Genomic DNA, 60948 nt, shown 5'->3' on the forward strand with positions numbered 1-60948 from the left:
GTCTGACACAGTGGAGCAAATTAAGACAATACATTATTTTAGATTGAGTTTTCCAAGTTGAGTTAATCTCAATTTCAATAGGGCTATACTTGATCTAAAATTAGTGAAGAACTTGATATAGGGATTCACCTTGTAGGGCTATTGGATCCTAGAACACATAATGATATATCTAATGTTGGTGTAACAACTGGTCACTATTAGGTTGCATTTAAATATAAGATATTTAACAGGCGACAACTGAGGATGCATGTTCTGCCCAGTGCTGTAGTAAATACTGTAGCGACAGAATCTTAATTGGAAAAATAGTCAATATCATTAAGTGAGTTTAATCACTCAACTAGTCATTTTCTATTGAGTTTATCTTTGTGTTTGATTTGAGATTTTCCTATTTGCATTTTTTTTATTGCATTTTTTTAAATTTAGTTACTTCATTAGTTTCATTGATTATTTTATTTTAATTTGGTCTAAAATTACACTGTTAAAATTGTTGTAGCAAATCTTATAATATTAATCCATGTGGAGACAATCTGAATATTCATCAATATATTACTTATTGTGTACATTTGCACATTGACGCCTATAGCATTAAGCAAATCACCCAACAAGCATGGAGTATGAAGTATGAAAGTAAAATAATGAATTAAAGTGGAAGCATGGAGCATGGAGTATGGAGCATGGAGTATGGAGCATGAAAAGTAAAATAATGAATTAAAGTGGAAGCATGGAGCATGGAGCATGAAAAATAAAATAATTAATAAAAGATAAGCATGGAGCATGAAAAACAAAATAATTAATTAAAGAGCATGGAGCATGAAAAGTCAAATGATTAATTAAAAAAAGTAAATGCATACAAGATAAAGTGGCGGTAAAAAAAAAGGAAAAAAATCTAGATCAACTTTGCAAAGGAGATAAATGTAGACTCGAATCAAATTCTCATTAAGTGGTTGAAACATATCAGAATAAGAAAATATCAATAACTTAGAATACCAAAAAATTATATTATAAATAGAAAGCCCTTAATGCATGATCGGTAAGCAAAATTTAGAGGCAAATAGCTAAAAAAAATAAAAAAAGACTTCACTGTAATTATTATTGAATAGTGAAGTTTGATCTTTTGAATCCTATGGACGTAGGCCAAGCACTGAACCACATAAATTTTCTGTGTTTTGCTCTTTATATCGCCCCATTTATTCAATTTTCTAGTTGACCAAAAATAACCGCAACAAATGTAATGCATAAAAGACTATTGAGCTCACATTTTCTAATCATCCATAAATGTAGACAAACTAGCTTTACAAGATAAATTAAAAACAAAGATATCACCAAAACCAACGTCTTGAGCTTGAGTCTTTACTTGATGAACATATCTTCAAGCTTGATCTCACATAAATGGCTTTAGACTTTGAACAACTAATGAGATCCAAAAGTATTTTTCCCCAGATTGCCTTTATTACATTGTTTGTTATTATCAAAATCAAGGATTGTAAGACCCTTTAGGTCAACATGTACTTAATGGTGTATGGCTAAGCGCATGTCAAGTTATGAATGGAGGACCATGGGACAAGTAGCACAATAGTCCCAATCATAACTTACCATATATACATGTGCAATCGCGGGCTCTTGATCAATCTTATCTTAGTAAATTCCACAAATATATACGTAGGTTCTTATAACCACCCAAAAAGAAAACACTCATAACAGTAGAATTTACTGAATTTGGTTATAATATTGAATATATTCTCTTTTTTTTTTAAATACAGAAAATATTCTCTTATATTAATGGTATGTTTACTTGCTGAATTGAAGAATCAAAATTAAGAACAAGAATCATTGCTAGTATACTTCACAAAATAAGAGTAGGAATCAGAATTTGAATTGTGAGATCCACTCCAATTTGGGAATAAGGAATGAGAGATTGATTCTCAAAGGGTTAGGAATCAATCTCCATTCCTAAGAGTTCCAATTCTACTCCCATTAACATTTTAATGCTCCTAAAATGCTCTCCGTTTAAATGATAAATATAAATGTCAAAAAATTAAAAAAAAAATCCCTAGCTAAACTTCTAGCATCTACATTCAGCCAAACGCCATTGCAGCGAAACCTCAATCATTGCCAAAATCAACCTCTATCTTCATCATCATTGGACCGTCAGTTGTGGTGTAGCAGTTGATTGCCGGTTTCATTTCAGTTTGGGCTGTTTCGGTTTTGTTTTCATCTCAGTTTCGTCTCCAATGGCCGCAGTTCCGATATAGTGATGGTGATGATGCCGACAATGATGATTTGTTGTTGGTTTTGTTGTTGTTGTTGATGATGATTCTGATTTTGATTTTGATTTTTATTTTTTTGGAATGGATTATTATTGTTGTTGTTGTTGTTGTTGTTGTTTGTTGTTGATGTTATTGCTGCAATAGAAAGTTTTATAATTAATATATTAATGTTAATAATACAATTATTATCAACAAATAATCAATAATAATAATAATTTTTGAATAATGATCATCACAATAATTAAAATATAAAATAATAATTATGACAATAGTTAATTTCAGATTTTTTAGTAATTAAAAACAGTTTATCCCATTTTAATTCTGATTCCAAAACAAAATGAACATATAATGAGAATGAAGTTTATTTCAATTCTAAATTTTACAGCTCAAACAAATAACTTATTTTGATTCTCATTCCAGTCTATTTTGATTTCTAATCATTTCGATTCCAGTCAATTTTAATTTTCGTTTAATAAACACACTGTAAAAGCATAAAATACATTTTTTTCAAAAAAATTAAAAAATAATAATTATATAATCACAAGTAATTTTGCACAAATAAGTGTATACAATAGTATGAAAAGAGTTACAAATAATTTTATACAAATTAATATAGTATAAAAAAGTTAATTAAAAAATAATAATAAGACCGTGATAATTTTATATAATCAATCTCTTTATGCGAATTTATATATTCTTATTTGTATAAAATAGTTCGTGGCTCTTATCATTTCCATTTCAGAAAATATTGATGCCAATGAAATGGAATTTCCTGATCGGTTGACCGTTATAAATTGGAGCGAAAAAAATGCGGCACACGCAATTTTCACCTGACAATATTAGCCTTATCACCAACAAAAATCATAAACTCATCAGCTACCTGCCACTGAAATTCAATCCGCTTCAACTTCAAACCCAAAATCACATAAAAAAAAAAAAGGAAAAATCAAAATAGTCCCACAAGCTTCAAAAATTTCAATAAAGCCCAACGCTTGGCCGAGAATGAGAGTCGTTTTCGGCTCTTCCTCCTCCTCCTCGTCCGCCATTGTCGCCACCCAAACTCGCCTCTACAACCACCGCAATAAACCCAACAAACACCCAGTTACCAAGCTCTTTCCCTTGGCTTCGTCTTCATCTTTATCTTCAATCCCCACCGTTCATTCCTCCCAGACCGCTCTCCTCTCCACCGTCCGACGGGACCTCAGTTCCCGTAACGACTATTACGCCGACATGGCCTCAAAACTAGCCAAAGACGGAAGACTTGAGGAGTTTGCTATGATCGTTGAAAGCGTAGTTGTTTCTGAAGGGAATGTTTCGAAGTTTGCTTCAATGTTGAGTTTGGAGATGGTGGCAAGTGGGATTGTGAAGAGTATTGGCGAAGGGAGGATCGACTGTGTTGTTGGGGTTTTGAAGAAACTGAACGAGCTTGGGGTTGCTCCATTGGAGCTGTTTCATGGGTCTGGGTTTAAGTTGCTTAAAAATGAGTGTCAAAGGTTGCTTGATTCTGGGGAAGTGGAGATGTTTGTTGGTTTAATGGAAGTTCTTGAAGGTATTTTCTTATTTTGTGAACTTTGCTTGTACTGTTTTTAGCTTGAGCTCTATCTATATTTATTCAAGATTATTTCAAAACAAAACTGTACTTGTTGAATATTTACCTTTTGGCTCTGAATGACTGATGGGTTTATTTTCTTGGTTCAGAGTTTCGGCTCCCGGTTAAAGAACTCGATGAAGAATTTCGCATTGTACAGCTTTGTGTTAATAAACCTGATGTAAATTTGGCAATAAGGTATGATTTTATTGCTTTCTTGACTGCATAGTCCTTGCTGTGTGTTCTTGTAAGGATGTTAAATGTTTTTATTGTTGATGAGATAAATTTCTAGCCTGTAGCTCTGATAATTTTGGGGCACAATGGATCTCTGCTGTCGCATTTTTATGTTGGCTTCTATTTGATACTTTTAACTTTTATGTATTGCAGATATGCATGTATAGTTCCTCGTGCAGATATACTGTTCTGTAACTTTGTACGCGAATTTGGAAAGAAAAGGGACTTGGTGTCTGCTTTAAGAGCATATGAAGCATCCAAGAAACACTTGAGTAGTCCTAATATGTATATATGCCGCACAATAATTGATGTTTGTGGCCTCTGCGGTGACTACATGAAGTCTAGGGCCATTTATGAGGTATTCCCAATGCATAGTCTTTTTCTTTATTATATTGTGTTTGTGCAAGCAGCAGTACCTAGCCGCTCATGACTATGCATAACATTCTAGTTTCTTTTACTGCTATTAAGAAATATTTGATTTACTTTGCACATGAAACATTTTGCAGGATTTACGCAGTCAGAATGTTACTTTAAATATATATGTTTTCAACAGTCTTATGAATGTAAATGCCCATGATCTGAAGTTCACATTGGAAGTGTACAAAAATATGCAAGTAATGTACTCTCTCTCTCTCTCTCTCACACACACACACTCAATACTAGAATTTGGTTGAAAATTGGAATACTCAAAGTATCTCTCGTATGCTTTATCCAGAAACTTGGTGTCATGGCAGATATGGCATCTTATAATATACTTTTGAAGGCATGTTGTCTTGCTGGAAATACTGTTTTAGCCCAAGAAATTTATGGAGAAGTGAAGCATTTAGAGGCCAAAGGAGTGTTGAAGTTGGATGTCTTCACTTATAGCACTATAGTAAAGGTATATCTAATATATCATTGCAGTATGTGCGCATCAACAATAACACATCGATCTGCTCTAACCATTACTTTTTTTTTCACCTTTTTTGGGTCACTTTTTTCTTGTAGAAGTGACAATTCATCCAGTGAAGGCTCTTGCACCATATTTTGATCTCTTCATTGCCTTTGCATTAATTCCAGGTCTTTGCAGATGCAAAATGGTGGCAAATGGCACTAAAAGTTAAAGAAGACATGCTATCAGCTGGTGTTACCCCTAATACAATTACATGGTCGTCATTGATCAATGCCTGTGCCAATGCTGGACTTGTTGAGCAGGCAATGCATTTATTTGAAGAGATGCGTCAGGCTGGCTGTGAACCTAATTCACAGTGTTGTAACATCCTTTTACAAGCTTGTGTTGAAGCTTGCCAGTTTGACAGAGCCTTTCGACTTTTCCGGTCCTGGACACTAAGTAAAACTCAGGTGGCTTTAGGAGAAGATTACGATGGTAACACTGATCGGATTTCAAATATGGAGCATAAAGACAAACAATCTATCACTAATACACCAAATTTTGTGCCTAATTCACATTATTCAAGCTTTGACAAGAGGTTTTCCTTTAAACCAACAACTACAACATATAATATTTTGATGAAGGCCTGTTGTACTGATTACTATCGTGTAAAGGCTCTGATGGATGAGATGAGGACAGTAGGTCTTTCCCCTAACCATATAAGCTGGACAATTTTAATTGATGCATGTGGAGGATCAGGCAATGTAGAAGGTGCCTTACAGGTAAGATGTACTTTTGATCTGAATTTACTTTGTTTTTCTTTTTTTTAAGCATTATTTTTCAGTTGTGACGTAAAAATCCTCAAATTATGTTGCTGATTTAATTATGATATGGATGCCCCTTTTTAGTCAGATCCCATGATTAATGTCTTTTGATTATGTTGGTCATATGAGATTAAGAAACTTTGTCCGGGTAGCTTGATGCTCTCTTTGGGTTCTTTTGTTTCTAGTTTAGCAGTAACACGATCCTCATGAACATAATCCCATGATGACTTTGAACTCTCATTTGGTGAAATTCTAATGCCTAATTTTCACTCAAATTTCCAGCTGACAATGATATGATTTCATTTCCAGCTGACACCTTCAATTTGAAGGATTGGTTAGTTTGGATATAGTATATCTGATGGCCAGGTTTTCCTTCAGTGCAGATTTTGAAAATTATGCGTGAAGATGGTATGAGTCCTGATGTTGTTGCGTATACTACAGCTATCAAGGTCTGAAGTTTTCTTGTCAGAATAAGCTTGTTTGTTCTGTAATTTTTGCCCTCAAAATATGCTCATGATAAATATGTTTTTTCCATTTTCTCATATTGACTCTCCCTAGATGTTGATACATCTTGCTCTGTGCTTCACAGGTTTGTGTCAGAAGTAAAAGACTGAAGCTAGCCTTTTCATTGTTTGAAGAAATGAAACATTATCAAATACAGCCAAACTTGGTATGTGCACCAGAGATCTATTCTTCAATCCCCTTATCATTGTATTTATCTTAAGACTGTAAAGTCATAAAAGTTGGGTCTGGCTCCAGTTTTTCTGTAGCTAAAGTGATGCCGTGCTGATCTGTGAACACTTTAAAAGCGAGTGTATTGTTTCCAGATACAGTTCCTTATGATAAGAGCATAGTCAATGATAAGGGTTTAATAGTTAATTATAACGGTTTAGATAATGAAGATCAAACAGTTTACATTATGGGTAATGCTTGTGTGCAAAGGCATTATAAACCCATAAAAAATGAAAAGGATTCTTATCAACTCAGTGTGTAATTCTTCAGCTTGTATTTTCAGGTCACATATATTACTCTTTTAAGGGCTCGAAGCAGATATGGATCCTTGCATGAAGTGCAGCAATGTCTGGCTGTATATCAGGATATGTGGAAAGCAGGGTAGGCATGAGCTGTTAAATATGGATTCTTCTTGGACTGTCTTGCAGTTCATTTTCTTACTATTTTTCACAAATGTTGCTTGCTGTTCATGTCATCATGTGGTCGCTACTTTAAATATTATTTCTGTGCTTTTTATTGATTGTTGGCATGAATGTCACTCTAAAACAACTTATTCCTTTCACATACCTTTCACTGACAAGTGCAGGTGGCATGCAGCATGGAACTTTTTCTGCTTCATGATTGAGTGTACATTATGGCCATACATTTAAATTAGTGCTCGTCATTTCTTACTAATCAAGTAGTATAATTTTTTATGCAACAGTTTCCTTCGTGTCTAAAGACATACATAGTTTCACTGCTACTCCTTAATGGGGGTTAATAGATCCTTCATAAATCTTCTTTATTGTCCTATCAACGAGAAACCATATCCTCAACCAAATCTCTGGAAATCATAAAATAGATAGCGCATTTGCAGATATGTGCTATACATTGTCAACTTTTATGCTGAGAGAAATAGTAGACATTCTTCTTCCTTTTCATTAAGCATGAATTTTGCAGGTACAAAGCCAATGATACCTACCTGAAGGAAGTAATTGAGGAGTGGTGTGAAGGAGTAATACAGGACAAAAATCAAAACCAAGGAGAGGTCACGCTCTGCAGAAGAACCAACTCTCAAAGACCTCAGAGTCTATTGCTTGAAAAAGTTGCTGTACACTTGCAGAAGAGTGCTGCTGAAAACCTAGCAATTGACCTTCAGGGTCTGACAAAGGTATGGTAGATTTCATTCAGTAACGCATTGAAATTATGGGAACAGTTATTTGTTGATTGAACAGATCAAATATAATTTATGTTACATGGATGAGACCAATATGCTAGTCTTGAAACCAAAGCTGCTTTATAAATTGTTGCTTACTATTGTTATTCATCTGATTGTGCTTGCTTGGAATAACTCCATGCCTGCACTCATCTGTACTTTTGTAATATGTGATCACAGGTTGAGGCTCGTATTGTTGTTCTTGCTGTGCTACAAATGATGAAAGAGAACTATTCTTTAGGTACGGCTGAATTTCATATCATGCTTTAACTCTATTACCACCTTGGGTTCTGTATTAACATATCTCTCAGAGTTTTACCATTAGATTGTTGATGCTCTGTAATTTCGGTAAGACTAACTCTAGGATCCACATTATTTGGATTCAGTTATTGAAATGTGTCCAACTTTATATTTAGGTACATTTAAATGTTTCTGGTTGCAGGGGTACCAGTAAAGGATGACTTGATGATTGTCTTAGGACCTAATAAGGTCAATAAAATTCAAGCAAAACATGACTTGGAGGTCAAAGATGCAATAACTAAACTTTTGCAGGATGATTTGGGGCTCAAGGTTTTTCTGGATGGACCTTCAATACAGCATAAAAATGCACATATGCAGAAACTTCTTGATTCAGAATCTAATATGGCCAAAACATTACATATTGAATTGAAATCTTCAACTAGAAGACCTAAGATCCTACAGAGGTTAAAGGTGCCGAAGAAATCTTTGCACCATTGGTTGCAAAGAAGAGTGGGTTCCACAGGAAGGTAACCATGTGTGTACAAATACCAATTTTGAGTATATCTATGTTACCAATTTTGTATAATTTGTATTTGATTCTTATTGTCATTGCCTCAGAGCAGAATAAGTTATCTATCATCATGTATCTGATAACAGTCGACGTCCAATGATGATAGTAGTTTATTCTTGTTGTAATCGCTTCAGAGCAGGTTACCTGTCCTTGTGTATATGATAGCGGTTTGATCTGTTGATGTCAAATGTAACTAGCCTTGCAAAATGTTAACATAATGATACATATTCTTTCATTTGTTCTTTTTTGTTTCTTTAAATTAGTCTGTTCTTTCCCTCCTCCAACCATTTATCCATGTTTACCATTTTCAAGAGGTTATAATAACTGGGGTTTGAGGTGACCTAACAAGCAAAGCAATTGATAATAGAAACTGAAGGTTTAGTTCAGCATGACTGTTAAGTCAGCCACAACTGGCAAAACATAAGGACAGTGAAACTAAATCTTACATCAATAGAACAAACTGTTAAAAGGTAATCAATAGTCAAATTTCTGAGAATTTGCTGGTGATTTCATTTTCATATACACAACATTCCTGACTGTTGAAGCAAAGGTCCTTTGTAAGAACCATTAAAATACACTTTATCATAAAAATTTAATCCCAAACACAAAGGAAAAACAATAGTACTAAAATGCAAACATTAGCCCACAAGAATGAAGATTAAAACTCTTAACCACTAACCAATTTTTGCAGTCTGTCATACGTTTCCATAATTCTCACTTTACAGCCAATCTTTCTGCTGCAGCTTTAAAGGCAAATAAACCTCAGACAAATACTGGAACCCAAACGAGCTCAACGCCTGAATTTCAGCCTTCTGCTTGGTCTTCACCATCAGATTCAACTCCTCAACCCAACCCGGGTTTTTCTTCACAAAATCCTCCTCCAACAAATCCTTCCCCGTCTTAATATCTTGCTCTGTCATTGGCAACCTACACTGCTCCGGTATCTTATACTTATCCAAATCACTCGGCCTGATCCCCAACCACTTAATATCCGGTGTGGTCAAATTAGCACTGTCATAAGACATATTCTTCGACCCACATCCATACACTGACAAAATTTTCAATCCATAAGGATCACTATCAACTAAGGCCAAAACTGGTAACTTCAACTCCATCTTCATCTTCCTCAAAAACAACCTAGTAGCTACATCAGGCTGGCCTTTCGCCGTCACAATTATACAAGGAAATCGATTGTAAAATCTATCTTCAGCTAATCTAATGTAAGCGGCATCCTTTTCAACCAAAAGTATGAACATGGCATCGCTTTTCATGTCACCAACTCGATCAATATTTGGCGGAATCGCTTTCCCGCCCATACCCATTTTAGTGCAATCAATCATGTCGCCATTGTCGCTGAAAGTCAGTCTTCCGACGACGACACCCTTTTCGGCGGCGATCACGTTGAGGCTGGACCGCGTGCAGCCTAGAATGCAAGCGACGTCGTCCAAAACGGCGTCGGATTGGGTCTGGTCTTGGAAGAGTTTGACGTCAGTGTAGAACAGGTCTCGTTTGGTGACGTGGATGTTTCTCAAGCAGAGCTGGTGGATGAGCGAGAGGATTTTGACGGTGATGGTGGATTTGCGTACGGTCGACAGGCTCGCGAAAGGGCGGAGGGTAGTTTTGTCTTTTAGCACGATGCGGTCGAGTTCGGGGACGTAGAGTTGGTTGGAGGAGGCGCGTGAGGGGACTTGGAAACTGAAGCCGTTGCCGGCGAGTATGGAGCGGGCTATTTGGAGGATTAGGGTTTCGATGGTTGATTGGACGGCGGAGAGTGAAAGGTCGGTGACTTCGCGACACGTGGCAGAGAGACTGAGGTCTGATAGAGTTAGGGGTTTTGATGACGAGGAGGAAGTTGAAGCGCCGTTGGCTGCGGCGGTGGTTGTGGTGGTGGCGGCTAAGAAGAGTTGCTTAAGGGTTTCGAGAATTGCTTGGTCGGGTTTAAGGATATTCTTGAAGGGGAGTTCGGATTCGTCATCTGATGTCGGGTCGGGCCGCCGACGTTTTTGTTTCAGTTTCTTGTCGGCCATTGCGGGAAATGAATGTGCTAGCTACCGTTAGGGTTAATCTAGTGATCCTCAACCTTCAGCTGCAGCCCGTAAGTGGAAGTGAGGTGAATAAATCCAAAAACGGCAGCGTTTCATGTATTAGATGATTGTTTTGGCGGGAGGGATAAATTGAGACTGTACCCCTCAAGCTAATGGTTATTTACAAGCTACACATCAAAAGCTGCTTAAAAGTCCCAAGCATTTAAGGTAGTGTTTACTTTTTGGATTGAATTAGGAATTTTGGGGAGTGAAAATCCTAGGATTAGGAGTGTGGAGTGGGAGTGAGAGTAGGTTGTTTACTTACACTGGAATAGAAGCATGGAATGGAGATTAGAATCCAATTTATGTGTTTACTTTGTCTTGGATTGAGAGTAAATAGTTTTAAATTACAATTTTATCCTTATTTAAAGAATTATAATTTTTAATTACAAAACTAATAAAAAATATATTTAATGAATAATATTTATTTTATTATATTTTTAAATTTATTATAATTATTAATATTCTTAATTATGAACAATAAATTATTAATTGTAATTTTAATATAAAATGAAATGTTATTTTATTTTATTTAATATAATTATATTAAATTTATTATTATATAAAATAATAATATAATATTATTTAGTACAAAATTAATATTTTCTTAGAATAAAGTATTTATTATTATTAAATAAATATAGTACTATTATTTTTAAAATAAATATAATAATATTATATTTATTAATTCTCTATTAATATAATATTATTATTTTAAAATACTTTTAACTTAGAATCAATGTAAATTATTATTTAGTTAAATATAATATTATTATTTAAATAAATATAATATTATTTATTTTATTTTATTAATTATAAAACATAAAATAAAAAAAGGGTAGAAATAGGAGAGGTGGGAGTGAATTCCCACTCCCACCTCCCCCAATGGGAGTCCCACTCCCACTCCCCACTCCAAAAATGGGTGGGGCCCACGGAGTGGGACTCCCAATTCCTCCCCATTTTAAGTAAGTAAACGCTGGAGTGAGAGGAATCCACACTCCCACTCCAGCAAGTAAACACAACATAAAACACTTTGGAGGTAACTGCGGATAGGGATGGCTAATCTGAACTCAGATAGGCCTTGATATTTTGATATCTACATCTATTAAAAAATTTTCGGATTCGGATCCGACTAATATTTGCATGAATTGCTGGCAGATATCTCAAGTATCCAGATCCATATAAATTGAAATTTAACAATTTAAAATTTAATAATTTACCTAATAATATTAAATAGAATTCAATCATAATTCAACAATCAACAATTAAATACTTAAAAGAACATAAAACATCATAAATTCACAAATAAAAGTACCACAATATAAATCAAACATAAATCCAAGTCTAACACCACTACAAATCAACAAATAAATTATAAAAACAGCAAATCCACACAAAAAAAATGCGGATCCCGATTTTTTTTTAATTTAATTTAACTTATATTTTTTTTAGTTAATCCTATTATGTTTTTTCATTTAATTTTAATTTAAATAAAAAAATTAAAGCTGATCCAGATATCTGATTTTCTAGATATAAAGATTCAGATCCGCATGATCTAAGTTTTAGCATGCGGATCCATATTTTTTAAATGTGTGGACATGGGCTAAACCCATATTTTTTTATCATCCCTAATTATGACAGATATCTTATAACACTTTTAACCCTAAAAATAAAATTTCACAAAAATGTTTAAATACATTCTAAATAGTCCCATGAAGTTACTAGAATATCTTCAACTTAAAATGGATAATATGGATTACACGACTCCTGTACATGGCTAATTTGACTTTGGAGCTTGAAAAGAAGTTGAGAGTTGTCATTAACATTCAAAAGCCGGAATTGGAAGTGCCAATCATCGAAACACTTCTCTACTGCCGATCATTGGAACACTTCATTACTACCACATTTGACAATTTCTTAAGGTAAGTATTCAATTTTCCTTCTTGTAATAAGTTCATAGGGCTTTGATATTTTTTTTATTTTAAAAAAAGCAACGTTGAAGAAATAAATGAAATTGTTGTGGGTCTCTCATAACATAATAAAAAACACAAACTTGAAAACTATTTTTCTTCATGAGATGGGTTATGTAGATTACCAATTGATACATGACTTCATGTAACGCCCAACCCTTAGTTGTGTTATACATGATTTTCTATAATACACGACTACATGCGATACACAATCTCACAATCACATAACTTATGTCATCATTCTTAATTCATTAGAATAATTTATTTCTTTGAAAACTTAGTTTGTGCTAAGAATTATATTTGTTGCTATGCAGAAAATGTCAACGATAAATATTCCAAAATAAAAAAAGAAAGCAACAAGCTGAAAGTAAAAGTTACTAATTTGTCATCATTAATCTAATATGAATTAAAAAAAAAAGCAACTTAGTGATGAACAACTTGAAATTTTTCGCAAATCATGTTTTGGCACTTTTTATACTCAAAAGGAATTTCAGTTTTGTGCTCAACTATATGCACCATAGCAAAGTCTTTTAATTAAGCACTACTCACTAATTGATAATTGTACTAATTGGCCACCATATTCAAACCACACCTTATCTTTATCACATTCTTCATGCGCCACTTGCCTAAGTAGCACATTGCGCATGATCCAATCATTGAACATAAAATTATCCATATTTCGTGAAATGGTTGAATATGTCTTTCTGGAATAATTTTAATTGTCATTTCATCAACCTTCTTTTGATAGCTTGCATCACATTTATAAATTATGAAGCACTTTTGATACGGTAGCGGATATGTTTGGGATGCAGGTACGTTCATTGTACTTGATTCCATCCTCGGTCCGGAAGGATTATGTTTTCCCTGTGACTTCTTAGCCATTGTATATGAGCAAAATTCAAATTTTATTCGTTCATAATGTTCATTAAATTGAAACTAAAAATTAAAATGAAGGACTTAATTTATTAAATTTCCAAATTAGAAGCTATATTTACTACTTACATTTTAACTTTTACTCCTTCCTCCATTTTTTGTTAGATTAGATAATACATACTATCAATGTTTAATATTGAATGGAATATCTTAACTATATTTTTTGCTAGATCAATTAATACATACTACCCACCTTTGATATTGAATGGCAGATGTGAACTATGGGATAGGGTAAGACTTGATAATGATAAAGTGGGGGATGTAGAGGAAGAAAAGAAAAAAGTTAAAACTTAAACGGAAGTTAAGAGAAAGAAAAAGAGAGAGAAGGGAGAATGAAGAAATTAGTAAAATTCAGTTTAAGAACCCTTATATTATATGATTTGATCTTGGAAGTTATAAATCTGGTGATGTAAGTTAAAACATTACTTAAAAGTCGCAAGAAAAATACATATAAAAGAGAAATACAAATAGTTGTCTTTGACAATGATGAATTGGAATATCATATCGAAATAATTGAAATAAGTTAGATCTAAAAGAAGGAAGTACAAAATAAATGGAATTGAATGATGCTATGAACTTCGTAAAATTATTGGAATAAAAATACCACCCATGAAGGACAATTATTTCCCTTCATGGACGAGTATAAAACAACCTAGAAAGCTAAAGGCAAGCTAGAAGACAAGTTTCTGCCATTCGTCCCATGGCTCCACGGAAATATTTCAAAAAACCACTTAGAGTGGATATGACGTGGGGCTGTTTCAAGTATTGGAGAATACGTGAAAAATAATAATAATAATGTAGGTTCAAGGATGAAGAAAAGAGAACCACTTGGGCTAAACTCCCTCACAAATGTGAGGGAAGTGGTTCGAGCCTCCGCATATTCATTGCATGGGTTTAATTTAAATGTCTTTTCTTGGAGTCCCAGAGCTTGAGTGAAGGCAGTCTTTCTCCCAGGTTGGGAGTTTGACGTCCTTTAAATATTTGAGAGGGTTAAAAATATGAGCGGTGCCATATCAACATTAATGTCAACAGATCTCAGTATATATATATATAATTATACATATCAGTTATACTCTCATGTAATATGAGTTATAATTTGAGCAATAGTCTCATGTCATCCAAAAAAAAAAGGATAAAGAAAAGAGAAAGAAAAGGTAAGAAAGGCTTTGAAAAAATTTAAGTAAAAATAACCCTCCCATTGTCGGTTTCGATAATGGAAGCAAAAATATAAGTCGCGTAGTATAGTATTTGATGTAACCCAAAACTTAAAAGAGGTCAACATGTCACATGTTGTTAACATATGACAAAAGCGCTGATATGTGCATTTCTTTTATGTATTATCAATGTACGTATTTTTTTTAAGTGTATGAATTATTGGTATACATGCATTATGGATAAATATTTGTTTAATCTCTATATTTTAAAGAATGCTTCAAGATATTATTTTTATTAATATATTACTCATTTATACTTCTACCCTTACTTTTCATTTTTGCTCTTATAATAATATCCTTACAATAATATTTTTTAGAATATTAATGAAAAAATGTTAATTATCATATTAGCCTTAAAAATAAAATAAAAAATTAGTGAAATTTTTTTGTTATTATTTACATTTAGATTAATTTTGTAAATTAATTTATTCGTAAATAATTATTAATAAAATTATTGTAAGGACATTGCTTAAATGACAAATACCAATTCTTTTCGATCGATATTTATTGATTGAAATCAGGATGCCTGGTAAAGCATTGTGCTAAGTAATTGAGCTTTATCACTATGCACAGAAGCTGTTATGGTGTAAAAAAAAAGAAAAAATTCATTCCACAATTGCAAAACGAGTAGAAATAATTAGGGATAATAACAAATTATAATACTAACTATAGCTAAAAGTTATAAATTATTAACTGAATTAATATACTAACAAGTTGTACTAAATATTAAAAAGAGAAATTTACAACCGTCCACCTGTTTGTTTTATCTTTTTCAAAAATACACAAACACTTTTTTTTTTTCAGCGCGCCACCTGAAGTTTACTTTTTGTTGCATTCTTCCACTTCCGTCTAACTTACGTTAGCAAATTTAACGGAATGACCTTTTTACCCCTCAAAATTACAATTTAACCCAAAATAAATAGAAATTGGAGATAAATTGGATAGATTTAATTTTTTTCAAAGGTGGATGCTAGAAATTGGAGGAAAATAATGTTTGTTGCTTGCTAAATTTAGAAAATTTGTATTTATTTTTTTGGAGGAAAATAGTGTTTGTTACTTGCTAGATTTAGAAAATTTGTATTTATTTTTTTTCTTTCAAAAAAATAAATACAAATTTTCTAAATTTAGCAAGCAACAAACACTATTTTCCTCCAATTTCTAGCATCCACCTTTGAAAAAAATTAAATCCATCCAATTTATCTCCAATTTCCATTTATTTTGGGTTAAATTGTAATTTTGAGGGGTAAAAAGGTCATTTCGTTAACATTCCGTTAAATCCACTAACGGAAATTAGACGGAAGTGGAAGAATGCAACAAAAAACAAACTTCAGGTGGCGCGCTGAAAAAAAAAAAGTGTTTGTGTATTTTTGAAAAACGGCAAAACAAACAGGTAGACGAGTGTAAATTTCCCTATTAAAAATTACATTTTATAATCGAGGAAGGAAATTGAAAATTATGGAGTTCAAACAGCTCTCACTTCCACTAGACCAAAGCCTATTTGTTGATCATTCAACAGCTTAAAAGAACTTAAACCTTCTGATGAAGATCGGCGAGATAAGGTAACCTAAAAGATGTCAAAGCTAAACTGAAGATTTTACTTTAAATACTAACAAGAGCCACTTAACTTTTAAGGTCGCAAAGAGAGATTTAAAGAAATTAGCACCAAAACCCTAAATAGTTGATTGTGGGAACCATTTATTTGTGGATTTCAACATTATTCCTATGTTCTTTAGCTCAAAGAGTTTAATTAAAACCTTTCTTTTAGTTCTTTTCTACAGAAAGCACACACAACTCATAACTTCATAATGAAGAAGCAACATCTGGTGTATGAAATTATCACACTTCAAAAATGATTCACAAAAGTACGTAAGAAGCCTATATACATATATACATATGTGTGTGTGTATAAACCCATATCCAATGATGAATACATCCAAAGGAGGCAACAATTTCCACATGCCACTAGACATTGCTGAACAAATTAATTACTAGACGATAAGAAGAGATCAAAAGATGTCCCAACTTGAAGCTTATCTTTTCTAATAAACTCATTTGATTGCAAAGGCATTCTAATAAGATAGAAGTATCGTTAATCTCTTTGTATTTATGTTAGTTTAATGATGGATAAAGATTTGGTGCTCAGATAAGGTTGTGTTGAGCACCCATTCTTGGCATATTAATTATTAGTCTATATGTACTTATTTACTTTTATGTTGGTATATTACCAATATAATGAATTATTGCTGTACATGTACCAATTACATGTACACCAAAGTGGTGTGTGTGTATGTTTTTATTTTTAAAAGTACAATTATATTTTTTTTCCATAACTTTTCATTCTTGTCTAAGCAGTTATTTGTTTTTCATTGTATATCCACCAACATTCTGCCATCATTCCTATTATTTTAAAAAAAAATTTGGATATTTTAATTTAACAACACAATGAATTATTGGTGCATTTGTACTTTTTTAAAAAAATACATTCATATTTTTTTATAACTGTTTTTCCTTAAGCACTTATTTGTCTTTAATTGTACATCCACCAAAATACTACAATCATTCTTATTATTTTTAAAAATTTTATTGGATAATTTAGTTATCCAAAAGGACGTTGTTTAAGTAATTCAATATATTGGCCAATCTGAATGCTAGAAAAACTGCTTTCTATCAGGATATAAAAATAAACACAGATAAATTACATGCAAAACAGGTGAAATAAAACCAACCAATTTGAGTATTCAAGTTTATAGCTACGACTTGGATTTCCATGATAAGAATACAACAAACGAATTACTACCAAACCAAAACATTTGTGTCACTCTAATAAAGCAGCAAAAAGTTACTTAGACTATCAATTAAATAATAAGAACAATTTGTTTGATTTTCCTTCTCCTCAAAGTACTTGCTATAGAAAAAATTCTTTAAAAAAAAAAGTCAAAAAGCTTACTAGTTCTTAAGATTAAAAAGGTTGAACCCAAACGAGAAGCAAAGCTCCTGAAGTTTTATTAAGTTTTTTTTGCATAAAAAAATAATTCCTCAATCGAGTTCTCCTTATACAGAAAAAACAAGGAAATAAGCCAATAAAGGAAACAACTAAATAAGGAAAAACAGCTAGCTAGAATCAAGGCAAATCAGCCTTAAAGGAAAATTGCCGTAACATTTCCCCTCTGTTCAGGAAGCCTTGTCCTCAAGGCTCAAATTCTGGAAATTTCTGTCGAATAACGCAGGCATCCTCCCATGTAGCATCCTCAGGAAAGGAATTAGTCCAATGAATCAACCACTGAACTACAGGCCTGTTGTTTCTCTTAACCGTACGTTTTTCCAACAATGCTAGCGGCTCCAACTGCATCCTCCCATCTTCTTGGATTGTAAGCAGCTCTGTCTGCTGAACATTAGCAGCTCCCAGTTTTTTTTTCAAGCAAGAGACATGAAAAACTGGATGGATTTTGGAGTGTGAAGGAAGTTCTAGCTTGTATGCCACCTGCCCAATCCTTTGAAGCACCTTGTAAGGTCCATAAAACCTAGGAGCCAACTTCCTATCCTTCCGAAGAGCTAGAGAAGCTTGTTTGAAAGGCTGTAGCCGAAGATAAACCCAATCATCTACCTCAAATTCCCTCTCTGTCCGATGCTTATCCGCCATTTTTTTCATTTTGCTTTGAGCTTGATGTAAGTTCTCCTTGAGAAGGCGAATCATTGAGTCTCTGTCCTTTAAAGCTTGGTCCACAGATGCTACAATTGTCTCACCAGGAATATAAGTTGTATAAGTAGGAGGCTCCCTGCCATAGACAACCTCAAATGGAGTTATCTTAGAAGAGAAATGAAATGAAGTGTTATACCACCACTCAGCAAGCGGCAACCATTTACTCCACTCCTTTGGCTTGTCTCCAGTCATGCACCTCAAGTATTGCTCCAAACACTTATTAACGATTTCGGTCTGACCATCGGTCTGCAGATGATAAGATGTGCTCATAAGTAATTGAGTACCCTGTAGAGTGAAGAGATGTCTCCAGAATTGACTAGTGAAGATTCGATCTCGATCGCTTATTATGGTCTTTGGCAGGCCATGAAGCTTATAAATATTATCTAAGAACACTTGAGCTACATCTTTTGCTGTGTACGGGTGTGCCAATGCCAGGAAGTGAGCATATTTGCTCAACCTATCAACCACTACCATGATAACCTTCTTGCCATGAGATTTCGGAAGGCCTTCTATAAAATCCATGGAAATGTCAGACCAAATCAGTTCTGGTATTGGTAACGGCTGTAACAGTCCCGGAGACGCTATAGTTTCAGCCTTATTTCTCTGGCATGTGTCGCACTCAGCTACAAATTTACACACTTCTCTTCTCATCTTCTTCCAATAAAAAGCTCTCCGTACTCTTTCTAATGTTTTCTTCACCCCCGAATGTCCACCCTCTACTCCACCATGAGCTTCTTGCAATATCGTCTTCTTTAATTCAGAACGATCTCCTAACCACAACCTTCCTTTGTACCTCAGCTGATTATCTACCCAGGTAAATTTAGAGTGTAGGTTCTGATCGTGCTGAATCTCCTGGATGAGTTTTTGTATGTTTTCATCGTTCTTCCATTCATCTTGTAGCACGCCCAACCAATTTGCTATTGGAAATGACAAAGCCATAATAATTGGTTCTTCCCTTTCCTCCTGCACCCTTGATAAGGCATCTGCAGCTGTGTTCTCCTTGCCACTACGGTAGACGATCTCATAGTCATAACCAGCTAATTTGGTAAGCCATTTATGTTGCATCGGAGTTGAAACTCGTTGATCTAAAAGGAACTTTAGACTGAGATGATCAGTGATTATCTTAAAGTGCTTTCCTACCACATATGGCCGCCATTTTTGTACTGCCATGACAGCAGCCAACATTTCTTTTTCGTATGTCGAAAGACCCAAATTCTTCGGAGCTAAGGCCTTGCTCAGGTAAGCTATGGGTCTGCCCTCTTGCAACAATACGGCTCCTATCCCATTTCCGGATGCATCGCACTCAATCACAAAATCTTTCTGGAAGTCTGGCATTGCCAATACTGGTGTCGCACACATGATGCGTTTGAGCTGGTCAAAGGCGTCTTCTGCAGCTTGAGTCCACTGAAAATTGTCTTTCTTCAACAAAACAGTGAGTGGTTGACTAACTTTTCCATAATCTTTAATGAACCGCCGATAGTAACCTGTGAGCCCCAAAAAACCCCTTAAAGACTTGAGGGAATTAGGCTTAGGCCATTGCAGCATGTTTTGAATTTTTGCAGGATCAGTGGCAACTCCTTCCTCTGAAATTACATGCCCCAAATACTCAATCTTCTTTTTACCAAAAGCACATTTTGATTTTTTAACAAATAACTGGTTCTGGGTCAATACACCAAACATCAATTCCAAGTGTTCTAAGTGTTCCTTCAAGCCACTAATGAAACATTGAACAAAGAAATCCTCTGGCAGCCCCCTCGTTCTAGCCATCAATGCCTCAAATTGTTCTTGATAGGCTTTTACTATAGTAGTTTGCTTCAACTTGGTTAACTGGCCAACTGGACTATCATAAGCACTAAGACCAAAACGAGCAATGATATCTGTAGAAAAACTCTCCCAATTGATGTTCTCATGGCCAGCTTCATACCCCTGAAACCATTCGAGGGCATGTCCCTCCAGATGAATCGACGCCATCTCTACTTTCTCCTCTTCAACAATTCCATTGATGTTGAAAAAACGGTCACACTTGTAAATCCATCCATTAGGATTTTCACCCTCGAATTTGGGAAAATTCAGTTTGGAAAATCGAGTTTGAACGGAATTCTTACCAATATGATTATTATTCGATCCCCTATTGGTTGAGGTACTTCCTCCATTGTTGGAATCCCCTGTCTTCGTTGTTGTGGATTGATCAAGTTTCAAGCTTATAGCAGCCATCATCTTAGACAAATCTGATAAAAGAAGGCCGTGTTTTTCTGAGGTCTCCCACAACTGCTTCAGAGATTCATCTACACGCTTTTGCTCTTGCACTCTTGTTCCGTCAGCCATATTGGTGCCAAAATCGAGCTCTGATACCAAATCTTAAGATTAAAAAGGTTGAACCCAAACGAGAAGCAAAGCTCCTGAAGTTTTATTAAGTTTTTTTTGCATAAAAAAATAATTCCTCAATCGAGTTCTCCTTATACAGAAAAAACAAGGAAATAAGCCAATAAAGGAAACAACTAAATAAGGAAAAACAGCTAGCTAGAATCAAGGCAAATCAGCCTTAAAGGAAAATTGCCGTAACACTAGTCTTATTCAGTCCATTACATATCAATTTAAGTTTTTATGTAAAAGAAAAAAAAAAGGGTTAAAGAGTTCAAGGAGAACAAGAGTTGCTAAGATGTTAGGAATATTTTCATATTATGCATACGATAGAACATGGTGCATGAAATTGGTGAACAATTTTCTTATTTTCATAGTAAGTTCCTTAGGACTTTGTTAATTCATTTTATTTTATTAAAACTAATAGCAGTCTAAGCTCATAATTAAAGGAGTTTGATGACAAATTGAGAAACTTGTGGGTTGAAAAGAATCACCTCAAAAGGCAGTACATCAAATTGTATTTGAAGTTGAGATCGATAAGCACTGCGTTCACCAAAATAATAATAATAAAATAAAAAGACATGAAATCCAACTTTTTGAGTTCTAACTGCCCATTTCAACTTTTCCATGTTAATGTGAACTATCAATGTCTTGTTTCCTTTTATATATATATAATCTTTTTTTAATGGGGGCACCTTTTTTTTTTTTTTTTATGAAAGCACACTTTAAAACCGTGGGGTTTAAGAGAGTTAGTTTTTAACTCTTTTAAACCGTATGATTTAAAAATATGTCCGCATTCAAAAAAAATGTGGGCATCCATACCTGAGAATGATTATATATATATATATATATATATATATATTGGTTTTAAAGATGACCTTAATCAAGTGTGCATGAAGTTGTGTTATACGACCCCATAACTGAATATTTCTCTAAAAGGTCTTTTAAGAGAAGTCAGGATTTCTAATTTTTCCCATAACTTTTCCCAAAAGACCTTTTGAGAAGCTATTTTCTCATTTATTATACTTTTCATAATTCCTAAACTAACATTAAATTAATAAAGGAACAAAAAAAATTTACATCCATATCCAAACCCTTAAACCTTATTTCTTACGTATTTTTCTTGTTTTGTCTATTCATTGTTTAACTACAAAAAAAAAAAAAAAAACAACAACAACAAAAAAAGGAGCACAATCGCCACACCAATCTTTTTTCAAGTAAGATTTTTTTTTGTAATCTCATGCTTTGATTTGCATATTATTTTTAATTTTTCAATGTATATATATATATATACGGAATCTCATGCTTTGATTCTTTGTCCATTCGGTTATACTTTATTTAATTATTTTTTGAAATGAATTTATAAAGTTGACTTGGAACGAAGAATAATGTTTTGCAAATTGGTGGAATATGGAGTAGAAGTTAAGGGCCCATTCGAGACCCTTTTCCAAGCAGTGTTTTCATTTTCGTTTTCATAATACACATATAATACATGTTCAGTGGATTAATTTCAAAAAACAGATTACAAAACAAAAAATATGGATTCATTATTATAACTAGCAAACTGAAAACATGTAAAACATGTTAAACATGTTCTCCAAATATTACAAACTAAACCTAAAAATAAATTTAAAAAACAAAAGCAATATCGTGATCCTCCTCCTCCTTATCTCTTCATTGCCGCTCTCTCTTCCCTCGCAGCTTTCTCGATCCAGTTGTAGCAAATCTACACTCTCTCCCTCCCCTTATCTTCATCCAACATCTTTCTCTCTTCTTATTTCTCCCGATCCACTCTCTCTTGGTCTCTCTTGGTGTGCTAGTTGTTGTCGCTACTTCATTTCAATCACTGTCGCTGCTCTGTCTCCGCCGTAGCCGCTGCTGGTCTGACTCCACCCAGCTGCTGCTACTCCGTCTTTGCTCTCCCGAATCTTTCACTTGCACAACCGATGTTGCTCTCCCAAATCTATCACTTGCCAGTATTTGTTTTGTTTAAGTAAATTTTTGAGAATTTCTTTGAGTAATTTTAATTGTTTTTAATAGGATGATATTGTCGATTAATAGCATGTACTAAAACTAGAGTATTGTAGATTAATTATATTTTATGTACTTGTTCTTTCAATGTTGTAGTATTTCTTTTCACTCTTGAATGATGAATATTGGGGGTTATACTTGCTGATCCCTTCATAATGATGGGTTACTCATCAAAGCCTATGATTCTTCTTATATTGTGCTGATGGGTCCAAACTACAAAAATTGTATATTTATATCTGAAATTTTTACTCAAAGTTAACAAAGCAATTTCAAAATTGATTTACTATGTAAAGATTGAAGCTCATTGACCACGGTTATCGCAGTACCTATGCCTTTTAATTGGGTTTTGTTATTAGAAAGAAATAGAGATTTTTCAAGCGTTGACTTGGATATAATTCAATTAAACAATCTGTAATTTCAATTTATTGCTTTGTATGGAATTCACAATTTCAATTTATTGTCTGTCACTCTGAAAATATTGCCTGGATAGAATTCACTCCAATCTGCAACTTGTGGAAGTGAGAACAAAAAATAGAAACCCATTTTTTTGTTGTGCCTTGGAAAAAAATAAGTTAAAAAATTTTGATGAGAGCTCGGCCTTAATTTAAATTGGCTTGTGTAATTTATAATCTATGTATATGTAAGAGCAGTGTTTTTAATTTGATTAGTATTTGATATATGTTATTTTTTTAATTTTTTCGGGTAACATTAAGTTATTAATGTATGCATGTTGCTGAAATGGCTTTCATGCTATGTTGAATTTGATATGTGTTATTTTTTCTAATTTTTCAAGATATGGATCCACATGATGTGAGGATAAGGTTGATTGGTCTAGCTAGATCGAAACTGTTTTTATTTGTATAGTATATGACCATGTTAAAAATGGTGATTTACAAACATCAACTTTCACTAAGAAAATTTGGACCACCATAAGTGATGAGTTATTTGAATAATTCCAAAAAAGATTTAATGTAGGGCAACTTAAGTCCAAGTTTAATAGGTTACGCAAAAAACATCGAGAGTTTTCTGCCTTAATAGCTCATACCAGGTTTGGTTGGGATCCTGTTTCAAATACTGTCATAGCATCAGAAGCTATTTGGGCTGAATATATTAAGGTAAAACTATATTCGCAGTATATTAAATAGTTTCGTATAAAATTAAAATATTATTTTTTGGTTTTATACACTTATTTTTTTTCCACAGAGAGTGTCTGGAGTGAAGCCATATCGTAAAAAATGATTAGAGCACTATCAAACCTTAGAGGAGATATTCAACACCACCACAACTTTTGGCCATTTACGTTTTTCCTCTAGTCAAGTTCTATTGTCCTCGGATGAGGATCGTGAATTCGAAGAGAATTTTCTTGGTCATGGAGTTCATGTTGATATTGAGGATGACGATTCAATAGAATCTCTCTCCGACACTAGGACAGAAAAAGGCCTCGTCGGTCAGTTGCAACTTCAACTGAGTGGTAAAAAAAATAAGAGTGAGTTTGACAATTACTTTAAAATGACTAGTTCAATGATGAATGCTAGAATGGAGATGGTTAAATGCAAAAGTGCGGAGTCAACTTCTCAATGTGTTGAAAAGTGGTCTATTGAAGAGTGTATTGAAGCTATGGAGAAATTGGGAGACATTGATGGAGATACATACAATAAATTGATGGATAAGCTAGTGCCTAGTAGTAAGTGGAGGAAAGCTTTTCTGAGCATGCCTGAGCATAGGAAAAAATATTAGTTAACTAGTTTATAGTTTGTTTTTTAAAATGTAATGTTTAACTTGGATGTTATTGGTTGTGAATTCTGTGCTTGTTCATTTTATGGTTTGGACCTTGTAGTACTTTTATTTGTCGAACTTTATGTTATTTTATGAGTTGAAATGTATTTTGTTGAACTTTATTTTATTTTTGTGAGTTGAACTTTCTAATGTTTTTATTTATTTATTTGGTACAATATTTTTAGATGGTGAACGAATTTTGTATTTATATGTTCATTTTATTTTATTTTTGTAGATTAATTATCATATACTTGAGATATAATTTGTCATTTTTTTTTAATCAAAGCATAAAAATGAACAACAACAACAATCAAGATGATGATATTGATAATTTAATAGATATTGAAAAAGAAGTTTTAGAGGTAGCCATTACTATAAAAATTTATGAGAAACAACAGCGTGGTATTAAAAGGCAATGTTATATAGGACAATTGTGTAGCATTGAATTTGTTGAAGAGTTGTTAAATGGTTATCCGGACAGGATATATAACATGTTTCGAATTGATAAAGAAGTTTTTATTTGATTATGTTACACACTTAAACATTTACAATTATTAGAGAATGATAGACATGGTTGTATCAAGGAGGCTGTAGCAATGTGCTTGTATATATTGTCCCATGGTGCTGTTGTGCGGGTTGTATCTGAGCATTTTCAACATTCAGGGATACTGTGTTTACACACTTTAAATGTGTGTTAAAAGCACTTTGTCACTTGGCAAATCACATTATAAACCAAAACATCAAGGGAAAACGCCACTAGAGATTATAAACAATCCAATTTTTTTTTCCATATTTTGAGGTAAGAAATTCAATACACGTTACTTTAATGTTTATATGACGTTAACATTTGATTAATAAATTAATAATTTTTACATATTTTCAAAGTGTATCGGTGCAATTGATGGAACCCACATTGCTGCATGGTCACCAACACATAAACAAAAATCATATTGAAATAGAAAGACTCAGGTGACTCAAAATATAATGTGTGCATGTTCTTTTGACATGATGTTCACATTTATATATACAGGCTGGGAAGGTACCACCAATGACTATAGGGTGTTTATGGATGCCTTAAATAGACCAGAATCTAGGTTTCCACGTCCGAAAGAAAGTAAGTATATATATATATATGTTAATATATTTGGCCTTTATTTTTTAATTAAGTTATGTTTTATTGTTTTTATATTTTAGGATATCACTATGTTGTGGATTCTGGATATATAAATATGAACGGATTTTTGACACCATATAGAGGTGAGAGATATCATTTACGTGATTATAGAGGACCAGGTCGAGCACCTAGAGGTCCCTAGGAATTGTTTAATTATAGACATTTATCATTGCGTAATGTAATTAAGCGATGCTTTTGTGTTTTAAAAGCGCGATTTTCAATTTTAAGGGATATGCATAATTATAATTTACGTAAGTAACATCTAATTCTAATTGTATGTTACGCTTTACATAATTTTATTTGACAAGAAAATGCAAGTGATAGGTTTTTTGGAGACTTTGATGTGCAAGATTTGGTTACCAACGAAGAAGAAGACCCTATTAGGCCTTTTACTAATATTGATTTATCTCAACAAGTGTCACAGAGATGAATGCTACAAGAGATAGAATTGTAGCTTCTATGTGGATACGTAATGCATAATGTCTATCATGTAATTTTTTTATAATTATTTTGTTTCAATCATGTGTTGTAATATATATCTTAATTATGGTGTAAAAACAATGACAATGTAAAACTTTTTTTTAATTAATGTTAATTCTATAACTTTATCATCATGTAATTTTTTTATAATAATTTTGTTTAAATTATTATGTTGTATTTGTGTATGTATTAGCTAAATAATGATTTTATAACTATAAATATGACGTAAATGCTTAGTAAAAACTGTTTTTGGAAAAAGTATTACCGAACGCATATTCTCTGTTTTTATCATTTTCAACTGTGTCTATCAAATGCTTATTACTATTTTCAGTTTTAAAATACAGGATACAGAAAATGATACTAGATGCATATTTAAATTCGAAATACAGCAACTGCAAAACACCATTTTCATTTTCATTTTTATTCTAAAAAAATACAAATTCAAAAACAATACCAAACATGCCTTAAGTTGCCAAATTAAATTTAATTAATTTTTTATTGTTAATTTATAAACTTTTTGTTTATTTCACATGATTTTCTATTCACGTGGGCATATAGAAGAGTTGTTGTTTAGGATGTAAAGTGAGGAATTGCATTTATTTCGAATTGTTCAGAATGAAGAATATTGTTTGATCTGCATATTTTATGATATGCATGTGCAGCAACAAGTAACTGAAATTAAAGTTACAACAATCGATATTTAATATTTTGAAGATATTGGTAGTTGTGGCATCAATTACTGTCGAATTGTTTTATATTCTTTTGTATTTATTGATTTTCTATTATTCTTGCTCTGATTTGGTGTTGTTGATATGTTTATTGATAAATATCTATTACCCTTAAGTATAATTAGATGGCAACTGATGGTTTCTCCCAAGGTTAATCCAAAGTTATTTGGGATCCAAAATATGGGATGCATTGGTGAGGGGAGAAACAGAGGTTGGAATGTGGAGAGACAAACAATATAAGTTACAATGAATTGTGAGAGGCAAAGTTACAAGTAGATTATTTAAATTCAAGTTATTTTAAGTTTAATTCATGTATTAAATTTTTATATCGCTAATTCTAAAATTATAATAATAGAAACACCCAGAAGCTGCAAAAGTTCGGATGGAAAAACATGTATTTTGCAAATTATATGATAGATTAAGAAGTTATGGTTTAACAGCTACTAGAGGTATGAACTTGGAAGAAACTGTAGGTATGTTTTTGATGATCTTAGGCACAATCTTGGAAATTGAATGGTTCAAGAACAATTTCAACATCCAGGTGAGACTGTGATTCATCAATTTGAACATGTTTTAAAAGCAATAATGAAGTTAGATAGTGAAAAAATTAGAGCACCTGATAATTTTGACGAAACTCCACAATACATTCAACGAAATCCAAAGTATTGGCCCTACTTTAAGGTAATTTATACATTTTTTTTAATTCATGACTAATATATTTATAATTAATTTTAGTTTTCTGTATTAATATATTACATTTTAGGATTGTATCGAGCTATTTATAGGACTCATATTTTTGCCTCATTGGTAGAAAATGTATTCCTATTCAAAATATAATGGCAGCATGTAATTTTGACATGTTGTTTACATTTGTGTGTCTTAGATGGAAAAGAACTGCACATGATACTCATATCTTTTTTGAGGCATTGAAAAACGATGATGTAAAATTTCCTAAACCACAAAATGGTAGATTCTTCACTTTGTAAGAGTTATTGTACTTTTTTTTACTTCTTTTAAAAAAAGAATAATTAATTTTATTATAATTTGTAGGTAAATATTACTTGGTTGATGGGGGTTTCCAAATATGAAAAGTTTTCTAGCTCCTTATAAAGAAGATAGATATCATCTTCTTAAATTTCGCAGTAGTGGCCTACCAAGGAATAGTCGAGAGATATTCAATTTTGCATATTCATCATTGTGTAGTGTTATTAAACGTACCTTTGGAGTATGGAAGACACGGTGGAAAATTTTACAACATATGCCTAATTTCAAATTTGATAAGCAAGTAGCTATTGTTGCCACATCAATGGCTCTACAAAACTTTATAAGGAGAGAGGTTATTGCAGATTTGGAGTTCGAGTCTTATGAGGGAAAAAAATATTATATTCCAGATGATGATAAATCATCAACTAACATTAATGTTGACGAAAATGAAGCAAGTGAAATGGGAGTGGTTCATGAAAATATTACTAGGGAACTTATGCTTAAATAAACTTAAGGTAAATTATCCACTGTCCACCCGTTTTTCTCAACTTTTTCAAAAATACACAATTTTTTTTTTTTTGCTGGAATTCACCTGAAATTACATTTCTTTTCACTTTTCCACTTCCGTTTGGAATCCGTTAAGGAAATTAACGGAATATTGCTTAAATGACTTTTTTATCCTCAAATGTAAAAGATAATTTATCCATCGACCACTTTTTTTTTCGTATTTTTTCATAAATACACAATTCTCTTTTTTTTTTGATGACCTCCACTCGAAGTTGTATTGTTTTACACCTATCCACCACTGTGTTGTAAAATGACGATTTTACCCCTATGATGTTAGCAAAGTTATAACGGTCTCCAAACGGAAGTGAAAAAGTGAAAAGAAATGTAATTTCAGGTGGATTTCAGCAAAAAAAAAAAATTGTGTATTTTTGAAAAACGGTGAAAAAACGGGTGAACGGTGGATAATTTCCCTAAACTTAATCTAGTTATTTTTGTTCTTCTTTTTTTATAAAGAAAAATGGTACTTTAATTTGTAAAAGTTTAACTAGATTGATCAAATAATTATTTTTTTCGTCATTGATTTTAAAATTTTGTAAGTATTTATTAGACTCAAATATTTAAGGGTATTCATGACTTTATAATAATTAAAATGTCTTTTTTAAATGGTCACCCAAATAGCAAAAATAAGCTAGAGCTTTTACTTATCTTTTAATTTTAAATAAAATCAAAAGCTAAAGCTAAATCAAACAGGCCCTAAATCATATAGATTTTATGGTGTGTCTACTTATAAGATTAGAAAATCGAAATCTAAAATAAAAATTATTGACGGTACTTGCTTGTTAAAGTAAAAGGGGAATGAGAATAAAACTTGTGAGACCCACAGATTTTTGGGATTAACAAATAAGAACTTGATTTCCGTGAAGATTTAGAAATCAAATTCCAATTCCTTTAACCCCCATTAAATTTTCATAATTTCCAGCTTGTCTTAAATCAAGTTTTGTCACTTTTTACATTTTGGTCCCTGTAGAAATTTTGTAATATTTATAAATAAGTCCTTAAATATTTTTTTAATAACAATAATAATCATCATCACCATTATCATCATCATTGTTAATTATTAATGTTAAAATTATTAATTTTATTATTATTGTTGTTGTCGTCCTCATTAATGTTGTTGTTCTTGTTATTACTACTTTTATTATTAATAATATTTATTAATTTTATTATTTAAAACATTATTTTTACTATTGATGCCATTATTATTCATATTATTATTATTGAATAAATTATTATTATTAATGTCATTATTAATAATCTTGTCAATATTCTTTTTAAAAGTTATTAATTTTATTATTATAAAAAAATTGAATAATAATAATAATAAGCATAATCACAATTATTATAATAAATAATGACAATGATCAACTAAAATCATTTTTTTAACTTACAATAATTTGTTTTGATTACAAAACTAAGTAAACACATCAATGATAATACAACTCATTCCGATTTTGATTTGTATAAATAAAGTAAATAATTTATTTTAGTTCTTATTACTCATTCCGACTCCACTCCAGTCCAATTACCTATTAGTAAAAGCACCATTATACTAATGTTTGGTTATGTTTTCCTCAAATTCCTCTAGAGTTCCTTATTAAACTGTCAAAGTTGAGTCTTAGTTATAACGTCCCAATTTTGCTCAATAGTCAATCATAGAAAGCCGGAAATTTACAAATATTACTACACTTGAGCACTTGTGAAAGGTGAAAAATTGGGATATATATAGAGAAAGAAGTAGTTTATTTACTTAGAATTGCAAGCAAATTTATATACTAAGAACCTTATTTGGGAGCAATTTTGGCTTTAGTACCTGAGGTGTTGGAGAGTCTTCTACTATCTCCATTATCTAGGAATTTTTCTTCCATTAGATGTAACCGGCACAGCTAGTTTTTTCAACAGCCAGCAAGCAGCCCCATAAAACTAGATCATATGATAATTGTCTGAGAGTAATTTTCAATGATCGACTAAATGTGATCAAGGACCACCCAATTCTTCATGAGCAACACGCTTTCAGTATATCCTGAATATCTGGATCATCCCCAGCTTCTTTATCCTGTTCAAAGCAATAAATTTAGATGATATCAGAACATTAGGAGCTAATTGTGATTAAAAAGATTTGAACAAATAAATACCAAAAGAGTTCCCTGCATAATTCCAAATTATTGTGAATCTTTTGCAACTTGGGAAACATTCAGACAAGTTTGATTTGAAAAAAGGAGAGAAAAAAGAAAGAAAAAAGTGGATGAATGGAAGAATACTTCAATTATTGTGAATGGTCAAAATGGTCTTAGTTTCTATTTCAATATGCAATGATCCATGAGCACACAATAGGAGTCCGAGCTTCAATTTGGTTGTAGTTCCATGGGATAACGGTGCTGTATGACTCGTAGAACAATAATGGGTCAGATATCATTCTTGTAGAAATTTTAGGTTTTCCCTTCTCATCGATTTTTTATCCTACATTAAACCATCACTTTTCCAACACACTGAGCGGGAACTGGAGAGTATGGGAAACTGACCCTGTGAATGTATGAGATGTTACTTTTACCGGGACCTGCAACTATAATTCCACCTTGCTGCCTGAGAAAAATCACTTTCAGATGTCAGTCAAAACTATATTCAACGTATGTAATTGGAAAAAATAGTGGGGACATAATACTGTGATTACTTGCAGGATTATGTGTATGTATAATTTCCTTATAATAAAGTATAGATCAAATTCCATAGGTGGATGACAATCTGATATAAAAATTGGAGGCGTGATCCAGCATAATTAGTATATTCATATTAACTTTTTAAGATTTTAGTAGATATTCTCATACGGAACATCTGGAAAGTTCCAGTTGCTCTCAGATGATTACTAAAATACAGCAGTCGATCAAACTCGTAGAACTTTTTGAGTGCCTACACTCATTTGATTTATTCAAGCACGTATCAATATTGATGCAGACATTTTAAATGTACATTAATCGTAATGGATGCAATAAAAAGTAAGAATTCGGTTGTTTGTTAGAGTGCCACCAAAGTTCTGTCAACTATATGTATTTTTTTGAGATCAACAGTTACACTGGTTACAGGTCTGGAAACAAATTTTAGGTCCACTATAAATATAGTTCCATTAAATTTCAACTGACTACTCTATAGAAGTGGAGAACTTCTGACTCTGCATGGTAATACATCTAGAGTACTTCAAAAAGAGGAGTATCATACCAGCCACCTCGGCTCACAGTATCCCTTTCAAATGAAAGCTTCCAGTCTTGTCGATATCCCTCCATATAGGATTGTATTATCTTAAGGCCTGCCTAAGAAATTAAGAAAGCAAATAACTGAGGTCTATAAATTTCAAGTACGTCTAGAAAGCTACTAACAGAATGAACCTGCAACATTCTTCAGAGAGAATGTTCTTACATACTTTGGGAGTAAATGTGACTAAGACCCCCGAAACAAAGCTTAGTGCCTCATAAGATGAGTGGTTAGGATCTGCATAAACTTCTGAAACAAACAACAAAGTTTGTTATTGGGCTGAGATAAGAAGGAAGCCATTTGGCTGCAAGAATCATATATTCCCTTGTACTATAAGAATTATGTGCACGATGGGTTTGTTGTTTACCTTTTAGTATGAACCAATGACTGATATGTCATATAAATATAAACCACTGATAAAAATTATAGTAATTGCACTACACTTGTTAAGAAGCATACCTCCTTTGAATTTTGTTTGCTCAGAGAAAGTCCTTGCCTACATCACATTACAACAGACAGTTATAATAATTCAAGCCTTTTTTTTTTGGATCAAGCCAATTTCATCATTTAATGTATTGAAAAAAATGGCTGAAATGATTCCAAGGCAGTGCAGGAAATTAAAGAAACAAACGAAATAAGTTCAAAATAATAAGATCCAAGACATGCATGTGCACTTTGGCTCTTCCAAGACAAAAGAGAGTCTTTGCGTATGAGCTTATTAGAGAGATGCTGGTTGAAATTTTTTTTTTTTTTCATATAATGGATATAAATTTTACTTAACCTTCTGTGCAATTCATGGCCTGAGAAGATATATTTTTCTTTTATTTGCTGACCTCTTTTGGCTTTTTTTTTTTTTTTTTGGTGCATGTTGAGTATATACCTGTTCAACGCTACCAGGTCCAATTAAAACAAGTGCCACTCCAGATGCATCCATCACATCCTGTCATATATAATACCCATGAGATCAAAAAAGTGGTATTTAAGAGGAAGTATCATCAGTTATGATTAGCAGGCAAATAACCAAATTAGGAATAAGAAAAATGAAAGACGTCTATCCTTTGCAGACCTTTTTCCCAAGTTAAGCTACCTAAGCTTAATAATAGTCTATTTAATGTTCCTACCTTGAAGAGAAAGTAAGTACCCACAAAATGCCATCCATCAAAATATCAGAGTATCCAAAATCGATATCAAACTCCTAAACTCTTAGAGCTCATATAGGTGGAAATACAAAGTTAACTGTGCTATCAAGTTAACAAAGGCAGAAAAAAGATAGAGCAAGATCAAACAGAGACAAAAGATAGAAACAAATGCAACTGTAAGTAACGTGGGGGCCTAGAACAAAAGACCTCTTGTTCAAACTTCGCCATGTATTTTGATGATGGTCCTATTTCTCAATCTTTCTAATTTGGTTCCCTTGGAACCAAGGTCAAAAATTGAGAAAAATCAGTCATTCACAACCATGATAAAGGATTCCTCGAAAAGTTAGCAATCCTTTTCAGAAATCAAATGGATTCAATCTTATACATATGTGAGGAAGCGCTCTTGGAATCATGAATATGATGCTACCATTACCAATAATTGTAGCAACATAAATTTTCATGCACCAGCAAGGGGCCAAATCACCTAAGTAATGAGCACCTTAGGTGAAACACCAAAGACGGAAAAGGTGGGAACTAGCTTCGCAGGTTACAATGATGGTGCATAACACAAAATAATAAAGAAAATATGTTCAAAGACCTGAGATAGATTCCTCAATTGAGTCAAGCTTCTGCTCTCCTCAGGTGTCTCCCTGTACTGCTCACTTTTTGAACCTGAGAACAGGAAAAATGAAGGTAAGGAGAAACCAGTGCTAGCCAATAAATCCACTCTGACGTAGAAGTCAATCATTGGTCTATGAAGTTTAGGCTACCTTGAAAAAAAAGAGTTAAGATTGAATATTCTATAGGGAGAGTTACGAGAAAGAGAAGTAAAGACAAATGTTGAACAATAGTTCCAAAAGTTTCTCACAAAGTACCGAGTCAGCCTTTATGTATTGACTTGCTCCTCATGTGATTGGTCCATGTCACCCTTTTTTCTAAAGGTTAAAAGATGCATTTGGCATCCTGTTTGTCGAGAAAACGAAATATACTGATAACATATAGCATATTCCCTTCGTTTAAACCCACGTGTAATCTTATCTCTTGGACATGTATCCAATTTCTATCAGTTAATATTTCACGATAAGACTTGTCATGATCTCGTTGGATGAGGAAAGAGACAAGAATGGCTGATAAGGACAAAGTAATCACTTTCCAAATGGAGAAGTTGACAAATGTCCTAGGTATTGAGCTAGCGTTTATTTGCAAATCTACACGCAATTTGGAGAATGTGAGAAGTCGACACAACACACTTCTCCATGTGGCTGAAAGAACTTGAACAGTTGACACAACACACTTCTTCAAGTGGAAAGTGGTATCAAAAGTTCCTTGTCCTTAACCACCATTTGTAATGGTCCGGGCCAAGCAACCAAGTGATATCCCATATCGCTTGGGAAGGATGTTGCTAGTTGGTTGGGGCATTTCATTTAGATGATTGATTTTCGTTTTGATTATGCAGACTTCAAAGTACGGATGTTTGGAATTAGGTTTATGCCAAACTAGGCTTCGTAATTTATTGTTGAGAAATAAGTATTTGAGGTATTAGAATTGCACTGCGGAAGGTTGATATGCTCTATATAGATCTTTATAAGTTTATGTGGTTCATAAGTAATGATGAGATGTAGATTTTATAAGTTTATGTGGTTCATAAGTAATACTGAGGTGTAGATTCTTTCTAAGCATAATGAAAGCAAATTTTGAGGATGAACTTCTTTTAAGGAGGTAAGGAATATTGTAGTAACATTTTTAACTCGAAGCATTTTAGTCTCTTCCCAAAGCCCTTAGCTAACCCTAAGGCCTCAGTATATAATGAAAAATGTCATTTTTCTTCTAGTAAGAATGAAAGACGGCAAAGAGAGGAAAAAGAAGAAAGTCTAGGCAAAATTTCATTTACCCTCTAAAATCTTCAAAAATAGTCTTTAGACTTCAAATATCTTCATTTTGATGTTTTTCAAGAATGGATCTACACAAATCATCAAAGGAGTGTCCATTGATGTGCAATTCGAAGTAAGTTTCAATTCTTGTTCTTTGATAATTTTTATAGAGAAACATGATTAGATAAGAAGATAGTAGTAAACTAATATTTTACAAAGAATTATGTTGACAAAAACTTTCAAAGTCTATACTAATATTGTAAGTTGATTTTGAATCTGTAAGTTTTATATGTTAAACTAGACATCTTCAAAGATTGTTTTGAAACTTGTTTTAGCATAGTTGTATAAGAGTTCAATTTATTATGATTTTTCAAAAATAAATTCTGAAAATTTGAAATTTTTTTATTTTATTGGAGAATGTGAATTATAAAATTGTTTTACCAATCTTCAAATGAATTTTGGAACCGCAATTTGCATATATATAGTATATTTTTGGAAAGTTTCACGATTTTATCATTAAAGAATAAATTGTTTTGTGCTTTTAAAATAAATAAGGTCAAAGCTAAAAACAGTTTGATCTATGGTATCAGAATCATCCTGAGTCCCAACCGAAAGTGTAGGAGTCTGGAATCTAAGACTATTACGAAACACCCTGGGGATCCAAGCCCGGGGTGATTATAATATCCTGCATTATTCGAGTATGGGAGAAGCTTAACCACATCATAATTAGCAACATGCATTTTTGAGTATATGGACTTCTTGAAAAGAGGACAATATCTTATTAGGTCTGGATTAGCATAACAATCACGATTCATTATGTGGATGAATATGTTACGATGTGATTTCATTTTTTTTTATTTCTGATGAGCCTCACGAGGGCGCGAAGTCCTCCAAAGGAGAAGTATGCAATATCCTACATTTATAGCGAGCGAGTTTTTAGAATGGTTTGTAAGTTATGGTCTCTCTTAACTTACTAAACGCGTTTTTGGGGTATAAGCGCCCTAACAACAAATCCGTGATGGCCTAGACTCGAAAAAAACAATATCTTACCAGGTCTAGGTTAGGTCATGACACCATTCTTTTCTTTTTCCTCAACCAATGAGATCATGACAATAAATATCATTAACTAATAGAATTTAGACACACATCCAAGAGATAAGATGAGGATAATTGATAAGGTTGCATGCTTACATATGGGTCTAAGTAAAGGAAATATGTTTTATACCATAAAAATATTCCCTTCTCTCTACGAACAAAAAGTCGAATGGATCTTGGAAGAAAAAGGGGACATGGAACAATCACATGAGGGTAGAGTCATTATTTGAAAGTCAGCTTAGCACTCTATGAAGGACAATTGGACTTACTGTTCAACATTTTTCCTCGTCCAAGAATTTTCAACCTTAACTCTCTTTTGTTTCCTTAAAGAAGGACAAAATAATTTTTCATTAAAGTTAGCCGAAATCTCATAGACCTAGTTATTGACTTTAGTGTTGGAGTAGGTTTACTAACTAGCGTCGGTTTCCCCTTTTGCTTTGCCTTTTTTTGGGCTCAGTTCCAAAAAGCAAGCAATATGGGAAGAATTTTTAGGAGAGTCTGGCTTGGCTTTGTAGAGGGATTCTAACTCAGCTCCTTTGCCTTTGAATGTATTTTACTTGTTGTTTCGTGTTATGCACGGCTCATTATAACCTTCATAAAAGGCCAAAAGGCCAATTCCCATCTTTTCCACTGTAGTTTTTCACCCTTTTGTCCTTGTGCACGAAAATTCCCGCATTAACAGACTGTGTTACCGCTTAGTCTCAGACCCTAAAGTGTAATCTATTAAGCACTAACTCAAACAATAGTCTTAAGCACTCCAACAGACTGTACCTAACAGAAAGCAGGTCCTACTACTCCCTACAATGATTCTAAACAAATCAATCATTCTTAATCTTGTTGATAGTCACTACAAGCTTCTTGTTAATTCTGTATTAACATTTATGGAACTAACATTTAACATCAATCTGGAAGCACACTAGATTTCTCCATGATGATTACAATTCACAATTAGTCATTAAAAACATTTAGAGATAAAAAAAACGACAAGTAGTCCATATTTCTGTAGTAATGAAACGACATGGCGTCCAGGTTTTAATAATTACCTTCTTGGCGGCAAGATAATCAGCTCGCTTGCGGCAAAGCACACATCTGAAACAAACAAACAAATAGGTTACAAAAAAATCAAACAAAAGTATTCTCACTAACAGTAACAGAGTTGTAATAATATGATCACCCGAAGTGGCGAGCAAATGCGACGACGGCTTTTCGGTCTTTCCACAAATCGGAAATTGGAATTGCGTTTCCGTTTACATCGTACACTTTCACTGTGTCTAGTAAATTTTTAGTATCTTCGCTCACAGAAGGAGGAGACTCAGAGACTGCGGAGGCGATGACGTGGCTTGGCCGCCGCGGCGAGAGTTTTAATGTTTTATTCCAGTGACGTGGTCGCCAGAGTGGTGATTGGTTGGGGAGCATACGTGTCGGGGCGGGATTAGTGAGTCTGTTGAATCGTACAGTAGTGTTAGGGGAGATGGCTGTTGAGAGAGAGGTCGCCATGGCTTAACGAATTGAGTGTCTGCGTACACAGGAGGATGTGTTTTGCTTATGAGACCGTTAATTGGTTGTGTGGGATGCAAGAGGTACGCGTGGCATGCGCTGAAGACGGTTAACTAATCGACAAGGTTGTAATTATTTGATATTGCAATCAAAGCCCATGAATTCCTTATAAATTAAAAAAAAATCATTTAAGGGTGAAGTAATAATTAATAACGCATAAAATGCAATCCTAAATCACATCTCGTAGAATAAATTTGGAGTTAAAATGATTCAATAAGAAGGGGTATGGATTAGCTTGGGCCCGCATGAAGTTGGAAATCATTACTGAAATTCTGATTCGTAAAGGATTGGGAATCATAACCTCATTCCCAAAAATTCTGAAAATAATCCATTAGAAGTTTTTCAATTTCAAATTTATCCTAATTAAATCACGAAAATGTAAAAGCAAAAAAAATTCGAGTGAAAATCATCGAAATCGAAGTAGCAATTGTACTCTAATATCGAAACAACATGGCAACACCCATCATCACCGATTGCACAGCCACTGACGGGCAGCCGTCAATCTTGAGTCGAAGCAGCAGCACCTGCCATGGACCTCATATGGGGGAAGTAGCAACACCTTGCAAAAATGGTCATGATGATGATCATTGTTGCTGCTGTTGTTATTATTGAATACTAATATAACGAATATTTTAATAATAAACTAAGGATATTGTAGTAATTTGAAATAATTCATTCTTATTTTAGGATAAAGTAAATACTAATAATATAATTTATTCTGATTTTAATTCCTTAAACTCAAGTAAATAAATTATTTGAATTCTCATTCGTTATTTTAATTCCAACTCATTTCAATTTCAATTTCAGTTAATTCCAATTTCATTTTGATTATGAATTAGTAAACACGGAATTCATTATTTTTGCCGGATTTTGGTTAAAATAATAATCATCTTTGGATTTTCTATTTAATTTTGACAAATATTTGTTCAAGTTCTTAAATACTTGAATGTTGACAAATAGATGCAAATATTTGTAAAAAAATAATGAAATGCAAATTAAAAGGTCTTCACCCTCAATCAGTATAATAGTGATAAGTATAATCCTAAAGTAAATTTCGAAATTAGAGGAATCTATTCTAAAGAATTGAGATTTCTACGCATAAGGCCACAACATGTACCATTAGCGGGGATTGAATCCCCTTCACTCAAAGTTGGGGAAGGGATATTCATATATACACAATTACATGACCAAAGTCAAGAGAGGGAATAATACGGGTTTATTTGAAAAATTTTATCTGTATGCGCTACATTTGGTCTAAAAGAAAAAAAAAATGCACTTTCAAGCTACATTTGACAAGTAGGATTAAATTAGATTAACTATAAGAATTGAATTGAATTAGACTATGTCAAATTAAATACAAGTGAAGTTAATAGTGTTTAATTAGAATAATTAAATTTATTTAAATTATATGTTTTTATATATGATATATTTTTCCTATTGAATAAAATATTATTAAAATAATTAAATATAAAATTAATTATTTATCAAATGTTAATGTTTTACATAATATTCAAATGATAAATGGGATGTTTCTTAATAATAATTTTGTTAATACATATAATATACTATTAATTAATTATTCAACATTAAATATTAATAAAAATAAATAAATGAAAGAAGATGTCACAGTCAAAATAAAAAATAAATTACTTAATTTTTATGGAACCATGAATAAAATAAAATAAATAAATAATAAGGACAAGCATTGCTTAGTCTAATCTCAATAACTTTCTCGGCTAGGTTACATGAAAAGTTGAGTGAACCGTGGAGAAATTCAATCGTGGTGAAACTACTTGGCCGCACAATAGGTTACAAGGCTCTCTGTACAAGATTGAATGTCATGTGGAAAACTACCATGAGTTTCTCAGTGATTGATTTAGAGAATAACTACTTTTTGATTCGCTTCCGCTCATCTAGTGATGTCGTTGATGCTCTAACTAAGGGACCTTGGCTTATCATGAGGCATTACTTAACGGTACAGCCATGGACACCCACTTTTGATTTCACCACAACGGCAATGGATCAAGTTATTGTATGGATTCGTTTACCTGGCCTTGCTGTCCATCTTTATGATCAAAAAATCCTATAGAAACTTGGACAGTTGGTGGGGACGGTGATTAAAATTGATGCAAATACATCATCCTCTGCACGGGTACGTTTTGCTCGAATTGTAGTGACTATCTCTTTAGCCAAGCCTTTAGTGTCTCAGTTTGAGTTGGATGGGAAGGTGCCAGTAATCTGTTTTACGTGTGGAAGGTATGGACACAGCAGTAATATTTGCAAGGCAGCCGATACAACAAATGATGCTGAAAAGGCTCCCCAGCCTGCTATACAGTGTCAGACAATCCCCGCTCATCAGGATGGTGGCTGTCACGATGCCAGTACTATTGAACCCTTTGGCCCCTGGATGATTGTTACAAGAAAATGAAGAAAAACTAATAATGGCAAAGAGAATAGCAGTGAGCCAAATCGGAACTGCGAGCCTTTTGGGGCTAACACTACAAGGTTCCACATTCTAGCTCAGGTCCCAGAGGAGCGTGAGGATCTTGCCCCTGCAATGTTTCCAGACATCCCTTCCACTTCCCGACAACAAGCCTTGCCTATTCTGAATCCTACTTTTACCGCCCATAAAGAGAACCTAATAAGGACCTCAACAAGAAGCAAGCTTCATAATAAGGCTGCTGGTACAAAAACTCATAATAGGAGACCACCAACCCCAATGAATCCAATCTAAAACCCTTTCCCGTCGAGCGCTCTCAACATGAGAGAGAAGGAGGTGAACTTCTCATCCCATGCAAACCCTAATTCTAACCCTTTTGCTACTTCACCGAGAGCACCTAGTAACCACTAAGTTTCCCACCTTGCTACCACCTTAGACCCAACGAGGCATACTGTGGTCTTTTGCTCGCCACAAACCTCTCCCCCAGGGACTATAAGAGATGAGGTCACGGAGTATAGAACTCGGCAGGAACCGGACCCTCAACATATGGTTGACCCGCCAGATGTTCATACAACACCATGTGTAAATGAAGTTGAGAATGCCCAAACACAACCTGTGCAGCCCTTGAGTAGTGTTGAAGCTGCTGGAATGTCTGATGATGAAGACTTGATGGTTCAAGAAACGCTTATGGCGTCGATGGATGATATTAATGGTGAGCAATACTAAGGTTTCTGTCATCTTTGAATGTTAGTTTTTTTTAAGATGTCAATAAGCATAATGTACTGGAACGTTCAAGGGGCGACCTCGTCTAATTTTCGCCACGCTTTTAGGACTATTGTTAACCATTATAAGCCTTCGCTGGTAGTTTTGATGGAACCTCACATCAGTGGGAGTAAAGCCGATGAGCTCATTAAAAAAAGTGGGTTTGACAATTCACATCGTGTAGAGGCAGTGGAATTCTCTGGAGGAATTTGGCTTCTTTGGCAGAGTGTTATAGAAGTGGAGGTGTTGATAAACCATCGGCAATTTATTCACTTCCGGATTTGCATAAATAAGGGTTTTGTGTCTTGGGCAACGACTGTCTATGCTAGCCCAAATCCAATGCTTTGAAGACAGCTGTGAAATCATCTGGATAACCTTGCTCTCTCAATTCAAGGACCTTGGCTGATTGGTGGTGAATTCAATTCTATATCGTACGCTTCTGAAAAACAAGGGGGAGCTACAGGGTAGTCAGGAGTGTGTGGCTTGTTTCAGCAATGGTTTGATGGTAATCAACTTTTCGATTTAAAGTCCAAAGGCCCACAGTTTACTTGGTCTCGTGGATTTCTTTTCAAAAGGTTAGACATAGCTCTTTGCAATAATGAGTGGTTATTAAAGTTTGCGGATAACTCGGTTCTCCATCTTCCGAAGGTTGCTTCAAATCATCGACCGGTACTAGTTCGGTTTAAGAGAGCTGAACGTCGACAGCATGGTAATAGGCCCTTTCGGTTCTTGGCTTTTTGGCTAACTCATGATAATTTTAATAACTTTGTTAAGCAGACGTGGGACCCTAAAGCTTACTATAGCGATGCCGCATCTCTTTTTGTAAAAAAGGTTCAAGTTTGGAATCGAGAGGTTTTTTGGAATATTTTTCAGCTGAAACGCTGATTAATGGCTCAAGTTATCGGGATTCAAGTAGCTTTGGAGAATTATAGTTCAAAAGGGTTAATGAGCCTAAAGGCCAATTTGCGAAAAGAATTGGAGATAATGATGGGGCAGGAGGAGATTTTTTTATGGCAAAAATCAAGAAAGGACTGGATTATGCATGGGGACAGAAATACCAGGTTCTTTCACCAAAAAACTATTGCTCACAGGAGGCGGAATAGAATTGAAGCCATCCAGGACAAATCGGGTAATTGGTTGTACAATGAGGAAGAAATCTGGAATCATGCAGTAGGGTATTTCTCTTCATTATTCACAAGTGAGGCTGAAAGTTCTCAAGTTTACCATGTTCCGAATTATTTCCCGGTTTTGGATGCTCATGATACCGACTGCGTTGCCAACCTTGTTTTGGAAGTAGAAATCAAGAATGTTGTCTTTAGTATGAAACCATTAAAGGCCCCAGGTATGGATGGATTGCATACTATTTTTTATCAGTCTCAATGGCCAGTTGTTGGGCATTCTTTCTGTAAGTTTATCGGTGACATTTTTAATTTTGGCAAGCTTCCTCAAGAGGTTAATACTACCATGTTGGTATTAATCCCTAAAGTGGAGCATTCTACTAATTTAAAAATGTTCAGACCTATCAGCCTATGTACAATCGCCTATAAAACAGTGACTAAAATAATTGCCAACCGCCTGTAAGCTGTGCTGCCTGAAATTATAGGACTTCATCAAACAAGTTTTGTTCTTGGCCGTCATATTGTAGACAATATTATTGTTGCTCAGGAACTATGCAACGAAAAACTAGTAAGAGAGGGCTTATGGCTATCAAGGTCGATCTTGAGAAAGCGTATGATCGACTTAATTGGTCTTTTATCTTTGATACTCTCAAGCTGACTAGAATTCCGATTAAATTATCTAGGCTCATCATGGAGTGTATAACTACAGCTAAAATGAGTGTTTTATGGAACAGAGAGACTACAGAGGAATTTTCTCCTATGCGAGGAATCCGACAGGGCGATCCCCTGTCTCCCTATATTTTTGTTCTCTGCATTGAGCGTTTAAGCCATGATATTTCCCAAGCAGTGATGGAGGGCAGTTGGAAACCAATCCGTTTGACCAAACGGGGAACTCCACTAACCCATCTTTTTTTTGCTGACGATTTACTTTTATTTGCAGAAGCCTCAATTAATCAAGCCTATATCATTGATGCAGTTCTGGAGAATTATTGTCGGACATCCGAAGCTAAGGTGAATAAATCAAAAATCAAAGTATTTTTCTCTAAAAATGTGCTAGCTAGAGATGCCCAGCTTATTGGTGATGCCTTGGGGTTTTCGGCTACTAAGGATTTGGGTTGTTATATTGGAATGCCTTTAATTCATTCTCGGGTGAACAAAGCCACTTACCAATCAATTCTGGATAAGGTGGACATGCGGCTTACTGGTTGGAATGTGGCACATTTATCCTTTGCTGGAAGAGTTACTTTGGCTCATTCGGTAATCTAATCAATGCCTGTTTATGCAATGCAAACAACCTTGCTTCCTTCCCCGGTGCGTCACAAAATTGATAAGGCTTGTCGTCGATTTATTTGGGACGGGAAGTCGAGGAGGCATAAGATGAATATGGTGGGTTGGGATAGAATCTGTATACAAAAAAAACATAGGGGACTGGGGTTTAAAAAGTTAGATGTGATGAACCATGCGCTGCTGATGAAGCTGACCTGGGAAATTGTCTCCAATTCGGATAAATTATGGGTGAAGGTCTTCTGCTCTAAGTACGGTTTGGACCCTGGAAACCTACCATACTCTCTCCCAGAGAAGCCAGGGTCCCGTATTTAGATGGCTGTCAGAAGAACGTGGTCAGCCACCATGCAATGAGCCCGCTGGGCAATTTGTGATGGTACGAGAATTCGGTTTTGGCTGGATTGTTGGGTAACGAAGCAAGATCATTTGATAAATTTTTTCCCTCCAATTGATACCTTATGAGATGGTGCATGCTACTGTGAGTGAGTTTATCAATGTTCACGGGGGTTAGAATTGGCTGAGTTTTGAACATTTACTGCCAAGTTACATCCTCATGCAAATTGCCTCGGTTATGCCTCTTGCATCACAACTAGGCGGTGACAAAATTTACTGAAGCTTGGATCCAAGAGGAGTGTTTACTGTCCGCTTAGCTTACGACTCCATCTGCCATCAGAACATAGTAACTCAAGATGAAGCATGGAACCTAGCTTGGTCGTGGAAGGGGCCTCAATCCATTCGCCTCTTCCTATGGCAGATCATGCATGAGAAGTTGAAGACTCATGTTGAGCTGTCTCGGCGTCATATCCCCGTGTCTATGGCTTGTGATAGGTGTGGGGTTTCATCTGAGGATATCCTTCATGCTTTGAGAGACTGCCATTGTATTAAACGGGTTTGGTTTCGTCTTGTTCCAGAGGGTGAGCATTCCTCCTTTTTTCACGATAATTTACAGGAATGGATAATGGTTAACCTCCAGAATAAGAGAAGGTTCGTGAACCATATCCCTTGGAAGTGTGTTTTCGGTGTGGCTGTTTGGCGATTATGGTTTTGGAGAAACCATTTCATGGTAGAGGGGAAGTTGGTGGATAGCTCAACAATTAATATGGATATTATGGCTAGAGCAAATGAAATTCATAGAGTGAATAAGTCTCACATGAGTCAGCAATCGAGGAGAAAAAAGATGTTTATCGGCTGGCAGCCTCCCCCATGGCCTTGGTGCAAATTAAATACGGATGGATCTTGTAGAAATTCTGAGGACGCAGGGGCTGGTGGTGTTATTCGTGATTCTATTGGGCACTGGATTTCTAGATTTTGTATGAATATTGGAAAGTGCTCGGTGCTTATTGCTGAGCTATGGGGTCTTTACTAAGGCTTAGTCCTGGTGTAGGATGCTGGTATAAAACGCCTTTTGGTGGAAGTGGACAGTCTTTGTGTTTCACAGATGATCTCTAAGCAGGTGGTCGTGCCTAATGCTTTCTATGCTATAGTGGCTGCTATCCGGGATCTTTTAACCAGAAATTGGCAAATTTCTATCAAACAAATCTTTTGTGAAGCGAACTCAGCTGCGGATTTCATGTCTAACCTGGCTCATTCAGTTCCTCATGGGTTGTATTTCTTTACAAGCCCGCCTGTGGGTATTTATTCAATTATGCTGCAAAACATGTTTGGGGTTACTCAACCCCGTTTTGTTCCAATTTAGCTCGTTCTTTTGAGCCCCTTTTAATAAAAAAAAAACATTGCTTAGTCTAATCCTCCTTAAAACCATGTGAAAATAAGGATAACTAATCCCATAATTGTAGGATTAAATTTGAATTTAGTCCACATAATCTAATCTAAGAGTGTTTGCCAAACATGTGATTAGATATATTATCCAAACAATTATTCTAATTCCACACTTTGTCCTGCTCCCAAACATGACTTCAAGTCGTTGAATGATAAAATTGTCTATTTATTTTATTATTGTCAAAATTAGAATAGTTACTCACCCCAAAACTTATTCTTTAACCCAAAACCTTCTTAAAAAATATATTGTATTAGTGGTACAGAATCTAAAATATAAATTACAATTGAAACTATATAAAATAGAAATATTGCAGCTAGGACAATTATAACAAGGCAATACCTATCTTAGATTTAATGTAAGATACATCCTCACACATGAACAGTGTATGTGTAGGGCCCACACACTGTTTATGTGTGAGAGTGTATCTTACATTAAATATAAGATAGGGGGATTTTAATAACGGTAGAGAGATATCACGATAAGATATAATAAAAGAATGCTAATGGAACCCAAGGCCTGTTTGATACCACAGAGTCCTTAGACAAGTTACACCTCGTGATGCCTTAGGTGGGATTACATAGCGTTTGTTTCCCAAGATACAGCAAAGTCAGGCAACTCTGGTGCACCACCAAGTTACTTCCAGCGAACTTATGATGTGTTTAATTAAACTCTATGACACGAAAACTCGCGTCGCAGGAGAAAAGATGCTTTTGTTGCTGTTGTGTGCTTGCTTCGTGTCTTGTCAAACGATGAGGAAACTGGAAAGGGCCAATTTTTAGCCATTTGTGCGACGGCAATTTGGTCTAAAACTAACTTTATTATCATTTGTAACAGATGCATTTAACTTCTTATTTAACGCACTTATAACTAATGCCCATTTATTATATGTTACATTATTTATTTAATCAATGTATAACCACTACAATTAAGTCTAGAGTTAATATCAAAAATCAAATCCAGAAATAATTTTTGGCTGTTAAAATACTTGTACCCCTGCTTTCATTAAATTATGAGTTTAATTACCTACTTAATCCGAGTTTAATTAACCCTTATAATTTTAGAATCATAACAAATCCATAAATACTAGAATTGATTATATCATTAACTCCAAATTTAACTATCAATTAAAATATTTGTTTATTCCTTGCAATGTATTTTGAGCATCAATTTTTCATTCACTTAAACATAATTTTTAATATATAAATACATTATTTCAAAGCACCCTTGGAGGAGAATCCAAATCATCAATGATCTTTACTTACATAAGTGAGTGCCACTTAAAATTATGTATTAAAATAACAACTCATTATGGTATTTCTTCAACAAACATTCTCAAGAATTCATCTCAAACAAACATATTTTTAAGAATTCATCTCAAATATGTTAATTAAAGTAATATACATTGACTAAAACTTTTAAAATAATTAATTGCCTTATTTTATAAGAATAATATTAAGGATCCTAACACCTTTTCTTTTTGACACAAAATTTTCTATGATTACTATCCATGCAATAAAATGTTGAGATGTCAAAAGTGGTAGGTGTGTAGGGTTGCCACTTGCCATAGATTAATTATATTAATAATTTTTCAGTATAATTCCCATTGATTAATTATTATATAAAAATCTTTTGAATTTGTCTTGTCTATATGACAAGTTAGTTTTCTTATTTCTTTTTCCAGGCTTTCTTTTTTATGCTCCATTTGTAGTTCAATGACGTCCATAAACACCAGTCAACAGCGGGACATGAACAAGGCTTATGCTTCTTTGTCTATTGAAGAAAAAGAGGACGGGGGTCTTATAATCACAGGAGAAGATGTTGCTGATAGGAGAGATGGAAAAGTCGACTTCCGATATTGCTTGGTGGGTAGATTCTTAACGGACAAGGTTATCAATTTTCTGGCAATGAAAAACACAATGGCAGCCCTCTGGCACCCGGGGAAAGGGATTTGTATCAAGGACTTATCACCAACATTATTCCTATTTCAATTTTTCCATGAAATTGATATTAGGAGGGTTCTTGAATCAGGTCATTGGATGTTTGACAAACACATTCTAATTGTCAAGCGATTGGGTGAATTAGAATAACCTCATGATGTGCCGTTATACCACACATTTTTTTAGATTCAGATCTATAATTTACCAACATGCTTTCTCTTTGAAAAGGTGTTGCAAAACATTGGAAACTACATCGGCGAATTTCAGGCATCTAATGAGAATAACTTAATGGGGGTTTGGAGAAATTATATGCGTATAAGAGTGTCTATTGATGTTCGAAAGCCTCTCAAATGTCGTATGCAATTGAAGAAATCAGATGGAGAATGGATTTAGATAGATTTCAAGTATAAGCGTCTTCACATTTTTTGTTTCATATGTGGATTGCTTGGCAACATCGAAAAACAATGTCCATCCTTATACGATTGTCCTGAAGGTGCCATTGCAAAACCTTATGGGCAATAGATGAAGGCTCCTACAAGACGAAACAAATTGAATTCCGGGGAGAGATGGTTGCGCTCGGGGCCGCCGGAAATGGGGGGTGAGAAATATGGCAATTGCATTGATTCCGCAGTCGCCATGATAGTTGACTCCATGATTTCCTCAAAATCGGGAGATACTAATTCTAGTGGCCAGGGGGACGGTGAGAATGAAAGGATCATGTGGCCTAATAAAGTAACTCGGGATATGGTGCCAACTAATAGCTAACTCAAAGATAAGGGAATGAACGTAATGGGTGAGGGATTTTCAAAGGAGGGGAAAGAAGAATTGGAAATGGGCCTTGTTATTCTGGAGGCCAAAAGGAGAAGAACTAACCTAGGGCTGGAAGGGAATTTGGGCTTTCAAAGTGACATCTAATATGATGGAAGGAGTAATGAAGCCAAAAAAGAGATTAGCGGTGGGTCCTGTAGATCAAGCCCACCAAAGCCAATGAATATCCTTAGTTGGAACTGTCGTGGGCTGGGCCACCCACGGACAGTTCAAGTAGTGACAGAATTAGTCAAACACAATAAACTTTCTCTTGTTTTTCTAATGGAAACTCTCTGTTATCGGAATCAATTGGAATACCTTAAAGTAATGTTTACTTGTTGGAGTGGGAGTGTGGATTCCTCCCACTCCAGTGTTTACTTATCTTAAAAAAGGAGAGAGTGAGAGTGAAAATTCGTGGGTCCCACTTAATTTTGGAGTGGAGAGTGAGATTCTCACTCCCATGGGGGGAGGTGGGAGTGAGAATCCACTCTCCCCTCTTCCTATTTTATCCTTATAATTAAAATTAAAATAAATAAATAATATTTAATAATATAAATAATATCATATTTATTAAAAATAATAATTATATCATATTTATTTTATTAAATTTAATAAAATAAAAATAAATAAATATTATATTTAAATTAATAATATTAAACATTAATTTTAATAAATATTAATTAATTATTTAATTAATAATAATAAATATTTTATTCTAAAAAAATATTAATTTTGTACTATATTATCAATAATAATATTTCATTTGTGTTGCTATTATTAATAATTTTTATTCACATAATTTAAATTTAAATTAATAAAAAAATTATGATTTACATAATTAAGAATATTAGTAATTATTATTAATTTATAAATATAATAAAATATTTATTTTATTTTCCAAATATATTTTTTATTAATTTTTTAATTACAAATTATAATTTTGTACATAAGGATAAAATTGTAATTTAAAATAATTTACTCCCAATCCAAGACAAAGTAAACAAATAATTGGGATTCTGATTGACAATCCATACTTTCATTTAGTCTAAGTAAACACCCTACTCACACTCCCACTCCACACTCCTAATCCAAGGATTCCCACTCCTCAAGATTCCCACTCCAATCCAAAAAGTAAACGCAGCATAAAAGTAAATTGAGATTTGAAAATCTGTTTGTGGTGGATCGGGTGGGCCGTAGTGGTGGGCCGGCGCTATTTTAGGATAGAAAGATTGAAGCCTATTTACTAAAATATGCAAATAATGTTATAGATTTAGAAATTGGTGGGGTGGGTTCGGGTCAATGGCGTTTGACCGGATACTATAGGTACCCGGAATCAGCAAGAAGGCGTGAATCGTGGCAGCTTCTTCGTTATCTTTCTACCATTTCATCTTTTCCATGGGTTTGCTTAGGGGATTTCAATGACCTCCTTTCAAGTTTCGAGAAGCGAGAGAGTTTAGCTCACCTTAATTGGAAGCTTAATGGGTTTCGGGAGACAGTGGCTGATGCGGGTTTGGTGGATTTGGGGATGGAGGGCTACCAGTTCACTTAGGAGAGAGCTCGGGGAACAAAATAGTGGGTTGAGGAGTGCCTTGATAGGGCTCTCACTAATACGACTTGGTGTAGCTTATTTCTGACGGCCAAGGTTCGGAGCTTGGAGGCATCATGCTCCGATCATCTACCAATTTTTCTGGTGCCAAATCCTTCGATTCCCAGTCCTCGGCATAACCGTTTTCGGTTTGGCAATTTATGGATTCGTGAATCTGAGTGCGAAAATATAATTGGCAGGAGCTGGAATTCCTCTGCTGGTTTACCAATCCAGCAAAAACTTTGTGTCTGTGGAGTGGAGTTGCTGAAGTAGGAGGGGACGTTAATTCGGGATTTTCGTAGTCGCATTGCAGACTATAAGCAAAAGATGGTTGTGATACATGGTAGGAGAGACCAAGAGGGGCTAGAAGCTTTCACTGAAGCCCGAAAACAATTCAACGAATTGCTTCACAGCCATGAAGTTTACTGGAAATAGTGAGCTAAGTCCCTTTGGCTGAAGGAGGGGGATATGAATTCTCGGTTTTTCCATGCTACAACCTCAATGAAGAAGAATAATAATACTATCGAGAAGCTGCGAAATAACCACGGTATGTGGATTTCGAATCCTATTGAATTAAATGAATTAATTGTTGAGCACTTCCATAAATTATTCTCTTCTGGTGGGTGTATTTGTGATCCCGTATTATCATGTATCATGCCTAGTATTACTGATATACATAACCAGTTGTTGTTAGAGCCGTTTACGGCTAGTGATGTTAAGGAAACATTATTTAGCATGCATTCGGATAAATCCCCGGGGCCGGATGGTATGAACCCTGCATTTTACTAGAAATTTTGGCATATAGTTGGAAAGGATGTTACTGATTCTTGTCTAAGCTTTATTATGAATTGCACATTTTCTGCTGAGTTGAATGATACCTTCATTGTATTAATCCCTAAGAAGATGCACCATGAAACACTTGAAAAATAGGTTTGCACAGAATTAATTATTCTGTCATTGAGATTGTTCTTTTATAAAGATTTACATCACACATAAAACCATTAAATCAGGAAACTAAATCACTAATTTAAGGAAAGAATAATTTCTAGGTAGATTTTCCTAAAATACATAGATTTGCACCTAAATAGATATGTTACAGGTAATGACTAATTTACAGCTAATATATAATTACAGAACATATTTTTTCTAATTTTGTAACACTCCCTCTCAAGCTAGTTTGAAGATATCCTCCATAGCCAGTTTGCCAACTAGAAAATCAAATTGTTTTGTGTGTAGTCCTTTGGTAAATACATCAGTCCCTTGTTCTCCAGTAGGAATGTGCTCCATATGAACCAATCCATTATCTATCTTTTCCTTGATGAAATGCTTGTCAACCTCCACATATTTTGTGCGGTCATGAAGGACTGGATTGTGTGCTATTGAGATTGCTGCCTTATTGTCACAGTACAACTTCATAGGAGATGATTTTGTTGGTTTTAACTCTTCCAACAGCCTCCTCATCCACATGATCTCACAAATACCATAGGCTATAGCTCTACATTCAGCCTCAGCACTGCTCCTAGCGACCACATTCTATTTCTTGCTTCTCCATGTAACCAAGTTACCACCTACAAATGAATAGTATCTAGAAGTGGATCTTCGGTCTATTATGCTTCCAGCCCAATCTGCGTCTGTGTAGGCTTCAATTTGCAAGTGTCTTTGTGGCTTAAACAGAAGTCCTTTGCCCGGTGTCCCTTTTAGATACCTTAAAATTCTGTAAACAGCTTCAAAGTGTACCGGTCCTGGGGCATGCATAAACTGGCTAACCATACTAACAGAGAAGGATATATATGGGCGTGTATGGGATAGATAAATCAATCTCCCAACAAGTCTGTGATAATGCTCCATATTCTTCACATTCTCAACTTCTGCAGGTTGCAGTTTCACATTAGGTTCTATAGGGGTTTCAACATGTTTACACCCTAGCATGCCTATCTCGTTTAAAAAGTCGATAACATACTTCTTCTGATTTACAAAAATGCCTTCTCTACATCTAGCAAACTCCATTCCAAGAAAGTATTTTAAAGCCCCAAGATCTTTAATCTCAAACTCCTCAGCCAGTTTTTTTTTAACTTTGCTAGCTCATCAAAATCATCCCCAGTTAACACGATATCATCGACGTATACTATCAAGATAGCTATTTTACCATCATTTGAATGCTTAAAAAATATTGTATGATCAGCTTGACTTTGAATATATGCATAGCGCTTTATCACCTTGCCAAAGCGCTCAAACCAAGCTCTTGGTGACTGTTTAAGTTTATACAAGGACTTCTTCAATCTGCACACTCTTCCATTTTCATATATTTCTTCAAAGCCCGGTGGGGAACTCATATATACCTCCTCCTCAAGGTCTCTATTAAGGAAAGCATTTTTAATGTCTAATTGGTGTAAGGGCCAATTAGAGTTAACAGTAAGAGACAACAGTACCCTAATTGAGTTGATTTTAGCTACCGGAGCAAAGGTCTCTTGGTAGTCTATCCCATAGGTTTGAGTAAAACCTTTTACAACAAGACGGGCTTTGTATCTCTCGACACTCCCATATGCCTTACTCTTGATAGTAAACACTCATTTGCATTCATCTCTTCAAACAACCTTTTTCCCATTCGGTAATTCTACCATCTCCCAAGTATCATTCTTCTTCAAGGCATTCATCTCTGCAAACATATCCAACCTCCAATTCGGATCACCAAGTGCTTCCTGAATATTTCTAGGCACAAAGTTTTGAAATGTTTGTAGTGAAAGCTCTATAATTGTCAGAAAGATTTTGATAGGAAATATATTTGGCAATAGGATGTTTGGTACAGGTTCGGGTTCCTTTTCTAAGGGCAATGGGGAGGTCAAGATCAAGATTCTGTTCAAGGATAACAGGGGCTGGTTCCAAAATAGATTCAGGTGCAGAGTTCTCTTCCCTAGAATCTGATCATAATGGTAAGTTTAAGTCAGTAATAGGAAAGGAAGAGGAAGGAACAGAAGAAGGATTACCTGAGGCATTTGGATGACCATTGCTTAGGGCTTCCGGTTGACCACGTGCTAGGATAATGGCCTGGTCTCTACCACTTTTGAGGACACCTTTCCTAGAATAAACCACAGGCTCAAGATTGTTTCTATTTTTTTTCCATTCGTAGTATTTCTTTTTCTGTCAGACCAATGTCAGATTCGGTTTCTTTAGGCCTAGTTTCCAAGGTTTCTTTTTCAAAAAGGTATCAAGTAGTGTGCTAGGTAAGGGTTTAGCAATTTCCCAAAAATTTGGTTTAAATATCTACTCCCCTGAAGCAAATTTTTGGTAAAGTATGATGTATTTTCCATGAAAGAAACATCCATAATGACAAAAAAACATTTTCTATGGGGATTAAAGCATTTGTAACCTTTTTTATTAGGTGCATACTCTATAAAACCACATTTTTCAGCTCTTGGATATAATTTAGACCTTAGCCTCTTTAGAGTGTGCACATATGTTGTGCAGCCAAATATTTTCAAAAGTAAGTTAGAATTAATTCTAGATTCTGGGAATACCTTTTTTAAGCAATCCAACAAGGTGATATATTGTAAAACTTTAGTAGGCATCCTGTTAATAAGATACGAAGCTGTCAGTATAGCATCACCCCATAGATACTTTGGAACATTCATATAAAATATCATGGCTCTAGCTACTTCTAACAAGTGCTTATTCTTACGCTCAGCAATGCCATTTTGTTCAGGTGTGTCGGAACAAGAGGATTGGAGTAAAATTCCTTGTTCATTTAAAAAAGTTTCCAAAACTTTATTAAAATACTATGTTCCATTATCATATCTCAAAATATTAATTTTTGTTTGAAACTGAGTTTCAATCATCCTATAAAATTCTTTAAAAATCTGTTCTACATCATATTTTTCTCTCATTAAGTAAACCCAACATAGACGTGTATGATCGTCAATAAAAGTCACAAACTATTTTTTTTTAAAAAAAAATTGTGGTCACTTTTAAAGGACCCCAAACATCATTGTGGAATAAATAAAACGGTCTTGAAGCATGATAAGGTTTTGGAATATAAGATTTTCTTTGACTTTTTGCCATTAAACAACTCTCACATTGAAATGATGAAGGATCAATCCCTTTAAATAGCACTAGAAATAAATGTTTTAAATAAGGAAAACTTGGGTGGCCTAAACAACAATGCCAAACCATTATTTGATCACGAGCAGATAAAGAACTAATACTACTTAGCCCTTGAACTATTTTATTACTAAGAAATTTATCCTCGAAATAATAGAGACCATTAATCATCCTAGCACTGCCAATCGTCTTCCCCGAGCTCCGGTCCTGAAAAATGCAATAGGATTTATAGAAAATAACAGAACAGTTAGAGTCTCTAGATAGTTTGCTAATTGACAAGAGATTACAAGCAAGTTTAAGGACATGGAGAATAGATTTAAAATCTACTCTCTCAGATAGTTTTATAAGGCCTTTTCCTACAATTGGTGAGAAATTACCATCGGCTATCCTAACCTTCTTATTTTCAGGACATGGTGAAAAAGTCTCAAACAAATGTAAGGAATTGGTCATATGGTCGGGTGCTCCTAAATCATTATCCATGGAGCAGATTTAAATTAACAAGATAAAGCATAGAATTGATTACTTGTGTGTGCCACAGAAACACTAGGAACATTGGGTACCGAATTAAATTTTAATAGTGCAAGAAGATGCTCTATTTGCTCTTTGGTGAAGGGGCTGGTCTCAACCTCATTTCCAATTTGCAAGTTTCCCATGAATTTTCCAGCAGGTCTCACAGGTATGGCAAGGCTTATGACAAAAATCACACCAAACTTACTGTTTTTCATCAGATTTGCATTGCAAAATAGGAGCCTTACTTCTAGTCATGGAGACCAGGGCAGAACCTTCAGTAACCCCAGTTCCCTTCTTGCCAAGCATCGCATTCCTCTAACTCTCCTCTCTTCTGACCTCTGAAAAAACGTCACCAATTAAAGGTAGGGGCTGTCTTCCAATAATTCCCCCCCTCACCTCATCAAACTCGACATTCAGTCCAGCCAAAAACTTAAAAATGCGGCCATCCTCTATAGTCTTTTTGTGATGTTGAGCATCATCGGGAGATTTCCACTCATAGGTGTTGAAAAGGTCAAGGTCTTGCCCAATCCGCTTTAAGGAATTAAAATATTTTGTGACATTGTGCTCCCCTTGTCGTATCTCTTCGAGTTTGAGGATCAACTCAAAAATCTGTGATTGATTTTCGAGATCAGAATACATCTGATTTACATTCTCCCAAAGCTCTTGTGCCATTGGATAGCACATATAATTAGAGCTAATATCTTTTTCCATTGAATTCACAAGCCACGTCATCACCATGGAATTCTTGGTATCCCATGTAACATAGGCTGGATCATCCACTGCAGGAGCCTTCTTTTCACCAGTCAAATAGCCCATTTTTCCACGCCCTCTAATATACATCCTAACTGGCTGAGACCATCTCAGAAAATTGTCACTATTCAAACGAATTGTGGTGATTTGTACAGAATGAGATTATGAGGAGGTAACACTGATTTTTGAAACATCCGTGCTACTAGGATTGTTCATGGAGGATTGAGGGACAGTACTGGAATTGGATGAAGAGTCAGACATCATTTTAGGGTGCAGGGATTAAAAGGAAGTAAAAAAGGAATTTCGGCAAGATATTCTTCCTGCTCTGATACCAACTTGAAAAATAGGTTTGCACAGAACTAATTATTATGTCATTGAGATTGTTCTTTTATAGAGATTTACAGCACACATAAAACCATTAAATCAGGAAACTAAATCACTGATTTAAGGAACGAATAATTTCTAGGTAGATTTTCCTAAAATACATAGATTTGCACCTAAATAACTATGTTACAGCTAATGACTAATTTACAGCTAATATATAATTACAGCACATATTTTTTCTAATTTTCTAACAGAAACTTTGACAGATATGCGCCCCATAGCACTTTGCAATGTTTTATACAAAATAGTTTCTAAGATGCTTGCAAACAGACTGAAGCTAGTCTTAGATTAAGTTATTTCTGAATCCCAAAGTGCTTTTGTTCCGAGAAGAGCGATAACTGATAATATCCTTATTTCGGCTGAAATTACCCATTTTCTGAAGAGAAAAAAACAAGGAAAAGTTAGGATGGCTACGCTCAAGATTGACATGTCTAAGGCATATGATCAAATTGAATGTGGTTTCCTAAAAGCTATGATGCTGAGGATGGGGTTTATTGAGGGCTGGGTTGAGCTTATTATGATGTTTGTTTCTACAGTGAGCCACAAGGTGATTAGAAATGGGGTGGAAATGGGGCCGATTATTCCAAGTATGGGCCTTTGACAAGACGATCTGTTATCACCATACTTATTCATTATTTGTGCTAAATGACTCAATTCGTTGATTCGGAATCGTGAAAGGGCATGATTACTGCATGGGGTCAAAGTGGCTAGGAGTGCACCTATTGTTTCTCACTTATTCTTTGTTGATGATTGTTTCTTTTTTTTTCAAAGCCAACCTCCATGAAGCTAGAATTAGAAAGAGTCTACTGGCTATTTTTGGACAGCATGTGAATTATAATAAATTAGCCACATCCTTCAGTGCAAATATGGATGAGGCCGCTAAAGGTCAGGTGTGTGAAATCCTGGATGTTTCCACCACCAGCAACCATGGAACCTATTTGGGATTGCCTTTGCAGATTGGCAGGAAAAGAAGTGTTGTGTTTAATTTTATCAAAGAGTAGGTATGGCAGCGGCTTCAAGGATAGAATAAAAAATTCTTAAGTACGACAAGAAAGGAAATCATGCTAAAAACAGTAGTCCAAGCTATTCTAAACTATGCCATGAATATCTACTTGCTTCTTCTTGAGTTGTGTAAAGAGTTAGAAATTATGATGAACTCATTTTGGTGGGGAACTAAGCGAAATGGAGATCGAGGAATTCAATGGGGTCGCTGGGATTCAATGTGTAAACCGAAGTCATTAGGGGGTATTGGATTCAAAAGGATACATGAGTTTAATATTGCTATGTTAGGTAAACAATGTTAGAAGCTAATGACTACTCCACAATCTCTTGTAGTAAGGATCCTCAAGGCTAGGTACGATCCCAGATCTGCATTTACTTATGCAACTTTAGGTTTTAATCCTAGTTATACTTGGAGGTCAATTATGGCTACCAAGCATGTTGTAGTTCATGGAAGTCGAATACAAATAGGGAGTGGGCAACAGGTTCAAATCACCAAGGATTCGTGGCTTCCAGATGTAGATAATGGATGCATTGCAACTGTGCTGGATGAGAGTCTTGCAACAGCTATGGTGAATTATCTTATGCTTCCTGATCAACAAAGATGGGATAATGATTTGGTTGCGGATGTTTTCAATACAATGGATGCTGCTCTTATTTTGCAGGTACCTCTTAGTGCTAGACAAGACAAAGATGGCTGGTTTTGGCTCACTGACCCTAAAGGAAATTATACTATCAGAAGTTGTTACAAGTTACTAAATCATGTTTTTAATGCTCCAAGCAGCAAGGTATGTAAGTGCTTATGGGGATTAGAAGTTTCGGGTAAGGTTAAACACTTCATTTGGCGTGCCTTATTAAATATTTTGCCTACGGTTGATAACTTGCTGCCTATGAAGGTTAAGGTTTTCCCTATATGCCCCATTTGTAGTGCTGCTAACGAGTTTGTTTTACATTGCTTAGTGGAGTGCCTATTTTCTCAATCTTGCTGGTTATTGTCCACTATTGGATTTGTTCGAAGCTACTCTTCTTTCTTTGAATGGATTGAGCAAATGTTTAATCGGTGCAGTAAAGAAGAATGCAAGCTAGCAATGATGGTGTGTTGGAGGATTTGGCTTAATCGTAACGATAAAGTGTGGAATGAGCATAGTAGTCGGGCTCAAAACCTGGTGAATGCTGCTGGTCGTTATCTCTTCCAATGGCAAGAAGCTAGAAAGAGGATTTTTACTATTGTTGAGCTCGTGCAGCTGGGTCATGGTTTGGTGTGTTGGAGTAAGCCACCAATGGTATAGTTAAAGTGTAATGTGGATGCAAGAGTTTTTAATTCTCAGGACAGTTTCAGCTTTGGAGGAGTAATTAGAGATTCTAGAGGTGCTTTTGTTGCGGCTAAGTGTCAATGTTTTCCTGGCTTGTCTAGTCCCCGTGAGGCAGAACCTTTGGCTTTTCATGAAGCTCTTAACTGGATGAAGAGCTTGCAGATATCTAAAATTACAATTGAAATAGACTGTTTAAATGTTTACGCTGCATTAATTAATCAGTCTATTAGTCCCAATGGTTTTGGTTTAATTATTGAGGATTGTCGAGCTTTAGCTCAATTAATTGGAGAAGTGAGTCTCTTTTATTCGTAGATCTGCGAATGTCGCTGCCCATAAAGTGGCTAGGGTGGGGGGTTTTATGTTAGATCTTGGAGAGTGGAGGACTGTTCCACCTCTATGGTTATATCCGCTGTTGGCAATCTCTTTTGATTAATGAAGTTTCCTTTCATAATTAAGGATCCTAAGTAAATTCATTTTTAAAACTGCAACTCTTTATTTATAAGTGCCACCTTAATTAAGTTATTACAAAAATTAAGTGATGTTTCAATTTCAAATCAATAGGCACATTATAGAGATAATAGTAATAGCAAACAATTAAGAATTATATTCAAAGAATACGTTTAAAAATAATGTTATTTTACCCCAAATATAATTGTCAGAACTCTGTCCAAAAAAATCAAACACCAATAGCACATTTTATTGGGCTTGTGTGTCCACATAACATAACATTTTTGTATATTTATTGTGGGGTGATTTAAGTCCGGTTTGATATTAAAATTAGGTAATTGTAACTTTTAAATTATAGTATTAAAATATTTAATAAACACTTGCTATTATGAGTCTATAATTTTAAAGTTAAAATGATTTGAACCCACAATTGTATGGTGTAAAATTTATAATATTTTTAATGTTTTTATCAAAATTATTATTAATATGTCATATTTACAGTTATTTTTATAATGATTATGACTTAAAAATTCCGACACCTTAGATACTAAATAGTGCCTTGATGAGGTTTCCAACCTATTGTGGGTATGCTGAAGTATTATCAAGACATTCGGGGTAAATTGAAATTAACGGTAAATTAGTCAAACAACAATAAAAAGTCAACGAAAAGTTTCCGATTTTCTATCTCTTATTTCTCACCGGTAAGCGCAAAAATAGGGTTGAAACCCGTAACGTTTTTACCATATAAAGCAGCAGCCAATAGAGTAAGCCGTTGAACCAGTAGCTTCATCTCAGAGCCGCCGCTGTCTCAAAAGATCTCAGTATCGCACACCAATAATGGCGGCCTTATCACGCCTATCAAAACCCTCTTCAAAATTCTTCGCTAATATAACAAGATCTGTATACTTTTACTCTTCGGCTTCGGCAGCGCCTGAGCCTGAGATCAAATCTTACTTTCAGAACCACAATTTCGCGCGTAAAGCTCCCAAGGACAGAAATGTTCAATGGGTTTTCTTGGGCTGCCCTGGCGTCGGCAAGGGCACCTACGCCAGCCGCCTCTCCAAGTTCCTCGGCGTCCCTCATATCGCCACCGGTGATCTCGTTCGCGAAGAACTCGCCTCCTCTGGCTCCCTCTCTCAGCAGGTTTTTCTTTATCATTATTTTTTGTTATTATTAATATTTTAAAGTTTTATTTCATTGGTTGAAATTGAACCTACTTCTGCTTAAAATTCGGAGATTGTAAACCAAGTGAGCTCTTGTAGGTCACAATACTTCATGATGACAATCCAATTTTGTCAAACTTGTATGGGTTCAAGTGAGCTCTTATCATTTGCTTTGATTTTTCTCTTGTATCAAACTAAGATGTTGATCTCATATTCTCTTTGTGGTCTGCCGCAGCTTTCGGAGATTGTAAACCAAGGTAAGTTGGTTTCAGATGAAATTATATTCAACTTATTGTCGAAGAGACTTGAAGCTGGGCAAGCCGGAGGTGAATCGGGTTTTATTCTTGATGGTTTTCCTAGGACAGTGAAACAAGCGGTGAGCAGCTCCTTTCCTTAAATAACAAGAATACTGCTTTCTGCTACTGAAAGCTTATATCTTACAGCTTCCCAATTGCCTGTTGGATTCCTACAATAGAATTATCCATGTGATTTTAAAACTCTTAGCCAAAGATCAGTTGGTTTGCTCTCAATTTGGAAATGTTCGTGGTGTTGTTAAATTTATGTTTCTAAGTTGGAACATATTACTTTTCCTCTGCGTTTCTCAGATGTTGTTTGGTCATCTGCATGAGGTGCTTCTCCTTTTGACGTACAACAAATACTTCCTTTAAGAAATAATAATTTTATTTTCTCACATTTCTTTGCCTAGTCGCTCTCTTCGTCCTTCATTTTGTCTTTACAGATTTGTCACTATTTTTTTGTTTTGGTTGGTTATACTTTTTTACATAGCTTGTTTACTTATGTTTTAGGAAATACTGGAAGAGGTGATGGACATTGATTTGGTTGTTAATCTAAAGCTTTGTGAAGATGTCTTGCTTGAGAAATGCCTTGGTAGAAGAATGTGCAGTCAGTGTGGAGGAAATTTCAATGTCGCCAATATCAATGTCAAGGGTGGGAACGGGAACCCTTCAATTAGCATGGCCCCCCTTCTTCCCCCTGCCCATTGTATGTCGAAGCTAATCACTCGAGCAGATGATACCGAAGAAGTGGTTAAAGAAAGGCTTCGTGTTTACAATGAAAAGGTATCATTACATTCTTTTACTATCCTTTGATTGAGAAAGGCGTCTGCGATGTACGCAAAATTGGACAATTTCATCATTTGTAATGTGATTTCTTTATTCAAGTGAAATGTATTTTTCATATTGAAAATCAGGAAATGGTTTTTTTTTTCAATAACTATTCGTCCAATTTTTTTTTTTTTTTATGTTGCACGGGCCAGTGCAGATGTTGTGTGTCAAATTGGCGTGGGATCATACAGTGGTTTCATTTCCATAGTGTTTGGACTTTCTTTACTGGTAGTTGCACTAAGTCCCTTCTTGTGCTAGTAATTCATAATTCATGCTTTGGTATTTCCATTGTGCTTGCAGAGTCAGCCTGTGGAGGAATTCTACCGCAATCGAGGAAAATTGTTGGAATTCGATTTACCCGGAGGAATCCCAGAATCCTGGCCAAAGTTGTTGGAAGCTCTAAATCTTGATGAGTATGAGGAAAAGCAGTCTGCTGCTGCATAAATTATTGCATACTACTGTATTTTTAATAGTAAGTGTTGCCATTCTTTGCATGTAAAAGGTGCATGCGGATCAATTTTGCGTGATGAAGAGAATTTTTTTTTTTAATAAATTTTGAATAAAAATAATTAGGATCTGACTATTCATTAGATCATAACTGATGCATTGTCAGGCTTACTGTATTTCATTTTACAAAGAAATTTTGCTGTATCTAGTTTAAGATGAGGAGAATATTTGTCAGCACATTTTGTGGTTGAACGATGATTTGGCAAAGGAGTCAATTAAGTACTTCTGATAGTGGAAATTGATATGAAAGGACATACTTTGTTGGCATTGGTATAATTGTATTGTAGAGCTGTACATATGATTATGAATTTAAAAGATGGGTGCATTTCTAAGTGCTAATCTAATGTTCAAAAGGTCTCAACTAAAACGCTTTTATGATGTAGATATAAAACGAAGCTTGATCAATATGCTGATGTTAGTTTTTTGAAACTCTGCGCGCATTACCCTCCACAAATATCATATACCCTTATTTTTCTGAAATTGGTGGTGTAGATGTTCCTTTATGTTCCTTTTC

General features: G+C 34.6%; 6 protein-coding genes across 6 annotated transcripts; 3 read left to right on the plus strand and 3 right to left on the minus strand.

Annotated features, from left to right (window-relative positions):
- The first annotated feature begins 3027 nt into the window (after positions 1-3027).
- LOC102617778 (pentatricopeptide repeat-containing protein At5g02830, chloroplastic) lies at positions 3028-8764 on the plus strand. Its single transcript, XM_006480506.4, has 12 exons — positions 3028-3816; positions 3966-4053; positions 4243-4447; positions 4596-4703; positions 4805-4969; positions 5149-5742; positions 6168-6233; positions 6374-6454; positions 6800-6897; positions 7456-7666; positions 7892-7952; positions 8154-8764. The coding sequence occupies exons 1-12, from the start codon at positions 3270-3272 to the stop codon at positions 8480-8482; spliced, it is 2553 nt and encodes an 850-aa protein (XP_006480569.1). The 5' UTR covers positions 3028-3269; the 3' UTR covers positions 8483-8764.
- A 221-nt stretch (positions 8765-8985) lies between these two features.
- Positions 8986-10681, minus strand: LOC102617495 (DNA topoisomerase 6 subunit A). Its single transcript, XM_006480505.4, has one exon. The coding sequence runs from the start codon at positions 10547-10549 to the stop codon at positions 9242-9244; it is 1308 nt and encodes a 435-aa protein (XP_006480568.1). The 5' UTR covers positions 10550-10681; the 3' UTR covers positions 8986-9241.
- A 19537-nt stretch (positions 10682-30218) lies between these two features.
- LOC102617201 (thioredoxin-like protein AAED1, chloroplastic) lies at positions 30219-38016 on the minus strand. The gene is made up of 9 exons (XM_025099967.2): positions 37863-38016; positions 37047-37534; positions 36916-36961; positions 32648-32707; positions 32227-32263; positions 31937-32016; positions 31735-31826; positions 31044-31104; positions 30219-30577 (listed from the first exon to the last, which is right to left on the minus strand). Exons 2-9 carry the CDS (start codon positions 37367-37369, stop codon positions 30518-30520), a joined length of 759 nt encoding a protein of 252 aa, XP_024955735.1. The 5' UTR covers positions 37370-37534; positions 37863-38016; the 3' UTR covers positions 30219-30517.
- Positions 38017-50675: 12659 nt separating this feature from the next.
- Positions 50676-51149, minus strand: LOC112498624 (uncharacterized mitochondrial protein AtMg00810-like). The gene has a single exon (XM_025100063.1). The coding sequence runs from the start codon at positions 51147-51149 to the stop codon at positions 50676-50678; it is 474 nt and encodes a 157-aa protein (XP_024955831.1).
- A 4138-nt stretch (positions 51150-55287) lies between these two features.
- On the plus strand, positions 55288-57505 carry LOC107177352 (uncharacterized). Its single transcript, XM_015531041.1, has 5 exons — positions 55288-55468; positions 55653-55771; positions 56186-56668; positions 56777-57163; positions 57209-57505. Exons 1-5 carry the CDS (start codon positions 55288-55290, stop codon positions 57503-57505), a joined length of 1467 nt encoding a protein of 488 aa, XP_015386527.1.
- An 836-nt stretch (positions 57506-58341) lies between these two features.
- Positions 58342-60701, plus strand: LOC102616896 (adenylate kinase 1, chloroplastic). Its single transcript, XM_006480503.3, has 4 exons — positions 58342-58783; positions 59039-59179; positions 59610-59882; positions 60228-60701. Exons 1-4 carry the CDS (start codon positions 58478-58480, stop codon positions 60369-60371), a joined length of 864 nt encoding a protein of 287 aa, XP_006480566.1. The 5' UTR covers positions 58342-58477; the 3' UTR covers positions 60372-60701.
- Positions 60702-60948: the final 247 nt, after the last annotated feature.

This window comes from Citrus sinensis, chromosome 6 (assembly GCF_022201045.2).
Source record: "Citrus sinensis cultivar Valencia sweet orange chromosome 6, DVS_A1.0, whole genome shotgun sequence".
In the NCBI taxonomy this organism is placed as follows: Eukaryota; Viridiplantae; Streptophyta; class Magnoliopsida; order Sapindales; family Rutaceae; genus Citrus; species Citrus sinensis.

Coding starts and splice junctions, on each gene's coding strand:
- LOC102617778 (XM_006480506.4), top strand. CDS start 3,270: ATGAGAGTCGTTTTCGGCTCTTCCTCCTCCTCCTCGTCCGCCATTGTC. Junction 5,743..6,167: donor ATGTAGAAGGTGCCTTACAG/GTAAGATGTACT, acceptor CCTTCAGTGCAG/ATTTTGAAAATTATGCGTGA. Junction 6,455..6,799: donor ATCAAATACAGCCAAACTTG/GTATGTGCACCA, acceptor TTGTATTTTCAG/GTCACATATATTACTCTTTT.
- LOC102617495 (XM_006480505.4), bottom strand. CDS start 10,549: ATGGCCGACAAGAAACTGAAACAAAAACGTCGGCGGCCCGACCCGACA.
- LOC102617201 (XM_025099967.2), bottom strand. CDS start 37,369: ATGGCGACCTCTCTCTCAACAGCCATCTCCCCTAACACTACTGTACGA. Junction 31,105..31,734: donor ACTGTGAGCCGAGGTGGCTG/GTATGATACTCC, acceptor GATTTTTCTCAG/GCAGCAAGGTGGAATTATAG. Junction 30,578..31,043: donor ACATCTCATACATTCACAGG/GTCAGTTTCCCA, acceptor TGCTTTGAACAG/GATAAAGAAGCTGGGGATGA.
- LOC112498624 (XM_025100063.1), bottom strand. CDS start 51,149: ATGGAGTTTGCTAGATGTAGAGAAGGCATTTTTGTAAATCAGAAGAAG.
- LOC107177352 (XM_015531041.1), top strand. CDS start 55,288: ATGGCTACGCTCAAGATTGACATGTCTAAGGCATATGATCAAATTGAA. Junction 56,669..56,776: donor TTAATGCTCCAAGCAGCAAG/GTATGTAAGTGC, acceptor CTGCCTATGAAG/GTTAAGGTTTTCCCTATATG. Junction 57,164..57,208: donor GTTGGAGTAAGCCACCAATG/GTATAGTTAAAG, acceptor TTTAATTCTCAG/GACAGTTTCAGCTTTGGAGG.
- LOC102616896 (XM_006480503.3), top strand. CDS start 58,478: ATGGCGGCCTTATCACGCCTATCAAAACCCTCTTCAAAATTCTTCGCT. Junction 59,180..59,609: donor CTAGGACAGTGAAACAAGCG/GTGAGCAGCTCC, acceptor CTTATGTTTTAG/GAAATACTGGAAGAGGTGAT. Junction 59,883..60,227: donor TTCGTGTTTACAATGAAAAG/GTATCATTACAT, acceptor TTGTGCTTGCAG/AGTCAGCCTGTGGAGGAATT.